The 61,500-nt window shown below is 42.7% G+C and overlaps 2 protein-coding genes across 2 annotated transcripts; both read left to right on the top strand.

The window, feature by feature from the left end:
* Window positions 1-22,933: 22,933 nt before the first annotated feature.
* Window positions 22,934-30,701, top strand: eef1e1 (eukaryotic translation elongation factor 1 epsilon 1). The gene is made up of 4 exons (XM_030398913.1): window positions 22,934-23,086; window positions 23,769-23,966; window positions 26,432-26,527; window positions 28,734-30,701. Exons 1-4 carry the CDS (start codon window positions 23,003-23,005, stop codon window positions 28,875-28,877), a joined length of 522 nt encoding a protein of 173 aa, XP_030254773.1. The 5' UTR covers window positions 22,934-23,002; the 3' UTR covers window positions 28,878-30,701.
* A 22,479-nt stretch (window positions 30,702-53,180) lies between these two features.
* Window positions 53,181-57,291, top strand: bloc1s5 (biogenesis of lysosomal organelles complex-1, subunit 5, muted). The gene is made up of 5 exons (XM_030398912.1): window positions 53,181-53,507; window positions 53,911-53,993; window positions 54,647-54,776; window positions 55,135-55,193; window positions 55,876-57,291. Exons 1-5 carry the CDS (start codon window positions 53,489-53,491, stop codon window positions 56,047-56,049), a joined length of 465 nt encoding a protein of 154 aa, XP_030254772.1. The 5' UTR covers window positions 53,181-53,488; the 3' UTR covers window positions 56,050-57,291.
* The last annotated feature ends 4,209 nt before the right edge of the window (window positions 57,292-61,500 follow it).

Here is a 61,500-nt window from a genome sequence, read left to right as displayed (position 1 = left end):
CAGGCCGCAGCACTTTGCCTACCTTTCCAAAGGCAAATCTGTGCATGTTTTCCCCCCTTATTTTGACAAAAGAGGTGCAGATTTGTATCCACTCCAGTCAGCCCCTTTCACATCATTTTTGTAAATAGGCTTCGACACAAATCCAACAGTATCATCATTAGCCTTCAACAGTGATACCTTGTTTAGACAAGACTTTGACAGGCCGTGTCAGCAGAGTTGATGGAAAATGATTACCGCAGTAAAGCTACGAGAATCAGGTTGCTGTATTCACAGTGGAAAGAGACATAAATTAATTCATAAAAGGCTCGACAGTACAACAAAGTCTTTTGATCTTTAGCACAAAATCCATTGAAAAACATGAAATGCACAGGAGACAACAATCAACCAATTCATTATATTTGATACAGTGCATGTGAAGATATAATATGTGTACAGCAAAATAAATGACACGTGAAAATACAAAACATGACATGTTTAAACACAGTGTATGTAGCATGGGAGCACGACTGTCGTGTTTCGCTATATATCTTTAAATGTTACAGCTGTGGCTGAAAATGGCAACACAAAAAGTCAAGCTTCACAACGGTATCTCCATGATGCAAACAAACAATGGCCATTTTTCAGTGTTACAGTGGATTCTGTGTTTACTGTAGCAGCAGGTGAAAGTACAGGTTTCTCTGGGTTTCGACAATGATGGTAATGTTCGAGATAAAGGAAGTAAGAGCGTTACTTTGTGTTGAAAAGTGGGGGAGAACATTTTTTCAAGGTTCCTCCACATATCAAAGTATCTTGGTAAAACATTTTTGTCCTAACATTGTACCAGAATCCGCAGCATACAGCTGCAGCTGCTGAAAATCTGCAAAGCATTCTCATTTGCTGGTTAACATTTATCAGTGAAAGCTATTTTTGAGGAAATTTTTATACCAATTTTGCTTCCAAAAGCCATTTCCCAATGGAAATACACAAGCTCACAAAATAAGGTCAGGTCATTCAACATTTTGATGTGGAATCTTTACATATTAAATACATTATGATGCCCGTTATCCACTTCTAAGTCATCCAGCTCTGTGTCGTGCCGCAGAAGCAGACCTGGTATCCTTAGGTGAGTTGATTAAGAGCATCTAAGTGGTGGTGGTGTGTGTTTGTCATGCACTTGAAGCCCTCTGAGACTCGACAGATCATCACACACACACACACTCAGGCAGGTAAACAGACTTCCTCCTTCGTCTCAGCCGGTCAGAACTGTGTTTGGCTTCCCTGTGACGGGGCCCAGGGTGAAATACAACACTCGCAAGGTAAATTAAAGAGATGAATGCGTGCGCTTTGGCTCACTCAGTGACACTCCCGTCTCGCCGCCACCATTCATGTGGCTCAAGGTGTGTTTGTTCATGCAACGAGGTCGTCCAATTAGCCCCCCACCCCCCTCCCCCCTCTATCTCTGTATCTGCTTCCATCTCTCTCCCACTTCCTTTCCCTCTCTCCTCCCGAGGCCCGTGGGCAGGTGATTATCAGAGACCAGCTCTTCCTCCAATTCCAGAGATTTGAAATGAAAGATGACTGTGGCAACGGAGCTATAAGTGATTCCTTCATCTCGGGAACAAGGGGTGGCTGTTTTGTAGGGGTCTTGTGACGGGATGAGGCTATCGGAGACGCTGTAGGGTGAAGGTGCCCGTTAGCCTTACCAGTAGAGTTTGTGTTTTTTAGCACAACACAATCGCAGTTAAATTGCGGTGTTGTTTTTTTGGCTGAGGCTTTGTTATTGTGTTGCCAAATCAGCACATGCATACACCTGCGCTCGGGGCACCTTTCCTAGACTTTACTCATCCTCAACACCCATCTTCTCTCAAATCTTTTCCTTTGCACTGTGTAAAAGTTTGGTTCTTCAGATGTTTAGAGATAAAAGAGTTGGCGATGGCGAGCTTTAAAGAGACTTGGTAGATTTTACCTGAGGAGCGAAAAGATTTCTCACACCTCAGCTTTGGAAGCTGCAGCTCGGAGAAGGACACGCGGGCACCACGCTGGCGAAGTGGGGATTGATTTGAAGGGAACATCTCCCTTTCAAGCTCCCCTCCGCAAACACGTGCAAAAACACACGCACGCACACTTGCAGTAATCATTCAGCAGAGACATGTGCAGGTGGCTCAGGAGAGGAGGCAGAGGAGAGAGTCAAAAGCCTGACTTAAATGAGAGAGAATGACCGCTGGCGCTGCTGTATGGTGTCGGGGTTTGACAGCAGCCTGAACAGAGGCCACTCTGACTAATTGGGCTAATTTGGCAGCAAGGGAAGAAAAGGAGTCTCGGAGGACCAAGTGGCTACTCTTTTCATCATCTCTCTCGCCTCATCTGAACCCACTCACCAACTCTCCTTCTTTTTTTCCCCCCCGCTCACTGGCTCGCACGCTCTCCGTTTCACTCTCCCTTTATCTCGCTTTAATAACCGCCCCTCATCCTCCAATCAAGGGATAGTGGAGCCATCTGAAGTTACCTGGCTGTCAAAGCTCTCCCTATCCATCTCGCAGATGTATATGGAAACACAACTCCCAGGCGCATTAGAGTGGGCCTGCAGTGAGGATCTGCTCCACGCAGTATAAACTTCTTGTCGCTTTCTGCTTATTTATCCTCCTCTGTTTTTTTTGTTTTTTTTTCCCCCAGAATAAAGCTGCCAGCATGCCCTGCAAGCTTGGTGTTGAGTGAAAGATTAGCATGGCCAAGCCATCTAGTGAAACATGATACAATACAAGAAAACACACACACACACACGGATAGACACACACACCCTCCTGGAAAGCAGCAGCAAGTCAGAGTACATGCCAAGGAAAAGATAATCTGCTTTGTGAAGGTTCCTCAAGGCAGCGCAAAGACTATTCTCCTCCAATATCAATAAAACATACAGGCAATACATTACAGCGCCGTGTTCAGTGGTGGTGGTGGTGGTGGTGCTCTGAATTTAATGCATTATGGCTTCTCTTCTGGGTTTTGATAGGGAGGATTCATATTATTTTGCTCTTCACTCTGGAGATGAATGATAGTCCATGTGACATGTTTCCAGAACACTCTCCTCTTCCTCCTGCCTTCCCTCTTCGTCCTCAGCCCTTGGCACTGGCAGACTCACTGGTCATCTGCACCAGTGGGATAAGGGGAAGAAGGGTGAGTCTGAGACACAACATATGTTATTCGCTTTTCCAATAGTGTGATGCCTCGCAGGGAAATTTGTGCTATCGCATTATGACACAGAAAATGAAAGAGGCTCCATTGTGCCCCAAGATGGAGTACGGACAGCCAGAAATAATATCTAGAATGTAGACATTGGGGGCTGGTGACAGCCGGACTGCATGGAGACATCACAAACAATATATCTGCCTTCAACTTCAAAAACAATCATAGCGAAGATAGAGAACGATAACGGAAACAAAAAACAACACTCGCAGAATGTATGTGTGCGTCTGTTTGGAGTCGAGGAGGGATGGAGAGGAAATTGAGTTCTTTTGTTCTTCTTTTGCTCTTCTTGCGTCTGTCGTTTTGAATTTGTACAGGGATAAAAGAAAAAAATTACATATCAATATGAGCGGGAGAATAATAGATGATGTAAGGTTTTGAGATAGGGCTGGAGAACGCCCCGGAGCGCAATATTCCCAGCCCCAGCCAGTCACAGTTTCTGGCAGATTGTCACTGTTTGCTATTCTTAGTGGTCGCTTCTCTAAAAGGCTGAGGAAGATTAGCCCACTTAACAAACAGACATGGATCTGCAGGAGAACAAATTACTGCATTTAAAGCATTAATTAAAAGCACAGTCCGTGTATCAAACAAGCGTACAAAAATAAATATGGTAGCGAAATGCATCAAGCCAATATTGTCAACGTGCTATTCTTTCCTCTTTCATGCCTCGGTCATGGAAACAAGGGAAAGTTCAGAGTTGAACGAAATGGCAGCGTGCCCGCACACTTTACATTGCAAAGGCCTACTACAGCGCACATGTAATCCTCGTATTTATGCACATATGTAATCACATAGATACGACATACGTGTGCTACACGCGGGGATTTTTGAGGATAATCACTTGTAATCACCCCCCATTTGTAAAACATGGGGTTGCGATATATATATAACCTGAAATTATGCATGCCGGTGCATCGGAAGAGCTCGACACCCGCATTGTGAATGGGCGCTCGTGGAGTGGAACTGTAACAGCCATGAATTTACAATCACTTAAGGCGCGCCACAGTGTGAGGATTGCACATTGAGTTGTTGTGCGATCGGTGCAGGAGCGTTCGCGGCATTAAAAAAGGGGGGAGGTCAGGACCATTGACACACACACACACAAACAGATAAGACACATGGATGCTATAAATGTACAGAAAACATACAACTGTATAAATGTCAAACAACTATGGAGCTTTTTTTTCTGGCACGGTTATTCAGATGCGCCCATATTTGAATACCACATACAGTGCCTACTTATAAACCGACATCTCCCATGTGAGATTAAACGCTCTGAAGAATCATTCGAGCCCTTTGTAGCCCACCTGTTATGTGCATATGTGGTAAAGGTTGCCCGTAATTTTGGCATAATTACAAATGCTGCTCTTGCTCGCTGCTGCAACTCAAACGCGACTAGGTATCCAGATGGATGTGAGAGGAATAAATAGCGAGAGAAGAGGAAACGGATGGACCTCAGAGACGCTTTCTAACCCAACACTGAAATAACATGTTTGTGCACTTGCAGCACTTGCAGCAGGGAAGGTCAGGCAGGACTGAGAGATATACACAGGCGGCAGCGGCGGCAACAACAACAACACAGGAGCGCACGCATAAATACACAAGCGCGAGAGGCTTCAGCAACAACGCGGGTCATCTGCAGCGATCTCGGAGCTGTGCGGCCAGGGTTCTCGCAGCAGGGGATCCGCGGGGCCAGTTAGTCCTCCATAACAGCGCTGCGCTGCCAAAAGCCTTCGTGTAGTGTCACAGCTCTGAATTTAGCAGAGTCAAATAGGCAGGAGAGGAGGGAAGGCGAGAACCAAAGAGAGAACAAACAGAGTGAGAGGAACGGATAGCAAGCAACGGATCGGTGAGATTATGGTAGGGAACCTGTCGTGATAACTCAGAAATTATCTTATGTGTGAATGATCGCTTGTAGCTGATTTATTTTTTGGAACATTTATTAAATTGAGTTCCATGACAGCAAGTCCCACACATCTTTGCTATGTCAATAATAATGAACAACTACAGTGTGTTCACTGCTACGTACAATATAACAGAAGATTTTCTTTCTAAATAATGTCTCTAAGTTATGTTTTCCATACAGTTCACGTCCTTAAAGGTCTTGGGGAGCACTACTGCATATGTGGAAAACAGTAGTATAAAGCCTTTTACCAGCTCCACAGGAAGCTGCATGTAAAAAAAATCAGTGTCTAAATAGCATTGTGGGTAATGTAGGTGCCAGGTTTTGCAAAGCCTGTATTACCCACAATGCAACTTAGTGACATCACTGGAGGTCATTTATAAGCGGCATGCAGCTTCCTCTGGAGCCAGAAAAAAGCCCTTTAGTAACTAGGAGTAGTACTCCCAAAGGCCTGTGAACACACTTTAATGTGTAAAATTAGTGGTGTTACCCTTTAAGTCTTTGGGTCCATTGAGGTGGGTGAAGTTGGAGCCAGTTTATTGTAATCGTTTTATGTTTGTCATTTCGACACAAGAGCTCCGAGCATTTGTAGTTTGTTTCTTCTTTTCTTCTATTTTCTTTTTTACATTCTCCCGAAAGATTTGTCATTTTGGACAATCCCCAAAAATTCGGGAAAAGTCTGCGATTAATCGAAACCACATCCAATCCAACAAATCATATTCATTGTCAGAGTCGGAAATTACTATGTTTTAAAGAGCCTCATTCTTAATTTTCATCCAAGTTATTTCCAAGTTGGGATACTTAAGCATTTATGCCAAGACATCCAAGACCTTCCCCACTCTTCCTCATCCCTTAAAATGATCATGTTGACTTCCAATTCCCATTAACCTTTTACATCTAATGCATCTTCTGTTGAGTCCATGTGAATTGTACTGTTTAAACACTTGCGTGATTTTAATGTGATTCAGTGTTCTTATCTTTCATGAGTCTTTGAACCATACAGTAACATCAGTTGGCCTGTTATCAATAATAAGTATTTTCTTTTAGTCATGTTATCAGATAAATATGTTAAGAGAAATATCAACATGAGAATAATTAGATACTGGCCAATACCAAACAGACTTTGTGTGTACTTTTTGAGGTGTGAGGTGAATGATTTGGCTGAAAGTGACCGTGCTGTGCTGAAAGGATTTCAAAAATCGGCAGATCGAGACACAAAATTTAGCTGCAGCTCCTGCAAAAGAGGCGAGAAAGGCAGGAGGGAGAATGTGGGGTGATGACACTGAGAGCAGAACAAGTGACAACAGAGGTAATTTGAGGAACAACACTGTAAAGACTTGCACACACACACACACACACACACACAGTGTATGCCAGAGTGTCTTAAATCAATTAGAATACTTGACTGTGGTCTTGTGGGAATACAGCCCAGCAGTGACCTCCACATGCACCGACATCATACGATAACACAAGTGCCGACGCACCTTGTCTCCACCCGGGCAGCCCAGACACCCACCCACCCAATCGTGGGCCGTCCAACAGCAACCACTCCCACCTCTGCGCCGTGAAATCATTAGCAGGAGATAATGACCTGGAGTGCGTCAAGGCACGGCGGGCCTAACAGCACTAGCAACACGCACTCTCGCTGCACTGAAGGCTGTAGTCAGTCCGACGCAGGCAGGTCTGGGTCACCCCCTCGCCTGTCTCTGCAGAGTCAGAGGGGACAGCTGCGACTGGCTGTGACAGATTCTTGACGAGTAATTGCTCTAATCACTCGACGGCTCACGACTGAACCCCCACCCCCACCCCCACCCAACCCAACCGCCTCCACTCTATCCTCGTCTTCCCCGGCGTATTAACAAACACCGGGGTGTAAGCGGGCCGAGCGGCTCGGGGAATGGCTCCTCTGAGTTGTCCTCCGATTATCGTGGCTTCGGCGTTGACACATATACTCGAACGTCTATACAGTAAGTGTGATCTCTCGGGGTTTGCTGCTGCTTCTCCCTCCGCCCTCCCCTGTCACTCCATTTCCTTCCCCGCCCGTCATGGCCTTCTTTGCTCGCTACATCTTTCCTCCTCTGTCAGTCTACATGTCAGGTTTCGCTTTTTTTTCTCTCTCTCTCTCTCTCTCTCTCTCTCTCTGGTGTTGTCTCTCGTTCTCCTTGGTCAGGAGAAGCCGCTCTGGGTTCCACCAACGCGTTACGCAACCACTAAGTTAGCCTCCTTCTAAGGCTCAATATTGAGATACAGCACACTTGCACTGCTGCTTCCACTGGAGCGGCAACATGAGGTCTCCGACTCTCTCCTCCAGCCCTCTAAGAGACAAGAATGGAGATAGAAACAGGAAGCGCGACTCTGTGGCAAGTGTGCCAGGCCGTGCAGAGAGGCAGGCAAGACATGCACCCACTGAGGGGGTGGGGGGGTGGGGTGATGGTCACGGGGAGGGGGGAGAAGGGGGACGTCTAGATTTCCAACCACCCCCCAATTGAAGTGTAGCCACCCCCACGCCTCCTCACGCCCACCCAGACCCACCCACCCCGGAATAAGAGACCACCAATTAGGGCCAGTGGGTCCACGACCGTCCCTCAGCCTCCCCACCGCTCCGCCGAGCTGCTGCTTAACCGGTGCAGAGGAGACGGAGGAGTAGAGGGAGGAGGAGAGGAGCTATAGGTAGGCCTCTCGCTGTCATCTCCACTCATAGGTAGCGCTGCATTCATGGCCCTTAATTATATGTGGGTTGTCAGCGCTGGTAGAAAACCCCGGCCAGTGAGTGAGCGAGCGAGACAGAGAGAGAGAGAGAGAGAGAGAGAGTCCAGGCCGTGGGAGAGTATAGTTAGTGAGATTGGCGAGCGTGGACGAGACAGAGATGACAGGCAGGCTACCCGTTCTGCAGCAGCAACGAGGGCTTTATTGTATCCCGGAAAACCCACCCAACCTCACCCACCCCCACCCCTCCACTCCGGTGCCATTGTCCCTGGTTTTACTGGGCCAGTCGACTGGGAAGGTGAGGTGGAGGCTCCCTGCTCCGTCTCGCTGGGTAATGATGAGGCTGTCCGTCTCGGTCAGTTACCGCTCCCCTTCAAAACAGAACAGCCCCCCAAAAAAGAAATTGATCTAATCCATCCCCATTTCATTTTTTTTTTTTTTTTTTCGTATCTCAGATGATTTGTGTGTGCTTAGTCACGGCCACTGCACACATAGTCTGGTTGTCTTCAGACAGGTCCCGTTGGGTAATATCTTGGATTTTTTTCAGGTCTGTTATTGCTTTATTGCTCCTTAAAACACATCGAGGATATCATTATTATTGTTTGCTACTGTCTGCCTCATTACAAATCCTGGGTTTATGCGATTCACTCAGTGCACACGTACAGCTGTCACTTCCAAATAAAGCATTGTTGACCTCACACTAACATGGTGGCCAGGCCAATGAAGAAGCGATAGCGGGGTAGTTTAGAAGAATATGATGGCTGTGATCATCTGAACAATAATCCTATCATCATCCATTCAGACGTCAAATGTTGTGTTCATCTTAAAGGTGCACTTTGTCTTTTTGGGGAAGAAACTTGAATCAGCTTCATTTTTTTATGCCTATAAAAACTAAATAAACAAACTCTCATTGTTTCCATTACTGAATAAACTAAATCAACAAACTGTCCTTAAAGGGCAATACAGTTTCATACTGTTTTACTTTGTTTATGTTTGGCAGACCCTGCCAACTTTCTAGCTTCAAACAATGTTCTGGAACCTTATTTTCCTCGAGAACAGCTTGTTTATTCACTTACGGAAAATAAATATCTCTGAGTTTGTGTTTTTACCTCATTAATATTGTAAATGTGAAAATTCTGAGTTTGAATTTCTTCTCCAAAACTACATAGTGCCCTTTTTTTTAAGTTATTTTTAGTTAGTTAGTTAGTTAGTTAGTTAGTTATTTTAACATAGCTAAAATGTTTTGGGTTTTATTGTTTATGCTGCACACTCAACCATTTCACCTTTAAAGAGTGAGGGTAATAACTAAGGGCTTGCACTGTGTTTGACATTCATTTGATGAGTGACAAGATTAACAAACAGGACATCCTGGTCAAAGTGTTTCCAGGAAGTGAATTTATATCTGGGGCGATATACATCTCAGCCACTCGCCTGTCTATAAGTGGATAATGCAGATAGGAAATTAACAGGGGCAGAAACCCTAAATGCATATGTGTTTGTGTTCTCAAGCTTTTCTGTCTGGGACCCTCAGGGCTCCACCAAAATACTTACAAAGCCCCCAAAAGCTAATGTTATTCAAAGTCAGTAGTGGACCATACTGTACACTCTCACACTCTCAATTGTCTGAGTTCAACTATGATTCAGAACACTTACTAGAAGTTGTTGCATTATTTCATATTGTTTCATACCAGGACAGGTTGAGAGTAAGACACAGAGAGAAAACAATTAGTATTTTTAGCAGCAATTTCCATTTTAACCTTTGTTTAAGTACAAAATAGCTATAAATACCAATTTATGATGTGCGAAAATATTATACATGATAAAGAAAAAATGGCTACAACTAGTACTAGCTAAGCTGTCTTAATGGTGCATTATTTAGGAATTCAAAAATAATGCTTAGGATAAATAAGGGCAGCATATCACCAGAGTACCCGCTAACTGCTTGCTAACTGTAGCTGTCCTTAGCTAGTTAGCTCAGTTAGCTGTGCAGCTAGTGGCTCATACTCGTAGCTCAGAGACCAGGGGAGTGTAAGTGTTCTGGGATCAGGACAGATACCTCTGCAACATATTACATAGACATTATAATGTCAAAGCGGCTGTTTATTCACATGATCATTATTTTAGTTGATTTTTGAATGTTTTAAACAATTTTTTTAATATATTTAAGATCAGTACCACTCATATTTGTTTATTAAATATGGGTAAGCGTAACTGTTAGCTTAGCATAAAAGCAGCAGCCCTGAAACTCATTACTTAACACATGATATCCTGTTTGTGTGTTTAACCAATACAAAAAAGTGTTAAAAACATAAATAGGGGGCTTTAGGGGTGCTGCTATAAGGATTTTGTTACGAGACAGGCCCACTGTTTCTCCCTGTTGTGCTGTCTTTATACTAAGCTAAGCTAGTATCCTCATATTTAGCAAACGTGTGAGTGGAATATCAATCTTCTTGTCTAACTCTCGCCAATATATCTGATAAGAATCTTTACAAAATATCAAACGATTGCGCTAAAAGCTTAGGCCCCAGTAGCACAAAAATAAGCTATCGTGCTTAACTATTGAATTACCTCAAGACGGACACTGTAGTCATCATGTAGGTGGTGACTTTGATGGGAGTTTTGACATGAGAAGCAAAACCAGCGTGCTCCAGAAGGCTAAATACTTCACTTTCTCTGCACAATAGCCAAGCGTGCAAAACTAAGTTCAGCTTCAGTCCCTCTCAAGAAAAAGTTAGAAAACCATGAACACACACAACATTAGTGTTTGGATCTGGTTCAGCAAACAGTTTGCCATAGTTGCCTCAGGTATGTTTGGTAAACACCACTAGATCCTATTCAGAGTGACGAGCGTAGTGATTCCACTTCAGAATAAATCTCAGTGCTCAGCCCCGGAGCCCAAACAACAGGCCCCCATCACAGCCTTCAGGGGCTTGGTCCCAAAACAAGGAGGAGAGCACCTGGGACCGCACTCTGTACCCTGACAGCTTGTAACATCTACACACACACAGTGCTAACCAGGGTCAACACTAACGCACATGCAGGGAGACTGTTTCCAGAGTAGGTCACTTTATTTGTCAAAGCGGTTGTTTATCATCATTTTATAACAAGTGAGGCCGGCTGGACTGCAGAGAGTAGCCACCAGAATGCATCCATCAGGGGCCAACACTTAAAGCCAGCAGTTGGACATGCTTTAAGATGTTGTTAGTCGAAAATCAACATTCAATAAAACTGTGTATCTGATAATGATCATATCCTTACTTTATATAAATCTGCTTCAGATGGGGAAGTTTCTTCTTCTTTTTTTTTTTTTGCGGAACTAGTTGAAAATGAATATGTAATGAGTTATGTAAATGGGTAAGCAAGTATAAAAACCTGCTTACAAAAAAATCCTAGTGCCAAAATCTCACTCTTTATTACTCGTGAAATTAAAAGTTCTGTTATTTGGCTTAAAATCAAATCGTCTTCCTGTTCAGCCTCTATTTACAATCTATTAATCATGGTGCACCTGCCTGTGTGTCCAGTCAGGGCCGATGGTAAAGAATGCGGGGGCTGACATTGACCCTGATAGAGTCAAATGAAAGATGTCAGTGCCGGGTCATTACACCGCTAAACTGGGGTGTCACACAGAGGGCTACTGGGGAGATGACATGGGTGGACGTCCCTCTTTCACCCTCACTGAACAGCCATATTCATTATCTATTATTATATATTATCTATCCATTATTCAATAACTGTGTCTGTCTGTCTGTTGGCAATTGGTGAATCAAAACCCACAATAAAGAGTCATAATTGATAGTGTTTGCTTTACAGACGTCCCTTTTATAACGGTGGTCTACAGGGCAAATACTCTGCAGGCAAAACGTTGAGCAGCCACTGGACAAAATGTGAAGCAGGGCTGAGTAGCACCATATTCACAGTATGGTGGATTATACCTAGCTAGCTTGCAAAAACACCTAGGTAAGCTAGATAATAATATAGCTAGCTACTTAGCAAAGTTGTTTTTGTTGTTTATTCCAATTGACTGGATTACCTGTTTTTTTCTGAATTTGTTGTCTGTTAATTAATAATAATAATAATAATCTGACAGGTAAATGTTCCATGTAAAAGACCTCAGTCGAGTCTGTTTATCTAGCATTAGCATTCTTTCAACTCTATTTTGTTCCATTTGAAAGCTGGACAAAATAATCTCCAAAGCCCCACTATCATATTATTTTAAGGGTTGGAACCTGGGACAACTGACCCCTGTTGGCAGCCCTTGACAAAACTGTCTCCTGTCAACAAAAGCGTATTTTCACTTAAATGTGTAGCCTACGTATGGAAATGTTCAAGCCAAAGAGGCCAGAAAATCGTTGTCTTACAGCCTGTCAAATGCCAGATCAAGAAGTCACACTAATGTCACCATATTGCGTAGTCAGTGACGTGTCACTCTTGGCAATTATATGACAAATAAGTCCCTCTCTGTGAGAAAGGCCTCGCTATGCAATCTTTTAAAAAACAATCCCTGCAAACAGAGCAGCAACTTTTTCTAAGATGAATAGATTCCCCTCATCCTGCTCTCCCTGTGTCTCTTCCTCTTTCAGGTCCCTTTATTGCTGTTGTTAGTCTCCTTAGTTTGGTAGCTGTCCCTGCAAAGCCCTCAGCATGTTGGCGCTTCAAAGGCATCCCAGAGTAAATCAAGACCGCTCAAGATTAACGGTGGCAAATTATTCATGAGCCCAAGATCTCCTGGCCGGGAATAGCACAGAGTGGCCTGGGCGACATGTCACAAAGCATCGGGGTTAAAGAAAATGCGCACACACACACACACACACACACACACATACAACACACACACACACACACAAACCTATCTCACTGATGCTACTGCTGCCACCGACACAGCTACTACTTAAATCAAGTGTTTTGGTTATTCAGTGTGTACACACATTCCTAACAGCCAGAGGGAAGGCAGAAGGAGTGAGTGACACCAGAGGTCAACAACACTGAATGCGGTTATACTCACATTTTTACAAGCATTACATCTGCTCACTGATAACCACGCTCTGTTTATGTAATCAATAAACCAACGCAATTTCGAATGGCGAGGGATTTCAGCAACACGATTACCGGCTGCCTGACTGGCTGACTGGAGCGGATGTGGGAACAGCAGCACCAATAATGCTGTCAGGCAGGGGGAGCTCGGAGGGAGTATCCGTTTAGCAGTGACCAGCTTCGGCCTGCGCTGATTCCCCCGTAATAGGCTTTGGGCCGGGCTCCCACCGGAGAGTTTGGTTGACAATCTGACAAAGTTATCTCAAGATAAATGGGTTACGGGTCGGAGGCGGCAGGAGGGGAGAGAGGGAGAGCGACTTGACTTCTCTGTCAGTGATGTTTTGATGGAGGATGTGTATAGCCGCAAGCGGCGGCGCTAGCAGGTCCCCCCAGGTAGATGGGAAGATTGTCTTTGGCTGTATCTGCAAACAGAGAACTGCTGTATGTGTGTGTGTGTGTGTGTGTGTGTCTGTGTGTGTGTCTGTGTGTGTCTGTGTGTGTGCTTGTGTGTGTTTCTCTGTCTATGGGGAAATCTGATAGCTTTATTAAGAGAAAGATTTGCAAAGGCAGAACACAGAGCATGTGAAGCGCCACCAGCAAGCCCAGAGAAACCCGAGGCAAAGGTCGCAAGTTCAACATTTTAGATAGGCAATTTTAAGATGGACAATGTTGATAAGCCTAAACAAGCGGACGCTCCGTATCAGCCTATATCATGAGCCATTTAAGTAATAACTGGGCCTGTCTCTCACTTACTATCACAAGAACACAGGAACACACAAACACACACGTGCACAAGCACAAAAGTTCTCTCTTCACTAGAACACACACACACACACACACACTGTACAGGAGAGCACCTATCACCAAGCCAGACCCCTTTTTACCCTTTAATTCCCCAGATAAAGAGACTTTTCTCTGATCCTGTCAGTCCGCGTTATCTGCAACGCTGGTCAGCCAGTCCGCAAACTGCGGAGCAAATTAGGCCCCTAAATGTCAAAATTGCTGCACTTTATTAAGTTAATTAGATGCTGAGTGTACACGGGACAAGAAGACAAACATAGACGGACAGAATGACAAACACAGAGGAGCGCTGACAGCCACTGCACAACAGGAGGCAAACACACAGAATTATATATGGACGTATACGGTACATGCATGCATTGACCTGTGCAGACAAACACTCACACATATGGATGTTCAGTACTGTATACATACTGTTTGTGCAATGAGACAAACGCTTACAGGCACTTACACACATAAAATGGAGTTGTGAAATATAGTTTATTATGCATTCCATTTAAATTAAATACCATAAGCCCGTGCACATGCATGTCTGCCGTTGCTTCAAACAGCAACACACAGAATGCCACATGGGCGTTTTGCAATATATCACCTATACATGCACAGTGTGTCACTCAATCAATACATCAATGTTGTTAGGATTAGAGGATTTAAAAGTTTTTAAAATTCAACAACAACAGCCTGAAATGTTCTTTTTTACTTCTCCTACTTTAGCCACAAAGTTGTGTTTCAATGGTTGTTTCAATTGGAAGGTCAAATGATTCAAAACATCAATTTCAAGATGAAAATCCATTACAGTCGTGTTTTGTCGATGTTAACTTTACTTCCTTGTTATTCGGGCCCCACAGACGTCACTACTGCTATGTATGAAAATAATAATGATTGCATTTTCGCCTCTATGTACAGAATATGAATCCCTATTTCTCCGACTTTATTGAGATACAGTATGTAGAAAATCGTTTGTAAGAAAGTAGATTTTTTTTAAGTCTCATTGCAAACTCGTCAAATACTGACAGTTTGGAATGTCAGCCGACCCGACCTACAATCCCGAAGCGTCAGTATGTGACGATTTGGGAATTGTTGGCCTTCAGGTTGTAACCGTTCCTTATGTTCCTGGACGGCACCCTTCATAAACAAAATGGAGAAATTACCATGAAGCATTCCCAATATGAAAATATTGCACATTATACAGGCTATGGATGAACAAATATACATACTTGTATTGTTTGCCAAAAAGTCATTTATAGTGTAAGAAATGTACGGTATGTTATTGTAATGACACTAGTGATGTTTGGGGTCAACTAGATGGCAGAGAGTTCTGACTGCCTGTTACACCTCAGTTACAAAACCTTAATGAAAGAAATTCCGACGATGCTAATTCAGGAATTCTGAGTTGTATTGCTGCTGTAAGCCTTTTAAGCTAACTTCCTCCCCCCCCTCTTCTCTCCGTCACCACATGAAGGCGGAGCGGTAATCGCTGGATTTATCAATGAGCTATTTAACGTTTATTCTATTAAAGAAAATATCACTTACAGCAGCTTTAAGTGTGTTTTTTTTATTAGAATGAATGTGAAATAGCTCGTTGATACATCCAGCGGTTACCGCTCCGCATTCATTGTTTGTTAAACGACATTAGAGTTAAAGGTAAAGGCAGAACTATGAAGGAGTGACATGTGCAATCCTTATCTTCCCTCTTCTCAAAATCATAAGGCTCAGTAACTCTCATTCTGCTGTCTGGTTCAACTTATTCAGAGCTGCAAAAGGATATTTTAGCCAGCCTCTTTCTAAACCTGTTCAGTGCCCTTAAATCTGTATTTTCTAAACCCCTCTGCCATACCGACACTTGAAAGCGAACCGCTGATCAATGCTTTGCAGACTGTACTAATCGATTAGGAGTGAACAGAGAGAGACGGGCCTAATGGCTGGTCCTGACTGAACAGGCCTTCTCATATGAGAGCAATTGTTCATTACAGGGCTATTTCATGGTGTTCGTCGCTTTGCAAGCTTCTGTCTTTCATTCAGCAAGCGCGTTGGATGGAGGAATGGCCCCGGGATATATTGTCTGCTCAGAGCTTGAATGTTGTCATGCTAGTTCCCAGTGATTTGCCTCGTGCGATTCAAGACTTTGAAAAATGGGAAATGTGTTTCGCAGACTTGGGAGAGGAGGGCTGAATGTGATATCAGCGTTACCCAGTGCAGGATGTGAAAGAAAAGTCTGTGGGAGAATGGAGTTATGTTTCAGTTCAGTCGGAATCTTAAAGTAATGTTTTAGTACTTATGGCGACTTTAATGTTTTATCACAATCAGCGTTACATCCGGGCTTTAGAATGCGTTTTAATGTTTCTCGGCGCTCACAGGCGGAACAATATTCCACTCATACAGCGCAGAGAGACACACGGCTCACGTGGTTCACATGCAGTGCAGTATGCGCTTCATATGCATGTTCAACAGTCGCGCTACTCTGAGGAAGCCAAAAGCAATAAGTCACGGACAGATTCTTGACTGTTGCTCTCAGTTGAATTATTTACCCTACATTCCGACAATATGTAAAGTTCCCAAACCATCTCAATCGAAATCTGCCTGCAACACAGCTCAGTGATTCTCTCCATGCTAAACGGAGACCTCTGGGCATGACAGCAGCCATACATTATTTCTGCCACACACACGCACACACACACACACACACCCGTGGCTCACACACCACACATAGCTCCACATATAACCTCTGATGCATTATTTCTCTAGCCTTCAGTGCGAGAGTCACAGGTGAGTCCTGGGCGCTTTCATCATAGTCTGGCTGTCCGGCTGGCTGGCTGCAGTCTCATCTGTCCCTGGGTTGAAATTGCCAATAAAGAGGGTCTCATATAGATCACCCCCGACGGGGGCTGGCGACCTGTCATGCAGACCATGATTCCTAGCTCTCAGAGAGGGGAAGAGGGACAAATAACCCTCAGAATTTCCCTATATCTATCTCTCCACAACCTCTCCCCCCCCCCCACCATACCGACTCTCCGTCTTCTTCCTCACTCGCACACACATACATGTCCCTTCCACCCCTCTTCGGCAGGCCATAAAGTGCCACGTGGAAGGGATATAGTGGACACAGTCATAGGAGAGACAAGTGGCGGCCTGAGCTTTCACTTTCCCGCTCCAGAGGTAGTGAATCAAACTAATGGGTTAAAGACATGAAGACGGATGAGCGGGAGGATTAGGACCCGGGCAGAGGTTTCCCAAATGTGTTCTCGTACGCCGGTGATTCTTAAACATTTCAAACTTCCATTTCCAAGTTCCATTTTAACCTCTTGAAAAGTGCCGGGGAAATAAAAAATCATTAATGTGCCCCCGAGTGAGGCACTTCAACAAAAGAGGCACCACGGCTGAACCTGTTGTGGGAGCTGATGTTACCGAACTGCTCCATTAGCCAGGATACCGGTTCATGTGCTCAACATTTTAATGCCAACACACAGATTTAGGGCTTAACAATAAAATAATAAGTCATTCTAGTGTGGAATTGTAATAAAATGCTCTTTAACGTTAGTAAAAGTGCTGCATTGTCTTCGTTTCATTATTTGTCTTCTATAAGTTCCACGTGATCCCATCTCTTTTTAACAGTCACCTTCTTATTTCACTTCTTTTTCATTTTTTTTTCTTTTTTAAGTTGATTTTTACAAGGCAGAGTCCTGCTTTAGATGCAACTGGACAGGAGAGGGGAGCTGGACTTTGTGATTTTTCAAAGAGCCACAGTGCTCCCTGCTGGCGAAGCGCAAAACAGCAACAGCACTCTGAGGCTGCACAACGCTGGGCCCCCAGCTCACAGCGGGCGCCCGACATGCAATGCATATGTGTCTGTGTGCACGCTTCGACCTCGCACCGGGTTTGCGTGAGTTCAAACCTCCAACAACGTGGGAGTCTCCCCCTCATCAGCCCTCCTGCCTACAGCGAGAGCCACGGCGTAACAGTTTCCTCCAAGATTTCTGTCTGAATCACGGACGAGGGACAACAAGGGAGAGTGAGACGGGGGGGGAGGGAGAGAGAGAGAGATGGAGAGAAACCTGCATGGCCAGTGGGCAACTTCAATAAAAGACAATCTGACTTTTCAGAAGCTATAATAATCAAGATCCTCCCACTGAGGTTGTTTGTCTGAGGGGGACACGGATGGCTACGGGTAAGGAGGAGGAAATTCAGAGCGGTAATTAATAGTCCTAAGTGACTGCTGCTGGATGGGAGGCAGGGACAGGGTTTGTTGTTACTGTGAGCTGGTACTGTGTCCCCCAGCATGTCCCACAGCCTTGTGGGTTGGCATGTAAGCAGAGGAGGAGGAAATGGAGAAAGTGCCTTTATTACTTGTTCGTTTGTCTGCGGGGCCTCTCCTGATCAGTCAGACTCTCCCTCCTTTCCGCACACACACGCGCACACACACACACACACACACACATATGAACGTGCCTTCCAATGCTAATCTCTTGTCACAAATGTTAAGGGAAAGACACGAAATGCCACAAAAATGTCATCACTCCACTCCTGTCACTGGGCTCATCCAACCCTTCAACCCCCCTCTCCCTTGTAAACATATTCGAAACATACACTCATTTGCATGTGTGTGTTTGTGTGTGATGGAGTGGGGGGGGGGACCAGCTTGTTGTTTTTAGCCTTTGGGTGCCTGTTCCTGCATGGAAGCAGCAGGGTGGTTCCTATAATCCCATCACTGTTGTCGTCATGAAGGCCCAAAGGTCCCGCCTGGAGGTGCGACATTTCTGGCATCCTCTGACTCTCCCTCCACTACAAGAGCCAGCAGCTCCAGAGCCAAAAAGACACACTGCGCGGACGAGTCGTGCGCTACACTGCCTGAGAGTGACTTACTGTATAGTGGGGTGTTGCCTTGAAATAAATGAGAGACGAGCGAGATTTAGATACGTTAAGGAACAGCAAAACAAGGGCAGAAACAGTTTACGGATTAGTTGATGGGAAGAGGGATATTTTTGGTAACTTTCATAATTTTCTACGGTGAAAATGTCAAATGATGTTCTGGTTCTAGCTCCTCTACTTTGAGCAAATGCTACTTTTTTCTGTGTCATGTGATAGTGAATTCATATCTGTGTCTTTTGGACTGTTCGTGGAGTAAAAAACAAGACGATTACAGATGTCACCAAGGGGTTTTTTTGGGAAGACCCTTTACAGACCAATGAATTCATTGATTCTGAAAATAAATGTTGAAAAATACTTGTGATGTGATGATAATGTGGTTAAGACAAGCGGTCTGTGGCAGTTTTCCCATGAAGAAGAACATCATATGTTGAAAACAGACCTCTTTTACAAAAAAGCAACCCAACCAAAAATGTCAATTAAAGGGGCGCTATGCAGTTTTGAAGAGGAAATTCAAACCCAATGAGGTAATATTACAAACTCAGAAATATTTCATATACATTTCTTGAATTATCTTTTCCATGACTGAATAAACCAAGCTGTTTTCAGAGGAAAATTGAAAATGAACCGAGATCTTTGTCTTCTGATTAAAATTTCTTTCCCCAGAACTACGTACTGCACCTTTAAACTCTTTCTTCCACAATCTATTTTCGTGTTAGTTTTCTTCAAAAACGGCCCCCCACCCTACCCCCTCTCTTCGGACAAGATAAAATCAAAAACAAAACCTGACAGGAGCGGAAGGTACAGGCAGCTCTCTGACCCCCATACATCTGTCTGTCTTCATCTCACAACTCGCAGCCTTCTCCCAGACTGTCACCCAGCCGCCTGGCGCCCGTCCCCGTGTTCACTCCGCGCTAGCGCCAATATGCAATTTCACCGATCCGTGCTGACAGCGTTCATGTCGACTACTCAAAACCGATCCCTCCCCTCTCCTTTCTGCGAGCATCTGTGTGGTTAAAATACAGTATTCAAGTCAGGGAGCTTTCACAGGTCATGAAAGGTAACAGAGGAGACAGGCGGGGCTGTGGCCCTGCAACCCCAGCCAGACAAATCAGTGTAACAGCATATTGTAAGCTACAGACTAAGCAGAGGGGGATATATCTACCAGGACTGAGGCTGTGTTTATGGCTATGCCTGCCTTGGGAAGCCCCACGGCACTATCGGTGACCCCCACTGTAGATTTCCTTCCTAATGTGACCCCAGATTATGTATCACAATCGGCATGAGAAAACTCCCACAGGCTACAGTTAGTCCTGGGCACTGGGGATCGTTGTCCTCAGCCCGCCTGAGTACAGACAGGATGTGGCAGCTTGGAGGCATTTAGTTAAAGGAGACGCATTTTAACGCTGCAGGCATGCATTTATGGGAGCCCTACTAGGGTAGAAGTGTATGACGTGCTGGATCCTATAAACAAACAGCAAAAAAAAATGGAAGGTTGGATGGGAAAAAAAAAAGGAAGAATTAGCCTTACCTTGTTCCATGGCCTCTAATCATTTGTGATAGTCTGCGTACTCATTCTTATAATTAATTTGCTTTCTCGGACAGCTTTTTCTCAACAAATTGGGTTTAAAAATATCATCTGTTCTCTTACATTAAGCACACGGTGACAGGGAGAGATGTGGATGTGTGGGTATGTGCGAGGGCAATAAACATCAGCGAAAGCAGATCACTTGAAGCACAACTGCTGCCTGTATGAGGATCAAGTCACACTCGATATTAAACTCCTCACAGTTATCTTGTTGTGTTGACAAAGTGAGCTGATATTTATAATCCAGATGTTATGTTTAAGTTGAAATTTAGTAAAACAGCATGGCAGGGCAGGAAATTCATCCTGTAATCTGGAATACCACATACCTTAAAGGCGCAGTATGTAAGAATTGGTCCCCTTGGATTCATGCTCCCAACAAATAGAGGTAGTATATCACCAGATTAACCACTAACTGCTGCTTACTGTATTATTTTTATACATCCATGACTGTAGCCACCGTTAGCATGTTTGCTCAGTTAGCCGGGCAGCTAACCCAGACTACCAGAGTGTTTGGAGAAGCTTGCTTTGGGCTGCCGGGAGAAGGAGGTTTTCATCAGTAGGTATCTGTTTATCATAAAACATTGACGCCTTTGAGTCAAATGCGTCAACATTTATTTAGTAATTTCTTCACATTGTGTTGATCATTTTAGCTGAGCTACAGTTCTTACATATTGCACCTTTTACTCAGCAAGAAGAATTACTCTCTTTGGAGAGTCAGGTGAAAGATAGAGTATATTTGTATTTTCTGCTGCCTGCTTGTTCAGCTGATGTGAATAAAGAACATCGCATTTGCCATTTCTTCGTTGTAGGGAAAAATATGACCCACAAAAGTGCGGATAAAAAGGGGCAAATATGGACATATGGAAAAACATCATGAATAAATCGATCATGCTGTTGTCCCTCAAAGGCCTTTTTTCTTTTCTTTGTTAAATTGAGGACACTTTGACCTGTCACAGTGAAGGAAAACCCCAGGTGTAAATAACGAAATGAAGGATGACTCACTGTCACATAAAACAGAACCCTTGCTAATGAAATGTTTATTTCTTGTGCTTTTCCCACTATGGCAAACCAGATCATCTGATATGGGAGGAGAGGCCTTTTGTGTTGTGCGGGATTGAAAATGATTTCCTCCAATTAAGCCGTTGGGTTCCCATGTGAATATTGTGTTCCCATGCACTAATACAGTGGTGGAAAGTAACTTTTAGAAAATTTGCTACAGAACTGAGCTGATGTACTTGAATGAGTGTTTCTACTTTACACCACTATATACTATACTTTTACAAGCATCACGTATAATAATCCAATATAGCAGCGACAATTATCCCTGCATAATGAGTACTTTCACTATACTTAAGTATGTATATTTAGTACTACTTGAGCAAAATTGGACTCTCAGTTGTAAAGCAGTGTTTTTAAATCGTGGTCTACCTAAATGTATTTAAAGATCTGAACTCTAGCATGTCATGAATCTGCCCAGTCACTGAAAGTAAATGTAGTCCTCATACACACTGCAGTACAAAGTAGTCACAGTGGGCTTCAGTTTGGACTCCCCAGCCTCTGTCTCCCTTACCCTCCCATCCCTTGTACATTTTATTGCAGTCTGAAAAAGGTCAATAAAAATCCAAAATATGACTTTGATTTGTATTTCTGCAGACATCACCTCGAGCCTTGTCATTCAGGTGAAACTGTTGCGAAGTGGGACCGCTGCCGATGGAGAGAAAGCTTGTAGTGCGACACCTCAGCCCGACTGTCACTCTCTATGGTGTCACAAATACACACACACTTGGACAGTATAGAGTTAATAAGCCCACATTTGACTGACAGGTGACATTTCATTACGGAGGAATCGCAGAGGCACAGTCCAAATCCAAACAGACACGACCCACACAATGTCACAGCCAGGACACACCGCAGAGACAGACAGGCAGACAGGACAGGGAAAATTTGCTGCAGGACTTCAGACTGAAACTCCAGACTTTCCACTGTCATTTTGATTCCATTTAAGCACAAATCCTCATGGGGAGGTTCTGAGAAAACAGACATGTTACTAGGAACTGGCAGGATTGCATAACGTTCGGTTTTGATCAGTTCATCCCATGCTGCTGGGGGGTTGGATTACAGAGTTGAGCCCACCTAAGGAATGCTGGGATATGCTCATATTCAATAACAGTACACTATTCTGACAGAGTGCAGAGTGTGTTTGTGTGTGCGTTTGGTGAAGTCAAATTAAATGAGTTTTATTTGTCTTAGGATGTGGTAAAACATACTCCCAAAGCACAGTCTAGCCAATCAAACCACTACAGCTATGTTTTGTTTGTTTTTACACTCATATATATCATTCATCATTTATCTGCCATCCATTACAGCCTTTTTCTATTACTTTAGCCGATGAGTGAGCATGATTGCCAGTGTGGCTTTAGGGTGGATGTGTTATTTGTTTGCAGTTTATTGTAGTTTTGCTTTAGATTAAACGTGAAGTCAACATTTTTAATTTCTGCTTTCTTCTGTATTCAAAATGTGCAGTAACACAAACACCCTGGTCCCCATTATTAACAACTCATATTGTATCAAAACATTTGTTAAATAAATAATTTTTAGTATAATTATTACTTATATATATATTTCTAAATGTTTGTTTCATTTATATAAGTTTCCGTTATGTGAATTTTACCCACTATTCATTTTTTTACATACCATGTTTCATTTTATTTTATTTTATTATATTTTATTTAACGGATCGACATCTCATTCACTGATGCAATGTGATGAAAGACTCGCTTGCTGTGCTCTTATTGGTTATCTCTATCGTCAGTCAAAACGTAGTGGGCGGGAGTTGACTCTTTCAGCCAATTGGGTCACACGCACGCTGCACTTCCCCTCCGACAGTCGGAAACATGGCGCTCCGGGAGCTATCATCGCTGGAGAAATTTTTAGGATTGAAAAAGCCGAACAAGTACAGCACACAGGGGGATAAAAAGGTGACATGGCCGGACGTGTTAGTGGCGTCCACTGGTGACTTTAAACCGCTGTTTTTAATGATATACGAAGCCTGTAAGCTATTGTAATTAGCACACAGTAGCTAGCTAGATGATGCTACCACGCTGGTCATGCGTGTTGACAATGTAACGTTAGGCTCTGCTCCATATCTACCTTGTGTTATCATTTGGTAGTCACGGATATTTTACATCAGGTAGGCTGATACTTAAAACGCATTCAGACAGGCACATTTGAGGCCAGCTGTCTGATATCCACAGCTCAGCACAATGGAAATAACTCCTTGCTTTGCGCATGCCCACATATGTAAAGTGAGAGGAGGAGTGAGCTGTCACTGTCCGCTGCAGAGTTGTAGTATTGTGACATGATTTACACCTGAAGTATTGACGACTGAAGGGGGGACGATAGAAAATAGCTTAGTCTTTAAGGAAAGGTTGATGTTAACCCACACATTCAGCCTCAGTTAATTAATCTGCCTTATCAAGTGGAATGTTGATATCACTGCATATAAGACACTCCCTCAGAGCCAACAACATATATCACAAATGTTTCCAGTCAGTCTTTAAGAGAGTGACAAGCATGCCTGAAATGAAATTCACATTTTCTTTACTTCTCTTTCTCCCTCTCCGTCTCACTGCGCTCTCCCTGCCTCGCCTCTGCATGCAGGTGCCTGTGCTACAGAGTAATAATGGTGCTCCACTGGTGGGGCTGGTGACCATCGCCTGTCACCTGGTCAAAGAGGCCAAGCGCCTGGAGCTGCTGGGTGACTCTGCAGAGAGCAGGGCTGTGGTGCAGCAGTGGCTGGAGCACAGAGTCACCAAGCTGGACGGCTGCACAAAGGAAGAGATGAAGACCATCCTGAAGGTAAAGATGCTGATGCTGATATTCAAGATTTCCAAATTGCTGTTGTGTCGTGTCTGTATACTGTAGATGAGTCTGTACCCACGTTTGCCCCAGATTTGAACGCAGTTGATTGTGCTAATTCATTTTCCTTTTTGCGTTTTTTTGTTTTCAATCTCTACCTTTGAGAGGCGCCACAGCATCTCAGTTTTTCTCACATTCCCCATCTCTGCCCACCAGCAAGGCCACTGTGCGCGTGTTTGTCTTGTTAAGGCGCAAGCGACAGGAATACAGACTGATGTATGGCCCTTCAGTGACATGGCCCCACATGACAGAGAAAAATGCTTTAATGTGCCTGACGCCAGTCAGCGTGAAATGGATCACCAGCCACTGGTCTTCTGGACGCTGGGCGCCTCTTGGCACTGTTGTGTCAGCGTGAAGTGTTTGTGTGTGTGTGTGTGTGTGTGCGCGCGCGCACTTTTCTCAGCGTGACACACTGTTGTGGCATGGCTGAGGAGTCATGCTGTGTGGCAGCATGCTATCTGGACAGGCCTCTTAAATATTTTAATGGTGCCACTTACAGAAGGAAGTCGCCCTGAGCAGCTCTGCTCTGGTCCCCGGTGGCCCCCTGTCCTGTCCTGCTGCTTTATCTCTGTCCTTAACACTCTTCTTTCAAGCACACCAGTCATCTCACATTAAATTGTCAAGAGACAAAAACTGTCATCTGCAGGAGTCCTTAAACTTTCTCACCCCAGGATGCAAATAAGAAATTCATAGTTTTTCAGGCTGAGACTTGTTTCTGAAGTGAACATCATGTCACTCATGTAATATGATGACAGAAAAGCAAGGCCAATTTGGCCCTGAACCCAGAGTTAGACATATGTGGACTATTTCATTGGTTGTGTGAAGCAAGTGCCAATTATATTATACATATACAGGGGTAAGTCATTACTTTTTCTTCTATCAACAGAGAGCACCAAAGTCCATGTGCTGCATTACAGGTTTAATGATTTCTTCCTTTCGGACGGCTGTTTGTTTTTGACAAAAATCTTTGCCCTGTAAATGTGACAGCTAGAAATTATTCATTCATTTGAGATGTCCTCAAGTGTTAACGGTATTCTAATATTACAGTATCATGAGTTCATCAACAGTTTGCTTAGGGCCAGCAGAAAAATGTTGTTGGTACATTACACTAGCTGTAACGTCAGAGTCAAATATGTGGAAAGGCACCAATAATAAATGGTCTCTTATAATAATAAGTACCTATACATAGAAAGAAATGGACACAAAGACATGCAATGAACTGCATGCATGCAATAATGATAGAATATTAAATACATCTTGTGAGGTATTCTTGCTTATTAGCCTTATTATTCCATTCCAATGTAAAAATGAACAGCTGCACTTTTCAAGCTCATACATGACCCACCCAAAGGGCATAAAAAACACAAATTCTCATTCACATTTTTTAATTTTTGAAAGTGTTTGCCCCCAACTCTGTTGTTACACAACCTTACTCTGTTAAAAATTCTGCTGCAAACTCTCCCAGCAATGTTTTATATGAATGTATTAATGATTGCGCACAGTTAAGGTGGGGGTAGGTAGAGAAGGACCCCGGTCTGGAGGTCCATGTGTTGGGTGGGGGTGGCAGGGGAGCTGCCTCTCCTCTGATGCTCGACTGGGCTTCAGCTCCATGGCTGTAGGCTAAGAAAAGCAAGGATCTGATTGTGGAAAGGGAGGAAGTCTGCAGTCTTCATGCCTTGTTTGGCATCACCCACTCTTGCCGCACAATAACTCCATTTGCCCCCAAGATGCTCTGTGTGCGTGGAGTGTTCCCTTCGCACAATGTACAAGTGCTAAAGATGGTCCTTTCCCCTGGGACCAGCACTTCCATGCACAACTTTGCACACACAGACATGGACTGAGGAATACGCATGACGGTGCCCAAGTTTAGGACAGCTTCATTAGATTTGCAGGCGAGGGCTGGAGTCATTTGGTTGCGGAGTAAACAAATAGTCTGTTTTGTACAGCATCTGTGCTAAGTCGCCAGTCATGGGGAGAGATGCTATACCCCCTCAGGTTACATATTATTCCTAGCCACATAGCACAGCACACACTCGCATGCAAGCTAGGATCCAGACTCATGCACCTCACGCACCCACAGATATATAGGTTAACGAACCTGCTGTCATGCCTCCATCAAGAGAGTAAAATCATGTTGTTGTTTTTTTTATTCTCATTTGTTTTAATTTGTTTTTCAACATCAGTATAAAAGAGTATTTACAATAAATCACAAAAACACCACCTCCTCTCCTCAAGGAGCCTTCATTAGTTATTCATATTAACATAATTTTCTTGCCTAATGTATAATGTATTCATCTGCCATGTGAAGACAAGTGTGTTTACATGGGAATACATTCCATAACGCATAAATTAACAGCCTCATTTGCATTGCAAAGCTTTTTATGTTGTGGAAATTATTCTTGCAGGACCTCAACCTCTACCTGCAAGACAAGGTCTACCTGGCTGGGAACCAGCTCACCATAGCAGATACTTTCATGTACTATGGAATCCATCCGCTCATAGTAAGTCACCTTTTCTCTCACTGCTGGTCCTTTAGGTGTCACCATTCAGACTTTTTTTGTGCTTAGAATCACTTAACTTGTGATGTGTGGCTGAAACATAAAGTAATTTTCAACATAGTGAAAGGAATTTGGGAAAATCCTTAATGGTTTGGATTAGAGCTGAAACTAACAGTTATTGTCGATTAGCGTGTCTATTTTTTTTCCATGATTAATCGATGAGTTGTTTCGTGTATACAATGTCAGCAAATAGTGAAAATCATCGTCAATCACGTCTTGTTTTCCTAAGCTCAAGATGTCCTAAAAATGTCTTGATCTGACCACAACTCAAAGATATTCAGTCACAGAGGTGTAAATATAAAGAAATATTGACATTTAAGAAGCTGCAATCAAATTATTTTTAACTTTTTTTTTAACTCAAACTGATTATTCTATTATCAAAACAGTTGACATTTAATTAGTTAGTAGTAGTAGTTTATAAATTATCGATAAACTGAGTAATTTTTAGTTTGGATTAATTTACCGTAGGTTTTGAGTTAAAAAACATTGAAAACCTTACATAATGTTAGGTTCAGGGTTGCCGTCTACTAATATGATGTTTAGAGTGTTCAGTTAAACTTGTACTCGTTTAAGTGAACTCCAAGGACACATTTAAAGATTTATGTAACTATGAATGAACTTTTGCTCAGCTTTTCAAAGACTGCATGTTCAGGGGTAAATGTGATTGATTTGCTTTGCCTTGTTCTCACCATGATTAACCAGAGACTCACTCATTCATCCATCCCTTCATCCCTTCATCCACCCTTTTCCCTCCCTATCAGTGCTCACTTCCGTCAAACCACAACTTTAATAAGAAATTTGTCACAGTGCATAACACACAATTAGACCAGTCATTTGGCCAAAGGGCATGAAGAACAAATTGGCAATAAACACACGGGTTATAAACACATTCTCACTTCTCTTCGCTGAAATAAAGTGATGTGGCACAAAGTGAAGTCTTTAGCCTCAGACCAGGACAAGTAAGTTTGTTGTGCCTTCAAGGATTCAAAAAAAGTGAGTTCAGAAATGGGAGAGACGGAATGAGATGGAGGGAGGGGGGGATCACATGTTGAGAGATGTCAGTGGTTGTGGCGGAGATGGAAGGTTGCCCCCCGCCACCAGGCAGAGGAGCGTCACTTTGGTTTGCAATCAGTGTGGTTTTTAACCTCGGGGACAAGGGGTCAGCCAGCCCAACCCTTAACCACAGCTGTCCCGATGTTCAATTCATAGAAAACAACATTACACAAACATTAAACCTGACTGTTGCTAGAATGGTTTTGGGCTGGACTGTTGTCTGTGTGGGGAATTTCCACATTCCGGTTGATTAGATGATGAAATATACACAGCTAATAAGATTTTTTTCCAAAGACGTCCTGATGCATTTCGGTATTATGCTTCGCCACCTGCATTGTGCAATAACAGGAAAAAATGTCTCTTTGAAACAAAGTTGTCAATCACAGGCAGATGCTAGAATATTGTACGGCATTTGTCGTACTGAGAGTCCGAGCAACTTCGGCAGAGCTCCACACCTCCGAACTGAGCAGTTGTTGTCATCACTTCAGAGGCCATGATTTGTTAATGTTTGTCACTGCCATCAGCACAGCCTGCACATCTTCAGTTCCTTACTTGGAAATTGAAGGGGAGTAAGCCTTCCAGTGAGCAAAGCTTCAACAATTCTCAATAAGAGGAATCATTTCTTCCTTCCAGATAATTTTCTTATCTCTGTTTTTGGTCACTTTTTTATATTTGATGAAAATCTGTCAGGGGTTTCAAGGCTTTTTGGCTTGTGATCATACAAAATTGTGACCCTATGAAAACTGTTAACTTGTGATCTATATGGCATCACAAGTTAACGGTTCTGATCAGTATGACTGGAGGGGAATTTATTTGTCTCGGTTTTTTATGTTCTGGGTAAAATAGAAAATCAATAAAAGTATCCAGTTTTTGACAGTCAGAACATAATAAGCGTAGTTGTGTCCAACACCAATACGAAAAAAAAATGTCCCATGATTAATCAGTTAATTGTTTAGTCTATAAAATGTTTTGATCAATTATTCACTTAATCAACATGTTGTCTAAGTACATGAAGTGTAACAGCAACGGCATGTAATAATATATACTTTATAAAACTGATACCAGTGTTGACCTCACCCTCTCCTCTCTCCGCCAGGTGGACTTGGCCATCCAGGAGAAGGAGCAGTATGTAAACGTGACACGGTGGTTCGACCACATTCAGCACTACCCCGGAATCCGACACCACCTCCCTCCCGTAGCCGTGCTCAGGAACAGAATTTACACCGGCAGACACCACTGAGACCTGATCCCACCCACCCACACAGCCTGACTCGTCACAATCTCATCCGTGTTATGGCGCAGACCTGGGCAAATGATTTGGTGAAATCTTCACCACCATCATCACAATTTAAGGATGTTTCCTCGTAGTCACTTCTACCCAAGATCTCTCCTTTTATTTCTGTTTTTCTGGATCATGATTCCTGCCTTTTATGTTAAGTCCTGGTCACATACCTGAACACTGTTTGTTTGCTCTTGTGGGAAAATCTGTAAAGAGCAGAAACACTAAAACCTAAGTATGAGTATGAGGTACTGAACCTCCATGAAGGGATTCCTCGCTAAAAAAAAATCATGCTCTTTAAAAAACAAAGTCTGTTTTTAATCATTATATTGTTCAGTACCATTGGCTCAAGTGTTGGGAGAGGAAGCATGAAATTCTGTTCATTCAACCCTGCTAACTTTATTTAAAAGAAGTCTGATGTCTTAACCCTTACTCTGTTACTAGGGAGCTCATTTGTGACAATTACGTCTGTCCTTTATGTTTTTTGGTTGTGTAGGACTTTCAGATGTTTGTAAGGTTGTTTTCAAAGGGAATGCTGTACGGGTTGCATTGAAGGGGAAGTGCTGCTAGCTTGTTGAAAAGGTGTTCTATTTATAAATGGTGGTTAAATGATGATTCTTTGTGTAATCTGAGCCTTGACTAAGCCAACGACAAGTATTACAGGTTCAAAGAAGACTTATTAAGATGTTATTTAACTGGCGGTACATTATGTCCTTAGGAAACGCAGCTTCCTTCATGCCATATCAATGCATTTTCAGCAGCAGTTTGTCAAAATAAATGTGGTCGCCTGTTTAAAATCCTAACCCCATAATGACCACAGTCAGTGGGGCCTCAGATCGGCCTCTCTCAGCTCACAGCCATATCAGGACCCTGGTGTTTATGTTTTTCACATGCAACTCTCAGCCATTTCACTGGACAGCTGAGTTCCTCTCTATGTGTGTGTGTGTTCCTGATTACATCCGCGCTCCCTGTCCCACTTCCTCACCACCAGTCGTGTGGGCAGCAGCGAGCAGTTGAGCGTCAGCCCCAGAGTCAGAGATCAGAGTGAGGCTCCAATCAGTCCCACTACCACCACTGTTGATGCTGCAGGCCACAGAGAGGGCAGCGGGCTCACCAGCTGCCACACAGATCCAGCCAGCCAAGGCCAGAACCCAGGCCCGTGGGCGACAGTCAGCCACTGTGTGTCATTTCAACCCTCACGCTCCCACGGGGGGCTACTGGAGAGAGGGACCATGGAGAGAGAGAAAAAGAGCACCCAGAGGCCGAGGGATCTTTTTGTGACATGTGAACAATGATCCGCGCGTCTGAAAGCCTTACTGCTGCTGGCTGGATGTTTGCTGTTAGCACTATTAACAGGTTTAGTCGTGGCGGTGGTGGCAGAACCTGTAGACTCACATTATGTTAAATGGTAATTATAAATAAAACAAAGAACAGTCTGAACATGTGGTGCGGTTAGAGAATTGTCTATTCAGTCAGCTCCTATTGATCAAATTCTAATTTTCAAGGCTTTTGCTGGTGTATAAATCAAAGAGTTACTTGTACACACTAAAGTCTTTGAGCACAATAACTGTCGACTCTACAAACACTCAGTTTTGTGTTTGCCCCAATGCTTCTCCTGTTCCTTATTGTCTTATTCTGTAAAAACGCTCCCATTTCAGCCTTATGTTTAATTTCCTCCACCCCTACAGGCTCTGCGTACCTTTTCCCGTCTGCTGCTTTATGTCATCTGATGTAACCATGCTGTTCACCCCGTGCCAATAAATCAAAGGCATTCGCAGCTCATGACCCCTGACCCTCTCTGCAGATCTTTTTTCACTGTGTTCCTGTCACATTCTCCAAGAATTCGTTTTGCGTAAACGAGCCAGAAGACAGAGCCGCCGTTCAGTGAGGCTGTGTAAAGAAAAGGCTCGCTGAGTGTTTGCGGCAAGCGCTGTGAAGAAGATGTGAAGGATAAAAACAGCTCGCAGTCATTTGAGCGAGCCTTGTGACTAGTCTGGGCAGTTTATGATGTGGTCTACCATTAAAGAAGGCCTTGTGCTCTCGGTTTTGTTAAAGTTGGGTTGGAATGCTGTCGCGAATGCGCAGCGTCAGACGTGACCCGAGTTGTGAGGTGTAAATAATGAAGCTTTGCCCGCATAAGTTGCAGCTGGACAGATTGTTCGGAATTCACATGTTTGTGATGATGCCGTTGTCACAGACCAAAAGCAAATATAAAACCTTTATTGTCATGGATGCCAGGGAGCAAACAACTTGACTGGAAAGGAATAATGCATCTCTTATTGTGCCCATGAAAAGATTCTGTTAAACAGGTATATGACAAACCATGGAGCACATTACACAGGATGTCACTGGTATAGGTTAAGATAAAATACAACCAATAAAAAATTCATTCTTTGGAAAAGCTGAAAGTAATTGTGTAAATAAATCTACTAAAGTATCACAAGCACAAGTGAATCATACCTAAATATACATGCATGTACATTCTGTATACTATGGGTCAGCCGATTGCTGATATTCAGCATTTTTTTGATTATCTTTTTTGTTTAGTTTTTTTATCTAATTGCAAATGAAATAAAGTAAACTAAAATTGAATCCGATGCAGCAAGAAATCTGAAAGGTTACTTAAGTTGTCAAATAAATGTAATGGAGTATAAAGTACAATATTTGCCTCCAAAATGCACTGGAGTGGAAGTATAAAGTAGTAGAAGTACCAGCCAAAATGGGCTTATTAGAAGACAGCAGCAGGTTTAAAAAAAAAAAAAAAAAAAAAATCTGCATTAAAAAAACTTAAAAGGTGGAAATTAAACTGATAAAAGTGACCTTTGCTCAAATTAACTGATAAAAACAGCAAACTTATTCAGTGGATGGATTCTTTTATTATTCATTTTTATTAGATGGTAAACTTTTTTGTCTATTTGATGTTGATTTATTTCAGTCATCCTCTGGTTCATCATTTGGTATTCTTCAAAGTGCTTGAGAATGATCATGGCGATAACACGTCATGATAAACATCAATAATAAATGGTAAACATATAGTAATGTAAACTTCAGTTTATAGTTATTTCACTGCTAACAAACAATGAAATGCTCTACAAACCATCTATTAAGAAATTGTTTATTGTAAAGTTGCAAGTTACAAATGCTTAGTAAATGTAATTGTTAACTGTGAAATAACTTTAATAGAGTTGAAATAAATACAGATTTAACATTTATTAACGATGGTTATTATAAAGGGTTGCCATTGCGACTGTAGCATACAAAACGATGATTAGCCAGTGATCCTGAAACTCCTCCGTCCTTATGTGGCTTAGTGCTGACTGTTGGCAGAATCTCAAAATGCTGGAGTGGTTGGGCCTCACAGTCAGCGTCCTCCCTGATCAAACCTGAGTGCAGTCAAAGCACAGGCGCAGCGATGAGGCCACAGCAGGTAACCGGGATAGAGGCGCCAATTAAAGACGACCTTCCCACCGACTTCTGAAGGCGACGGGAGCAGCACACTGCAGGGGTGGCCCTCAACCTGAACACTCAAGACCCACCCACTTTACCAGCTGTGCCCCAAGCCTGCGGCGGCCTTATTGACTGCTGACCTTTCTCGGCCGCCTGGTGAGGGAGAGGTCGAAGGTCTAATAAGGTAGGGTTATCATCAGATTTTACTGATGACTTCATCTCTCATCATGGAGCCGTGGCAGGGAGAGAAGCCTCTCTGTCTCTCTCCAGCAGCGAAAATGAGGGCAGAGGTGGAATACGCTGTGAAAAGTTATTTAATACGAATATTAAACTTAGTGGTTAAGGCAAGAGTACTTGAAGTTCTACAGAACTGAGAAAGATGATATTTCATGTGTCCTTACATTCCTTATTAATGACTCCAACAATACAGACATCAGAGAGACCTGCTACATCTGCAAAATCCAGAGGTATTGGTGCTGCCAGGGCCCATAAACACTGTGATTAAGGGCTGCCCAAAAGTAAGCCATCAAATATAGAAACAACCAAAATAAGATTACAGGAATCAGGAATGCGCATAGCACTCCTGATGAGTAAATAATAATACACATAAATAATTGGCATCATATTACATCGCTGCCAAAGAGGCCATGCACCTAGGTGGCCCCATTTCCTGGACGTCAGCAAGTCATGACGGAGTCAGAATTAGAAGAAATAAATAAAGATGTTTAAATGTCCTCGGTTTACATCACTAGAGGGGGAGGTGACAGTCGCGAAATGTAAGAGAAACATTAGAAATATTTACTGTTCCATTCAAAACAGAGGACATTCTCAACTTTTTTGCTGATTAGCAATTTAAAGACAGCCGATGTAAAGATTCTGACAGTGGCAAGCAGTCAAAATATGGCATCAAATGATGCAGAATACACTGAAAAACATGAAATGTGATTTCATACACTCTGACCCAGAGTGCGACCGAGACTTTAATGAACCAGTCAGGCACTGTATCATGCAGTTAGGAGAAGATCCTCGTTGTGGGTCATAACCGTCACCTACCACTGTCAATTTTTAAACAAAGGCTAAAAAAGTTCCTCAAACTAATGAAATATGTGACATTCTGTTAACGAAGTGGCTAGTAAAAACTCAAATTTTCAATTTCATGGTATAACAACAGCTGATAATTCTTAGACAACAGCTATCGTTAGCATTCAGCTACTGGTTAGCATCACTGTGATGGTTTTAAACAGTACGGTAGGAATAGTGTAAATCTATTATATATATCTTGGGCACATTTATTAAAGCCTGGAAGAATGTAATCCAATGCTGACGTTAGCTTGGGAGTGTCTGGATGCTAACGTTAGCTGATGGGTTATCAGATATGTAGTTTTAAATTGAAATATATAATCATTTTGTTGTTACTGATCAATTGAGAAGCTGTGAAAAAGTGACAAATCATCATTTTCTAATCATTTGAGTTTCCCACCCTGAGCATTACATCAAAGGAAAATGGCTTCCATGTGAATATGACCTATTAAACTATTAAATATTTACACAATAAATAGTTGCTTGCTGCTGTATTAATGGTCAAAACATATCTATCGTTTAAAGAGCTGGTGAGCTGACGATTTTAGCCTCTAGTAACACAATTACACAATGTAAAGTGTCCATGGAGAGCAGATTTTGTTGGCGAGACGGACTCAGTTTGAAGTTTCACCCAAAAATCAGCAGTCGCTGATCCGAAGTGAGCCGAAAGTTGCAGGAGCAGGAGTCACTGCTGTCTCTTCATGATGAGGGAAAAGAGTCAAACGTTCAGGCTTTACCCATGTCACCTCCTCATCCTCTCCCAACACCTTTGTCACCTTGTGTTAACTGAACATATTAGAAGGACAGTCGGCCCCTCGGCCCACGCAGCAACAAACGGCCGCGCAGCCGCCACCACCCTTCATTAATTCTTATTAACAACATCAGAGAGAGGGAAACGCATCGGCCGCGACATCTGCTAAGAGCAGGAGGACTCCCTCGTCTCTCGCTGACTGATTCAGTGGAACAATCAACACCGCGTGGTGGTGAGGGGAGCGTTAGCGTGTATTAAGCTCTTTTGACAGGACTTATCGACCGCGCTCCATCGTGCCCTTACACTTTGTGACAGTTGTACCATGCGCCCATAAAGATGGCATCTGATTGTCTGTTGCAATTACATGAGTGTATGAGCAAGGACGCAGCCATGACGGACGCAAGGAGGGGGGGGGGCATGTGTTGTTCACAACATGTTCCCGCTGTAAAGTTATTACTGTAGACATGAAGAAGAGATTTACTTTCTCCTCTTAACTTCTATAACTAAATCTTTATAAAGAAATGTAAATCCGTGAAGGTTTATCCTTTGTGCAAAGACACACTAGTTTTTGGTTACAATTAATCGTGTTGATGCTCAGAAAGAACCATATTAAAGGTACAGTGCAATTGGAATTTAATATTCATGGTAATTAGCGTTTTTGTTACCTGAGCCTCATATATTTACAGAAGGAGCGGACCGTCTTCTATGGAGTCCGTCATGTTTCACTGCCGTGTTTCTATAGTGGCCCAAAAAGGACATAGCAAACCGTGGCTCTCGAGAATGCCCCTTGTATGTTTTGCATTTTTTAACAGCAGTCACTGTAATGAGAAGGGGAGGCGAGGAGGATTCAGTTGGTTGGTCCTCTGGAGGTGTGTCAGACCACGTCTAAGAGATTAACTGTCATGATAAGGGATTATTTGACAGCCATGGTAAGGCAAATATTAAAGATTAATTCAGTTTGTTTTTTTTGTTTTCTGAGTTTTGGCCACTCTCCATATGGTAGTTGTCCATTGTACTCTACATGAGAGCTGCTAAAATGTGGAAATGTGCTGACACCGCTCAAAAGAAGTCTGGTTAGTTAAGCATATTTGTAAGAGACAACAAAGACTCGTCTGCCAGATGTTGTTACATTAGCTGTTTAGCCCCATTTATATGCGTTCAGGGGTCAGGCTGTACCTGCATGAATGGCAGCTACCGGCATAGTCTCTGGAGCTGCCTCAAAAACGTAACTAGATACCGTGGGGATACTGCGGGCACCCCAGCTCCAATAAGTCTGGATGCCATTCGTAATGTTGAGAGTGAAAATGACATGCAGCATGTTAATAAAACAAAAGAATCTCAGCTATTTTTCTCCTTTCAGTAACACACAGCTGGCAAAGCCATGTCCAAAGCACACCTTCTTCTCACCGAGGAAATGATTAACCCCCCTTTTGGTTCATCTTTTTTTTTTTTCTCTGTACACCGTTGTTACATTTATTCATTAGGCCGTGTCTATTTAAGCCTGTGTTTTTGTCGTTAAGGTATTTGTCCCCAGGATCTATCGTTTTCACGCGTCCAGCTCATTGTCCATGTAGAATGCAGTGCAATGCATTCTGCAAAAGGTGTTGCGTTGCCTGCTCCTCATGTGCCTAAAATTTAACTCTGGTTACTGTCAGTGGCATGAATTAAATTGATGATTCTGTCACATCTTCCTGCCTGCCTCAGCGCCTTGCCTTTGGATCTCTTTTTGGCCTAACCTTTACAATAACAACTATTTCACTGCAAAATAAAGTCTGGCCGAACTTTTGCATTGTTTACAACCTGTCTTATACTTATGCCTTGCCCTGTCTGACTTCTGTTAGTGTTCACAGCTCTCAACATTCAACTTGGTGCAATGACTGTTATCATAACCCATATAAATGATGGAGAGAATAAGACTCAAGTCGTAATAAAATAGAATTATACTTTAATGTTTCATTAGACAAATGCCTACCTTATGGATGTATGTATACTCTGATCTTGTCTTTCATCACCATCTGTGGAGTAGTACATCATTATTTAAAAAACTGAATCCGACATCTGTTAGATTGCTTACCTCAGACTATGGCTCAGAGGCTTTTCTGTCGCTTTTGTGAATCTGCAAATAGCACTTTACCATATGTATGCATTTATGCCAGCAGAACTTCTGAAGTTGTTTTTTTATTCTATCTCCTGCAAGACACAGCCTCACCTCGGATTGCATAAGGATCCCAGGTGTGCAGCGAGACCGGCGTTTTTACGAGATGCACCCACTCAGCTCATCAATCAGAGAGATGGGTGGCTGATTCGGCACGTTGGTGCTAAAGTACATATGTGTGACCCGGGGCAAGGAGATTGCACAAGATTGCACCTTACGTCTCTCCTTTCTCTTTCTCTCACACACACACACACACACACACACACACACAGATAACTGTTGTTGAATTAACCGCCTCGATTGCTCCTCACCCCTTCTGCTGATCTACCTCAGCTGCCACTTCTTCGCATTTTTCTGTCCGTGTGTGTGTGTGTGTGTGTGCATGTGTGTGTGGTCATGCACCCATTCATGGGGTTATGGTTTTGGGCCTGGGGGCAAAAGGTGAATTAAGGGTGAAGGACGCAACAAAAAAAAAAATAGCGAGGGAGAGGGTCGACCCACTAAGCTGAATGAGTTCAGAAAAACAGGCCTGTAGAGTAAAAAAAAATTTTAATATTCTTTGGAAACATTTTTAACGAAACGATAGCACACTTGGCCTCGGTTGAGTCAAGGACTTCTCATTTGCCATGCCGTCACATTGTGTGGCCCCCCTGTCACAATCCTCATCCTCTTATTCAAATGCTCCACAAATTAGCCATACATTTATCCCCCCCTCCTCCTGCTCCATCCACCCCACAGGTCATGCCACTTAACTTCAGCCTGCCCCCCTGCTGTAATAGGTTCTGATAGGAAGCCTCCAGGGAAGTTGACTTCTCACTGAGAAGTGATACTAAAAGTAATTGCAGCTGAAACCCTGTGACAGGGGGGTTTGCTTTGAAAAAAAAAAAAATAAATGGAGAGTGCAGCACAGGGAGGGTGGCATTTGAAGTAAGCATAGAGGATATTTGGAGGGGCAAGGGGTGAGGGGGGTGAGGAGCTAATAGACAGACTCCTGGGTGGGCAGAGAGCACTGCCCTCAGCCATTTACTGTAATTTGACCTCCATGGGAAAAAAAAACAGCAACAGTCTTCCAATTTGCATATTTCTCATCTGCATACGTCACCAGGATGGCGGATTTTTTTTTTTTTATGCCCTGTCTTTTCTTATTAGAAGAGTTTGCTTTTAATTTGAGATGACTAATTTATTTAAACCTGGAGTTAAATGCAGAGAACTCTCTCGTTGTGACGCATCTCATTTCCCTAATGATTAAAAGAAAAGAGAACGCGGGGCTGATGACAATGTAACAGAACATAAACAAGGTTTCATATCATTAACTTTGAATATGAGTTGTTAACTTAATGACCCCGCTCTCTTTGTTATTCCTGTGTGAAAACCGGCTAGTTATTTTTTAATGAGGACATGGATGTGGGTGCCTGGTGGTTACGCAGAGGAATGCTGCACGAAACGACCCAGCACAATGCTGTCACCGCAAAAAAACAAAAGGTTTTATTCAAAAGAGAGAGGAGAGTCCATCTGCAGACGATTTAAGACAAAAGAGCTTCAGTTCCACAACGTTCTGTGTAAACTTTCCCTCAAGTATCGGCGGTTTCCCCTGGTGCAGGGATTAATCCAACAACAGAGCGGAAAAATTGTTCCCTTAACTGTTGTGAGTCCCTCTGTTTGCCTCACCACATTTTGTCTGATTTCCCTCAGATTTTACTCTTACACATTTTCATTCCTATGATACAACATACTCACCCTGTATCTGCTGTGTTTCTTCTGAAGGAAACATGATTCACCCATTTTATTAAGTTATATTTCTGTGAAAAGATGAAGAAACTGAAAAATTTAAATCATATCTGCGACGAAGCCTGCGACTCCCCTCCAGTTAGTTAGAACTGAAGAAGCCTCTTGGACTGAAGGTGAGATGTCTTCAAGGAACTGAAACGTCCAGTTCTGTTCGATACATCACCTAGAACTACCACGACACATCTCCTACAGATCACATGCATATGCATGCATTTTGCATCAGCTGCCCTGATCAGATGTTTCTTCAGTACATCAGACAGCATGTCAAGCAAGTTTTTTTCTTATTTTCTTCAGTGTTGGGTCTCTTTTCATGTGTGTAAGAAGGCAAAAGTATCTATAACTTCCAGACAGCCACACTTAAAGTGCAGTGAAAAGCCCAACAGGTCCTCTTACCTTAATGACTGAATATATCAATTACTGGTGAGAGGCATCCAAATCTTTGCTGTAAAACTACTTGGTTATGTTAAGGAAAAACCTCATGGTTTGGGTTAAAATAGCTCACTTACATATCTCATCCCTGACTTTTGGTTTTACACTAGACACGAACAACGGTCTCCTGGCTGTACAGGGAATGTGTTACCAGTCCACCCAGTTTCCCTTGGGGACTTTTGATACCATTTCACCTGACGGCCTCCTTTGCTGTTGTAATAATGACTACATTCACCAGAGGTCACCGCTGAACAAAACTTTAATATTGGTTGTATAGAGCTGGATTCATAGTCCAACTATGTGGTTGTTTTTCTGAGAAGGATTTACTGTTACCTCCTCATTTCTGCACACCTGGTCACTTGCTGCATAAAGTGTGTGCGAATGCGGGATTTTGGTTTTGGAAAGTCAAACCCCCGCCCCCCCCGAAATCCATTGATCATTGTATGCCTTGTCTGTCGCTGTATCTGTTTCTGTGTCCTTGGTATAGATTGTAGCGTTTAAGGCAAATCGATGAGGGATACCGTTCATACATAGTTCACAGACACAGTAAGTGAGTCAAGAGTTGATATGAAGATCTAAATATCAGTGACTCCACACAGTATAGTGTGCTACATCATACAGTTTGAGTTGGAGTGAGTGACAGTGACAGGAAGGCCAGTCAACTGTACTTTAATTGATTAATCTTGAAAGGATGTGATTGTGAAGCAGAAACACACATTTTACTTTCGTGTGTGTGTGTGTGTGTGTGTGTGTGTGTGTGTGTGTGTGTGTGTGTCAGGAGGGTGGCTTCACTGCTGACTGGTTATCTACTGGACTGAGGGCATGAAGCTGCAATCTGGCACAGACAGTCCCCCACCAACACACACACACACACACACACACACACACATTCTGCTCAAATGGCTCTTTCTTACCCCCCCTCCCCACACACACACACCACACACACACACACACACACACACACACACACACAGTCTCACACACAGACAAACAGATAATACATAGCAACATACACATGACATCCCACAGACAAACAGGGCTGGATCGTTATGATCAGGGAGAGAAGGGGAGGGATGGGTGAGTCATTCAGGAGGAGGAGGATGAAGAACCGAATGATCCCTTGAACTCTCATAAACAAACTCATAGAACGAGTTCTTCGTTTGTATCTTATGACATAAAAAGTATTGATTCATTATAAATCAATACACAGTGAGATTAAATCGTTGTGATAAACAAAGATCCATACATGGTTACTTTTGTGTCATCATTTGAAATAAACACTGACTTTACACACATAAAATTGGTGGTTTTAATTTGTATTTATTGGTGAATTAAAGGTGTTGGTGGATCAAAGGTGTGTTAAATAGTTCCTGGATCATTCAGAATTGAGAGGTATAGAGCAGATATTGATGATTTACTAAAATAAACAGACCGGGAGATACTTGTACATTTGAATAAACTGTATTGTCAAGTGTGACCGACTAAATGAATCAAGCTGTTTTCCAGAAGAGAAATGTTTTCCTTCATATTTTGCTATATTTAGCTCTGAAAAACATGGGACATTTGTGTTGCTGTGATTCAAAGTGTAGTGATCCAAAATAAAATCAGTCAGAATGATGCGTTTACTGGAAAAAAAAAAAAAAGATTTCTTTTTTTTGTTTTTTTCCACAGGGATGCAAGTAACTCCTTGTCAGGATGAAGTGACTGTTACAAATAAGGGGGCAATTTTAAATGTTGAATGACTAAGATCTTATGAAACCAACCAGTTTTTAAATAAACCCATGACCAGATGTGTTGACTTTCAAAGGTTACATTTCCTGAACATCCTAAGAGTTACGCTCAGGTTACACTGAACACATATTTGGGTTGTGCGCTTTCAGTTTGTGGACCAAGCACAGATTTGTCTACCAATCAATAACCAAAAGTAGATGCCAGCTAGTGTAATTTCCTGTATTAAAATAGTTAAATTCAAGAAAATAATGACACAGTACGACACATTTCTTTATGAAAAGGTATACCAACTATTTTTTTTACCCTTGCAAGCAATCTGGCTGCTAGCTCACAGATGACAGAAGCCAGGGTTAGCTTGCTTGTTAATGCTAGCTAACATGGTTAAAACCAGTTGACATAATTATGATTAGTATGATTATTGTTATTAATATGATTATTGTTATTATCATTATCAATATTATTATTTCCACAATATAAAGGCTGGTGATGTTAGGCAGCTACCGTAACGGGTTTTCTTTTTAAACCAATGTGGCTACTTGTTAGCTAGTTTACTACCTATTAGACTTGTGAGGAACTAATGAGGAAGACTGGATTTTCACCCATGTTTAAGGTGTGGACTCAACTTTTTAAAGGCTGCACAAGGTCACGTTGCGGCGGCCGATCACATAAGCTGGCAATCAAGCTAGCTACGTGAATGACCAAAAGCACATCGGACTGTTATGTAATGGTTAAAATGCTTTTTTTTCATCTGTGGATGTGGGGCACGTGAACGGGTCGACAGCAGCAACACTGCGGACATTTCTTTGTGTAGCGTTATGTGTCACTTGTAATCACTCAATAGCTTCATATCTTGGTGATGTACTTATTAATCTGTCGACGTGCACCATCACTTGTCAGACCAACATGTCAATAGCAAAGCAGCACAGCAGCTTCACCTTTTAATGAACTGCTAGTGGGGGGTTAAAGTTCACAACATCAGGTCACACAAACAGGCCACAGAGTGAAGTTGTTACACCACTCAGCTCCTCAGCTGATCGCCTCCTCCATGTCTGGCAATTAATACTTCAGATATCAAATTTGCACATGGTGTGACCCTTCAAGGCCCCCTTCCCTTTCAGCCAATCAAATGCTAGCAGGCTATACCACACCTCAACTGGTCATCTCAGAGATGTAGCCTCTGGAAGGGCACATCGGAATTATGGCGCAGGCCAAGGCCCTCGTTATAAATCAATGAATATCTTCTGTTCTTTAAAAAAATCAGGTCAAATGTTTTACTGGAAGTCATAAACCTTCAGCTTAAGGTTGGACTGAGTGTTTTCTGCATGGAGGGATGTGTGTGTGTTTAACAGTGACAGGCATGGATAAGCAGAAGACAAACAGATCACTAAAAGGTTAAAGGCAAGCTAATTCTCCAATTTGCAGGGTGCCAACTGGTGAGGGCCGCTTTCATTTTCACTGTCCCATGAAATGGATTACAGCCTCTCCGCACAATACAATAGCCAGTGGGCCGTGTTGTCATCGTGAAGGGGCCAGGGGCTTCCATTCAAACCCTCAGCTTGCACCCAGAAGAGCCCGTTGCAGAAGAAGAGACATTCTGAGAAGAAGCCGGGCATGATACTTTGATAGAGAAATCTAACTGATTAAGTTTAATAGTAAGCCCTGAAAACAGTGAAGTTCCTGCCTAAGGTTAGTGACCCACAGGGACAGTGGATGATTTGCGTTGGTTCATGAGGAGCGTGTTTCAGAACAGAGTTTGTATCATTTGATCTTGAGGGACGAACAGAAAACACTTCTTGTCCAGGCTAAATTTAACAGCACATGACACACAGCTGATCATTGGCCTCTTTGAAAAGCAGCCGCAAAACGCGGGCGGTGTGAAATCGACATTTGGACAGGAAAACACAAAGTCATCTCTGTATCTCCTGATCCTCGAACGCTGTGCTGCAAACACACACATACACACACAGAAGTATCTATCTATCTCAAACATGCCTCAGCATTTCACAAACTCTGACCCATCTGAAACCACCAGTTTTTGAAGTGAACCCCGGAGGGTACGAACGCACGGTCACACACACTGCCTTCCCTCGGGGGTGAAGGTGGGAGGGAGAGGCGGCGATGAAAGATGCTGTTGATGCGGCGGGAGGGGGTAGAGGATGTGGGGCTCTAATAGAGTGCTGATAGGTTCCACAATAGACTCCAGTGTGTGGCGTTTAGCTTCAGGAGCAACCTCACATATGCATGCATACATTCAGTCTGTCTTTTTAAAAAAAAAAACAACAAAAACAAAACACACACACAATGTACACTAAGTGATATTGTGATACAGAGATATGTCCACTAACACACACAGACACACAGACAAACACATATACTCAGGTCATACCCAGAAGGGGGGAAACTTTGCCTCCTTTACGGTGCTGGCGGACTCCCCTTGTGACTTTCACAGCTGTCATGCTCCTCTTTACAGCTTTCATTCATCCTCTCACCTCAGGGGCAGCAGCATGTGATGATGCCTCACAAACACACACACACACACACACATACACATACACGCACACACATAGATAACGTACACAGATGCATAGATACGAGGAATAAGTTAAGACACTCGCCGACAGCTGACATGGTGTTAATGCAGTGTGTTATTTGTCATTTCACACTGCGTATTGCCATTGCAATGCTAATGATATGCATCATATCAAGTAGGTGCGTTGTGTTAGGGGTAATTATATCCTGCCTTTTATAATGTTGCTGTAATGAGAGCAGTGAGGCTATTTTGAAATTCGATTTTTTTTCATGAAATTTGATCAGAAATCATTTTGAACCTGTTACACTGTCAATAATTCAAATAAGATTTGTTTCTGATGCACTTTAATCTGAACAGAATCAATCATCTGTGACTGAATTTTTTCTGTCACTGCAAATAAAGGCACTGCATTCATCAGCCCAGAAGATTTTGTCAAATGAAATTACCCTAACATGCTTTCAAAACGAGTACATTCTTCATTATGGCACTAAAATAAAGATGTCAACTTCCGACAAGGCTTTCATGCTAAAAAGTCCCCTCCACAGCTGATGTGACACCGCAGTGTTCACTGCATCAGTGGTGAGTGTGACACAACAGGAAGACTAAAATGAAAATGTCCCCTCTCTCTGCGGCGTCTCTATAGAACAGTTGAGTAGCTTATGTGATTTCCTTCTTGGATCTCTGTAGCCAGGAGTGTTATGCACCCCGCCACTTGGCTTTTGTGCTTTTTATAGGTGACACAGTGTGATAGACCCTGCCCGCAAACCCTCCATTACAATCATATTGGTCTCCTCTCAACTGTGTTCCTATGGGGCACCGTCACTGCCAAGACTGGCTGAAGTTTAGTCAAAGACATTAAGAGAGCACCTCCAGGGACAAACATCAGCCGAGAGAAGAAGAGAAGAAGAAGAAGAAGAAGAAGAGGGAGAGGGAGAAGAGAAGAGCTGAATGATGAAGGTGCCTTAAAGCTGCAATCCGTAACTTTCAGCACGTTCAAAGATGACAGTGTGTATAGTGGCATTTATGAAGCTTTTCAACATGCTGTTGGTAATGGAAAACGCAACCAGGTTTTAAGAATGTGGACATTTTATTTGCTGAAATGATGAATTAATTTTACTGACACATGCAAGTTAGCTACCGCAACCGTTAGCAGAATTCTAACTCACATTTCCACAAGTGCTAGGCCAGCTCTGCTCGGCTTGACTGGCACATTAGACGAGCACAGCTGGGATTTACGTCTCCATCACAAGGCCACCTCCTTCAAGGTGTGACTGTAACTAGAGAGCACTTGTCTTGACAGGAAGACATTTCAAGACATTTTCACACCAGCGGGTTGGTCCATGGCTGTGACGACCGATCAGCGGAGCAGCTGTAAACACTCTTCCTCCCAGCTGTATTATCAAAGAATGTGTGCTAACAAGGGTACACTAAGTGGTCAAATGTACATTTAATTTCTTAGATTAAATTAATCCTTGTTGATGAAACCCCCCTTCAATGTGACCACCTCAGTGAACACTTAAGAAAACCCTACGTCAGATTCACCAATGCGTTCTTAAGCCTCAGAATTGTTCGCAGCTGTGTTCTTACATTGATGAAAGCCGCAGGAGCAATATATATGCCATTGTTCTGCGGGCCTTGGATGGAGAAATGCCACGTATAAATATGGTGGGGGGGTTACTAATTGATGGCATGTTTCCAATTTACTTGATTTATCTTAAATCATTGGCACATTTAATTTATTTTAGAATTTAAATTCTTTGTAAATTACCAAAAATATGAAATGAATAAATAAATGAATAAATATGACAGAATTATCACTGTAATATTGCATTTTATTGAACTACACAAGAGAAGAAAACACAACCATGCCAACATTTCGGCACTGAAATGTTCGTAAGAGAACTCCTGAGTGTTCGTAGGATTTGTTCTTGCCTAAGAAAAAATCCTAGATAAGAAAAATTTATGAATGCCACAATCTTCGTAAGTAGGACTCAAGAACAAATTTGTTCGTAAGAACGGTTCATGAATGAGGCCCATTGTGCTGTATTGCAGAACTCCTAAAACTAGGGATCGAGACCATAAACTCATTAGAAAACTGTTAACTTAAAGTAATAAATCAAGTGAGAAGTAGGGTCATTGTCTCATGATGTAATATTATTTTTGGAACCAGTGGGGTCGCCCCCAGCTGGCCACTAGAGAGAATGCAGGCTTCAGGAACTTCCACACTGGCTTCACTTTTTCAGACCCTGAACCTCCATCAATATTTTTTACAATTAGAGGTTTCCAATCTCAGTGGGACTGAATTTGGTGTATAAGGGTAAATCATTTTTTTTTTAAATGTTCTTTGATCCTACCTGAATTTCAGTCAGTGGATGGGCTTTCAAATGATCAGAAAGACATTTTGAGAATTTCTTTTTCACGACAAAAATTCTGAGATATGCTCTGTAAAAACATGTTCTTAACCTGAAGTGTGTCGTTTTCCAAGAAGCTCAGCCAGTAAAGAACAATCACACACCCACACTCAAACTTAGAAGAGTGACAGTATCTCCCTGAAGGAGGAGCGCTGCCATCTCTCGCCGTGGTGGTCATCAGCGCTAAACTCCTGTCAGGTTCCATCTTACACCCTAACGCACAAATACACACACACACAAACACACACACACACACTGGTCTGTCTCAGGACCGGACAGCCTCTCCAAAGGGGTCAACATGTTGTCACACACACCAGGGAGCAGTGTTGTTGTTGGCAGTCCTTACCTCCTCACTATTGTCCATGTCACCTCACACACAGGAGACCTGCTGCGGCTATTAGCGTGCCAGCATGGCAGGGACACTCTGGGCCCAGAAGGACTTCAGCCTGGTTCAAACTTGGCAGCCGTCTTTTATTTATTTATTTCTTACAAGAATAAGAGAGCAGTTTTTTTTTCTCCGGCTTAGGTTGCCGGCAGAGATCAAAAGAGACAACACAATCTCTTCTGTAAGAATTCTTTTTTGAGCTTGGCCCATAACAGGTCTGTAGTTGTGGAATGAGTCAGCATCTCAATTTTGTAATGAGATACAATGAAAACTGCCTATTGGCTATTCATTCTGGAGTAGTCTTGATAAAGCTTTACTTTCTTTATTCTCTGGGTCTGACTTTTTCTAGGAAATCACAATGTAATAAAAAGGGAGGGTTATGTTTTTTTGTTTGTTTGTTTTTTTTTTGCCAAAGAGAGGGTATCTTCAGTTTTTTAAGGCAGGGGAGGGTCTTTTACATTTTTCCTCACACCAGATTTATTTACTTTCATCTCCTTTGTGAGTTTTTTTGAAAAAATAATTAAAGGTGTGCGAGCACATGTAAGCATTTTGGTTGAAAACATTCAAAACTTACTTGCAACCATCAACAGAATGTAAAGGAGAAACAGTTTCTTAAATATGTAAGTATTGTGCTGCAGAGCATGTTGAGCATGCTAACTTTACTGCCAGCAGTGGAAAAAAAAATCCTCCCCCATCCCTGGTGCTCTAAGCTCCCAGTCCTGACTGCTAACTGCAGGGATAACTAAGCTAAGTAGCTAACAGTAGCTACAGTTGGACGCAGTTAGGGATCCATTTGTTTTAAGTAAGAATTCGACAAGTGGTCGATTCTTACACATCGCACCTTTAAAAAGTGACATGGAATGATTTATGTGACGATCAGGGGTCGCATTTTTGGCAGCCGGTGGATATGTCAAAGTTATGGTTCCTGTCTGCAGTTTTAGTTATCAGTAGTAAAAAATATGTGAATGATGGTGAGGGTGGTGCGTTTGTATTACAGGTTTTTGCTATTTTCCTCCTTTTTAAAATATAAAAAACGCATTTCACATATCTTAGTGATGACGCAACCACGGCAGCAACACATACTTTGAAAATTTGTTCTTGTGTCCTTTATGTATTTGAGTTGATTTAGGGCGTGATGTCTCCCTTCATGTTTCCACACTTTCAGTTTTTCACACTAACTACATGATTTAATTTTGACTAAATGGACAACTTTGTCCTCGGGGCCTTCCATCTTGAACCTTTTTTTTTTTGCTCATTCAACAGTTGTTTTAAATCTCACTTTTCAGACAGGCTTTCCTTGATCATTTCCTGTGATGTAAATGTTCAGCGAGGAAACATTTGATGTTTTGTTTAATGTCACTTCTTATCATGTGCCTGACATTCACAGCTGTCTCACAACTGGGACAAGAAGAGGTAAAAAAAAAAAAAAAAAAAGAAAAAAAAAACCTTGGTGGAAATGCCTTTCCACACAAACATGGTACATCTCTCCCAGGTGACTGCTTAGCACTGGCAGTAATTGAAAACTCGCCCCTGGCTGATTCCGTGTGTGTGTATGTGTGTGTGTGTGTGTGTGTGTGTGTGTGTGTGTGTGTGTGTGTGTGTGTGTGTGTGTGTGTGTGTGTGTGTGTGGTGCGTGAATGAGCACGTGGAGTGCATACATGTATGTGTGAAACAGTTTTTTTCTGTGTCTGAGCATGTGCATCTACTAGTATCAGCATGTATGTGCATGCGTGTGTGTGTTTGTTGGTGATGGAACAGTGTGTGTGTGTGTGTGTGTGTGTGTGTGTGTACATGTGTCCTTTGTGAGTCTTCATTACACACAGGTTGACACTAATAACTCCACCTTACTTGATTTTTATGTAGTTGGGAGTTTAACCATTTCTCCCAACAGGAGGATGAATTAATAACATTTTTTTAATACCACCCTCCCTTCAACCCCCCCACCCCCCCTCTTTTTTTGCTCTTCCACAACGAGGGGCCAAATCTCTTCAGCATTTCCAGCCCTGTGAGCTAATTTGACAGCTCACGGGGGTGACGCTGATTCCACTTCGCAGAGACAGGTACCCTAGGGCTAGCCAGCTGGATCGCAGCGGATGCTTACAGATTTGGCTTTAGCTTCATGCTGGGTGTCATCTGTCTCTTTGGTCTGGCGCGGGATAATTTTTGTGTATGCGTGCATGTGTGTGTGTGTGTGTGTGGGTCCGCCCTGACATCATGTGCCTGAGCAGTTTGTGCCTGGCAGGCCTTGTCTGTCCAGGTTGGCCATCAAACACAGCCAGCATGGCCCTAATCTGACGAGGCACTGCTCCAAACATGCCACAGCAGCCCGAAAAGTGTATGTGTGTGTGTGTGTGTGTGTATGTGTGAGTTTGTGTGCGTGACCCCAGGGCAGACCCCCTTTTTTCCTACTCCTTGCCTTTCTGCTCTGCTCTGTCCCATGTCGAATATCAGCGAACGCGCACACTCACACACACACACAAACTGAGGAAAAACTTCAAAAACCATCAAGTGGAGCTCAGCCGACGCTTCCCCTCCACCTCGCTGTCTCAGCTCCCCCTCCGCTCGAGTCGCAGTGTGTGTGCATACATGTGTATGTGTTATTTAAGTGCATACGTGTGTGTGTTTGAGATGCTGTAGCCAGGGGAAGCGATGATTTTGCCCGCCGCAAAACGCAGAGATATCCTCGTCCGGCGCTCCCTCCGCCCCAACATCTGTCACTTTGATTGCGGCCACTTTGCAGGACGCTCTGCCTCAACAGGTCTGGAGCCTTCCCCAGCCTGTTGCCCTCAGTCGACTTCGACGCTGCCTCTTGGAGAAGGAGGCGATCCCTCCCCGTGCTAGGAAGGAAGAGGACAGGGGGACAGCCCCCTATGGGAGAAATGACAGTGCAGTTCCCTTTAATCTCCAGGATGAGCCCCGAAATGGCGGCAGGGGCCCGCCGCGAACACTAATCGTGGCCGACACACTGGTCTCCCCCTTACGAGCACACACACTTCCAGTCCAGAGCTGATCTCATGCTCCAAGGAAAAAGGGGCAGTTCGCCGTCAACGCAAGACGAGCCTGACAAGGTTTCGTTCTGTTTTGCTGCGAAAGAGAAAAAAAATCTTTCCCTTCCCTGAAAAGCGCAGGATGATGAGTACATATGTTGATTTTCAGGCTGTGAGCCATGTACCGCCACTGTGTCTTCCCATCAGGCCTTGGGACAGAGTGACAGCGGGATGGTGTCACGCTACACAGTGACTTCTAAAGTGCCACCGCATAAGGGCCTTGAGTGTGTTTATTTGGGTTATAACCATCCTGTTGAACTCCATTCTTTTACCGTCTACCTTTTGATTCTATTTTCTGCTTCCCACCTCCTAGCTCACCCCCCCCCCCCCCCCCCCCAACCTCTCCTCCGTGGTGGACAGCTCTGAAGCATCTCGCCTCCAGCAGGCAGAGGGACAAGAAAGTGGTGGCGCCGGGACGAGCGACCTGCCTGCAGCCCAGGGACTGAAGGACAGAGAGAGAGAGACAGAAAATGAGATAAGAAGCTTGATATGGAGAGGGAGAGAAGGGCAGGAGCGGGTAGGTGGGTTGCTGGGCAGCAGGTCCTCTCCAACCACCCCTCCACCCCCCACCTCCCCTCCAGCCTAGAGGCCTTGGCATGCAGTGAGTAACACCCCCCTCCTTCCCCTTCCCCTTTCCCCCCCCCCCCTTCTTTCACATCACCACCCCCCACCTGTTTGGAGCCACGGTGCAGTGAGTGGCGTTCAGCGCGTTGTGAGCACAAAGCAGTGGCCCCGCGGCCCTGCGCCTGGACCTCGGTGTCAAGACCCAGCCAGGCTGAGAGAGAGAGAGGGAGAGAGGCAGGGAAAACATGAGAGAGGGAGAGAGAAGCAAAATGCAGAATAATTATACCCAGTGGGTAATGCGAGCACCGTCGTTACAGGGGCGGTGCGGTCGGGCCGGGGAGGAGAGAGACGCGGAGGTGAGAGCGTCACCGGGGCGAGCTCGCAAGGGCCAGTGGGCATGTTTGGTAAACCACACTCACAGACCTCCCACTGGACTGCTGAAGCACCGTTTGTGGAAGTGCTGCAGGAGATCATCTGGATGCTGGCGAGTGTGTGCGCACACTGGGGGTTGAACCGCTGCTGCTTTCGGTCCTGTGTGCAGATCATATGTGGAAGTCGAATAAAAGAGATAAGGGGAGAGATTGTATCTTATATGACAGGGAAAATAGATACGTGGTTAAGGTGTTAATTGCGTCCATACGCTCACGTCTAACTCCCGGTGAAAATGTAAGAATGATTCTACTGTGAGCTTTAAAGAGGGACTATGTAGTTTTTGGGGAAGAAATACAAACTCAGAATTATGTTGTTTTGTTTTATTACCGAATAAACAAACTGTCCTCAGAGGAAAATAAGGTCCCAAGAACACTGTTTGAAGCAGGAGAGGTGGCAGTTTATACAGTCATGAAAATGAAGAGTTTGTTAATTTTATAAAAATTTAAAAAAAACAGCCAATGAAGATTTTATTTCTTCTGATTAAACTGTCTTCCCCAGAACTACATTGTGTACCTTTAATGCAGACTTGCGCCTTGAGCTGATAGGTAATTCAAGAGGACTCTGTAACAGGGAATACATATTTTAATTAATTACGTGTTATTTGGTTCAAGAGGGAAAATGTGAGCAATATTTCAGCCTCATTTTCAACAATTAATTAGTTTTAATAATCTTACTTCAAAAAGGCACTTTTGTTATACAATAATACTTGACAATCAATCAGACAGAAATATTATAATGTAAATATTGTCAATACAGCTATTATGAAAGGCTGAACAGTATCAAAATGATCTTATCTAAAGCACAGCTACTGACAAAATGTATCAACTAATTAAGTCCTCTTTATCATGAACAAGTTTCATTCTTATGACTTTGAACAATGTCTTTCTCTTTATTCCGTGACAATTTTGGCAAGTGTCCCAGAAAGGATTTGTGCCCTGCGCAGGGGTGTCAAATGAAAAAGCAGAATTCACTTAATAGACCTGTGGGACAGAAGCATGGAGAAACACATGATCTGCTCTCATGCAACGAGCTCTCGCATGCAAACTGCAGCCGAACATCAGGACGCTCGCAGATGCTGATGCAGGGGGACAGATATTTCCTCGTTATGCTGATGTTGGCCTGGCCCTCCGAATTCTTTAGTGCTGTGGAAATCTAAACTTTGGATAAGTTTTTAGAGTAGCAGAGGTCTGAGCTTCCTCTTCTCTTTCTCCTTTTTGAACTTCATTCGAGTGTTTGTTAAATTTCAAAATAAGAGATGATTGGAGCTCACATTTTGTAGAGGTCAAGATAATATTCACGATTTTTCTTAAAAGACCCTGAACCCAAATCATTTATGATAATAATAATAATAATAATAATAATAATAATAATAATAATAATAATAATAATAATAATAATAATAATAACAATCCGTTTATTTATTAGAGAATTCTAATGAATTCCAATTTTTAATTGATAAAATTTTATATTATGATTTTTTTTGTAAACATGTCTCGTCTTTTATTTTTTTAGTATTCTGAACCACAAGTTAGATATTTATGTTTCTCTGCTGTGCTTTAAATATGGTAATGAATGCTGCATTTAACTAGCCCGGCTCCCATACTCAGAGTTGATCTTAATGTTTTTAATTTCACCCTGCAGAGTCATAAATAAACAAAACAACAGGATGCACATTCCTGTCACGGAGGCCTTTGCTCGATCTGACATGTTCTGTTGTCAGAGATCCTCTGGTGCGTCTGCAGCTGCAGCGACGGGCTTGTTTTTCCTCCCTCGGCTGTTGATCAATCACTTAATCTCTTTAATAGGCCCAAATCAAAACTAATGGTGCATGTAATAAGTCTTTAACTAAACAATGTGGACAGTGGGGGGACTTAAGTGGTGCCTTAATGATTTTCTCTTAACTGAGCATGACAGTCCTAATGAATTTAGGGCTCACAAACAAACTTTTGACAACTAATATGCAACATTTGCCCCGAACAATGCCCCTTCTCACTCTGACTTGAATATCTGCATGTACTTTGCTCTTGCCACAAGTGCCCTGTTTACTAATACATTTATGCCAATATATTTGCATTTCATGAAGTGTAATAAAAGCATTTACTAATCCAAGATAATTCGGTCACAGGGGGCTTTGCCAACCCTGGATTTAAAAAAAATAATGTGAGGGATTTGGTGCCATCTTGTGGTGACTGTGATGAAGACAATTCTTCAAACATATGTGCTATAAATGTTCTTTATCTAAACACCTTATTGTGGCTAATCTTATGATAATGGAATCTTTACAAATGCAAATGTTGTACATATAAGTATACTTAATATTAATTGAACTGTAGATACTGAGAGGTCAACAAAGCCTTCTAACCACCCATACAGACATTAAAGTGTGTTTGCTAGTTTATTTAGTGAGTTATTATCATACGTCTTGGTGTATTTATCTCCTGAGGCAAAACATCACACCATAATTCCTAACTGGTCTGACTGTAACCAAAATAATCCTTGGCAGAAGGACAAAATTCAAAACAAAGCTTATGAGCACCAAGACAAAGATTGTCCCTATGTGCGCTGAACATACAATAGGGACAATAACATTAAGACTGACTGATATTTGATCATTGTTGTAGGATTATAGCACACCTTTAAATAGAGACAAATTATTAATTTATAAGACATCAATAGCCACTTTTGAGTTGCCAGGTTGTGAAATATTCCTTCAGCTGGTGTGTTTTCCCTTTCGGTTAAGCAATAATGCAGTTGGAAGTGATGGTAATTCATTAATAAATAAGTGTTATTTTCACACTTTCTTCGTATTCATCAAATCTGGAATAATAAATGTTTTTACAAAAAAATGTTAAAATAATGTCATCTGGTTAAAATAATCTGCAGGTAAGAAGTTCTTGCGTCTTGCTGATGTAGAGTATACACCTACAGGAATGTTTCACAACCTGGCAACCCCCAAGTTATTCTTATAACACACTGATGTATAAAATCTTAAGTAAATGAGGTGTCAGCCTTGCATAACGCCAGTAGTTTTTACAGTCAGTGGTTAAAATGTATAAACCCTTTTTAAAAGTTACTGTTAATGATTTAAATGAACCAGTTGAGGGAAAGAGTGCAAAATATAGTACAGTATATTTTTAAAATATGACAATTAACATTCTTCCATCAAAGGTCAACTGAATGTATTTCAACACGGGTTGATGTGTGGAAATAAGTTTAAAAAGCAGGATTTTGATGTAACTTTGTTCCACCGCAGAGCAAGACTGACATCTGCTGTCCTCAGCACGCAAAGCCTCAGTCTACACCAACTTCCTTTAGTCTATTAAACTGCAGTCTGTAATCATATTTCTCTCAAATAATCTTGCAGACGTTAAAAGCTAAATCAAAAGTAATTACCTACCTCAAAGCGAGACTAAAGAACAGTATTTCACGTGGACTTGTAAAAAAAAAAAAAAAAAAAAAAAAACAAAGATGTGACACCCCTCTCTATCCGCCGCTTGGTTCAGTCCTCGCCCTCGTACCCGGAAGTAGTAGTCAATATTTACATCGCAGTCAGCTGAGTTCCCCTCACCTGACTGCAATTAGCATTAACCTTTTTTTCATTTTGTAGCTGACATGTATCACTATATCATTAAAGCATAGGCCACGTTAATGACTCATAGTTTATAGCAGCTCTTTCGCTTTCACAATAAGCACACAGTTAGCTTAGCATTTGGAACATTTAGCAAGTGATTAGCAGTTAGTAGCTTGTTGAGCTAGCTGCTTAATAGGAGACACAACTTTGGTTTAACTACTAAAACCAACGTGCCAACAGGGTTTCTAAAAATGGACAAAATTGCTCAAGGTGAGTGAAAACCAGCAGAAGGAAAAATCGTTGTCGTTGTCGTCACGTTTGCCTCGATGTTTGTCTTTTAATGCTCTGTTGTCAGACTGCAGCTGACCTAATGAGATACGGGTCAATGAGAGGCTGTTAGAAATATCATTTGATGTAATAATCATGAAGATTTGTTTGCTTTCTGGAAAATAAACGCTAAATCCATCATTCAAGACGCTGATATATATGTGTCGCCTCACATCCATGACAGGGTTAAAAGGTTTAGTGAAAACTTGGAATTATGTGGATAATAAGATTATACCTTTTTATAGAAACCAAGCTATCTAACACAACTTATCAGTCTAATGTAAACATGTTCTCTCCTGTGCGTTCTGCATGTTTGAATGTATTTTGAACTGTGTTGTCCCTGCAGATGTGGGCGATATCCAGTCCAGACTGTTGGACCACAGACCAGTCATCAATGCAGAGATCCGCTACTTTGTCAGAGAGTTTGAGGTAGTTGAAGTTATGATGTGACACCGTGGCCTACACACTGTGACGATGACCATGTTCCTATCACCAGCTACACACACACACGTTTAGTATGTTCACACACTGTGCTGTTGCTGATTCAAACGTCACACATAATTTCCAGGTCTTTCGTCATTTTTGTCATTATATTTACTTTGAAATGAGCATGATCAATATCTGTTATTTATAAGACTGCAGTCAACTTTAAAACCCAAGAATTACATACGGTTGTGACGATGATGTGACCCTATGACTTGGTGTTTTGACTTTGGGTTCAGTCAGGTAAATGCGAAACAATTTAAGTTCCGTGACGTTTCTGCAAGTATTAGAAAACAGTCAGCGAGGCACATTCAGTCATTTGAGTGCACAAATGTCCCCATCAGAATGCCTGCCACAGAGAAAAAAGTGTGTGGGTTAGCAGGGCACACGATAAAGGTGTGAACGCTGCTGTGCCACAATTGACTGATTCAGTGGTTTAAAGAGACAGTATTGTCTCTTATTGTTGAAAAGACAATGCCAGGAAATTATTTCAACTGAATGCGACGTGTTAAGACTCAGTGCTGGACGACACGGCAGTTAAGTTTTTGTTTTTTGTTTTTCCTTTGTTGTTTACTTTGCTTTCCTCTGCTGCTGTTTAGGAGAAACGTGGGCACAGGGAGAGCAGACTGCTGGAGAACCTCAATAAAATGGTGCTGGAAACAAACGAGCAAACACTGCCCACAAATTTAGAATCCATGAACCAGCTGCTGTCTGACGTCACTAAACGGTGTAAGTCTCCTTTCTCAGATTCACACCTGAGACTTTGTATTAAATCTAAAATCCCGCTTGACCTGACATCTAATCAAACTTTTGTATTTGTTGACATGTTAAATGCAGTATTGTATTTAGTACTGGCTGGTTTCCACATGTAATAATAAGAATGTTATAAAACAATGTGCTGATTGTCATGATAACAGCTTTGTATTTTGTGAATCTAGCTTCATATCTAAAAATGCAGAGGCATATTCAGTAAAATATACGTAAACTTACAGTTTAAGACATTCAACAGTACTCTATATGTTCTCTGAAGAGGTAAATTGCAATATAGAACATAAGAACATTTCTTTGCTTTTCTCCCGTTCTACAGTGGAGGCTGCAAATCACATGGCAGTGAGAGTCCAGCAGAGGGAGCTAGAGGCTCAGCAGGTAAAAACAACTCCAGGCTTAGGACTTTGACAAAACGTATGTCACAGCCTTGAAAATTAGATTGGATTGCAGATTCTGGATCAGAAATCCTTTAATGAGTCACATCATAGTTGTTCCCATTCGAGAATAGAAATATAGACTAAAAGCTTAGAGAACATTTTAAGGAAAGTAAGTATGTAAAATCATCTATAAATTTGTCAAAAATGCTAGAATAAAGTGGTTAAAAAGTCTAATGTGCGACAGTGGATACTTCTCTATCTTTTGCCAGATGGCAGCAGGGTGAACAGACTGTGGCTGGGATGGGTGTTGTCTTTTATTATCCTTTAGAATAAATAAATGAGTATAGATAAATAAGAAATAATAATTGTAGCTTATACATGCAGTATTGAAACCACAGTTTTGCATCGTTGAATTATTGCACAGCTACAGGCATTTATGATGTCGTGTCCACGCAACACAATAACTCCCCGCACACTGCCTTACATCATCAGCATCTTCAGAGCAGTGCACGAGTCCAAACAAACGTGAAAGCAGTCGCTTTTGTCGTTTCTTTGCTGTTACTGTCAACTAGAACCTCTGATCGAGCTGTGCTGTCTTTTCTACAAATCCAGATCGGTGTGGCGCTAAAACTTTTTGTCACCTTTTTGTTTGTCTGTGTTCTCGTCTTCCTGCGTTCTTCAAGAGCACCCAGCTGCAGGCCAACATGGAGCGGCTGAAAGATGAGTGGGCAGAGTTCCTGAAGGAGCAGCAGCGACTAAAGGAGGAGGTGGACGAGGAGCACGCCAAGGCCGTAGGACAAGTCAGCACTAAATACTGCGAAATGAAGAAGGACTTGTCTAAGTTTCAGCCCCTCTAATCAGCTGCTGTTTGTGAGGGTGCTGATGAGCCGACACGACATCTCTTATTACAAGAACACTGTGTTCATTACGGACAGGAACGTCTGCTCTGCACTTGCAGCTATGGGCTTTGGGCTGTTTTGACTTTTTGAGTGTGATTAACAACGTTACATTCTTTTACAACCTATCAAACTCACAAGTTTATGTCTTTAGCGCATGGGATTTTCGCAGCACCTAAAAATGCCTGGAACATTTTTTTTTTAAAACAAGCAATTATTTGATTGTTCCCTGGCCGTGAAGTTCTCAACATTTCAAGATTTTTAATGGATGCCTGCCTGAAGGGTGCCGATGATAAATCTGCCCCAGCCTCAGGTGTTTGGCACAGAGGCGAGATATTCTAAGCACTCAGAGCGGGATCATTGTATGTCAGAAAGGCCCTTCAGAGCAGGTGTGTTTAAAGCGCAGGTCAAGTGTTGTAGAAACGAGCTCAAACAGAACCGTCTCCGGATCAAGTCATCCCTCACCAGCTCTGCTGTGTTTGGAACATCTGACCTCTGACATTAATTTCAAGTAAACCAACTGTCTACGAAGTAACTTTTATTACAAAAGGCTGTTGCTGACACCATTTTGAATGATCAGCAGCAGCTGGTTTTTGTCAGCTTTTTGCCAGTTCAAATCTGATTTTAATGAGTCGCATATCCAATATTTTCATTGCTGTTTAAACAGAAGAAACGTACATCAGATTTTGGTCGTCTGGTTTGAATTTCCTTCTCAGTCCTGTTAGTTTTTAGTGCCTGTCATGCTGTTTAAAAGGAACACAGTGATAAGCAAACAATCCAAGTGTTCGTTTCTGTTTAGCCTTTTCTGTTTATTGGATTAATTGCGCACAGAGGCATGTGTCACAGTGAACACTGAATTCTTAAGCACAGTAATGTAAAAACAAAGTTGTCTCTGAAGTTGATTGTTAAACTCGCAGCACTTTAAATGCAGTGTTTTGTTTTTGCTCCACACAATGGTGTGTTGTCGGACAGGTTAATGGATTGGTGGGCACACAGGGCGCATTCCTGGCATGGCTAAGAACAGAGTTCATCTCAGAAAATGTAATAGAACAAATATTTAAAATCCCTACCACACACTGCTTTAAACTGCCCCACACCTCAACTGTCAGACATCCCACGTGAAGGAGCAAGTTGAGACTTCCCCTCATCCGAATAGAAAAAGAGTCTCTGCAGGAAAAATAGGAATAAATCTGTGACAACGCCGCCGAAGTGAACTGAGTTCTGTTTCCCCTTTTTCACAGAAGCGGCAGCTTTTTTCCGTCTGGCCCCTCTGCTCTCATGCACAGCTACTCTCTAGCTGCTCTGCCTGCGTCTGTGCATACTATACGAGTGTGTGTGTGTGTGTGAGAGACAGTCAGGGATGGCTGGCGTCAGAGCAGGACAGGGTGGTTGGCGTGTCATCAGAGATCAGAGAGGGCACGGTGTGCCAGCAGTTGCGTGTGTGTTTGTGTGTACACCACAGCTGTCCAATGTGGAGACGGCCCATCGTCGGCTAACGAGGAGCGACAATACGGAAACGTGGCCCACCTCTGCCAGCAAGGCACCTTTTCATCTGCCCCTGTTTATTTTTTGGGCTTTCGTTGGGAAGAAAGAAAAACAGCCCGAGTACACGAAAGGTCACCACTGAAACCATGTGAGCGTTAGCTATTCACGAGCACAGCCATAAGCTCACAGTTAATACTTGTTTGGACTGATAAGTACGGGATTTATAGCTGTTATAATTTAGTTTGACGTTGCCGTGTTATGTCAGAGTTCGAGAAAAATTCGAGGTCAGCTAAATTTTGGAGCATTTCGTGAACTGATTTGTAAGTCAGCTCAGGTTTGACAGTATGTATGAACTCCCACAGAGTAAAGGGAGCACATAAGGCCGGTTCTTCAAGGATTTACAGTACATCTACATGTAATGCAGATCTAGTTACATAACTCTGACATGTCTCTGGTTGCTGCCTGGCCTGCTCTTTGTTGGTTCAAATCCACAAAACCATAAAATACCTGCCTGATGACCGGGCTGAGGCAGTGTGGGAAAGCGCAAGACCGGCGCTGACGACAATCATGTGCTCTTCTCCAAGCTAAATTGACATTTCGCAGTCTGGGATTTAGATCAATGTCTGTTTGCAACCGAGGCAAAGCAACAACAACAGGTTTCGACATTCATGGGAATTTGGGTTTCGAGGCTGGAGCCAGAGTTCTCAGCATCTGGTCAAGCAATTTTTTGAGAGACTTGTATTGATCAACAACCTTGTTGGTCTCTCGTTTCGTGGTGCAAAACAGGCGAAGTCAAACGGGCAAAAGCGATCTTGCATTTAGTATCTGGTTTATCTGAGTAGATGGCCGTCCAACGTTAAGAGGAAACCGAGCATCCCGTGTGCCCCGACACCTGGCACAGAATCCCCCGCTCTAGAGGACTCCATGCGCAGAGAAAGGGGTTGGGCACCAGCTGAAATGTTATCATCCTCCTCAGCCTGCTGCCTCGTGCCCCTGGTGTGTGTTTTTGTCTCCAGTGTGCATCAGAGAGCAGTGTGTTCTTCCTGTTTTGAAGGGAGAGCAGCACTCTCGGGCCGTGGAGCTGCCGGTCCCCCGTGCCAACATAAATGGTGAAGGAAGCAGCAGCACCCCGCTGGAGGCCCATCGGGCCGAGCGACACAGATAAGGGGTGTGTTGGTGAATGCAATCTGATGCTCTGTCTGAAAAAGAGCTTTCCGCATCCACTGGAAAAGAATGGAATGTATGACAGGGATGAAACATGCAGATTACGTGAAGACGTTCACTTCAAAAACAGGATGTGATCTGAGTCATTCATTGAGAGGCTTTAGAAGTGCTGAAGCTTGAATGACAGCAAGTCTGACACGGGCCAACGTTCCCAGGTTTCTCAAGCCACCCTGTCCGGTGGCGGTTCAGTTCAAATCAATCAGTTTTATGAATGCACAACAATACTCAGCACTGTGTTCTGGCATGATACAACATCTGCTTGTAACATTGACAAATTCTCTGCCCGCCTCACATGTTGCTATCGCCGGCCAACATCTTAACCAGAGTTTTCCAACCACACCACCAGACCACACAACAATAGGCTGGCCTGGAGGAAGTCATTTGGTTTTCAGAGATTGGACTGTTCCAGCTGGCTAAACTGGCTAAAATATCATTCCAACGTGTGTGAGCTAATACAGGATTAGTTCTATCAGCTACCACCAGATTTGAAGCAAGTATGTAAAACAGTTGTTATGACCAACATCTATGAGAGCTGTGTGATTTATAAGGTAAAGAAAACCAAATTCAGTGTTACAGTAATCCGTGAGTACTTATTTCCACAGGGTCTACACTCAGACCTTACGTCATTTACTGCAACTACCATCCAAATCATACAATTTTAGATTTTAGGTTCAATTGCAGCAACTGCCAGCCATAATATTATAAGGATAGGCTGCTGCAGATGAACCTTTATCACAGGCCTATCCTACCCTCCTTCATTATTTAATGTACCAAAACATTGCAAGACTGGATATTGGAGCCCTGCAGTGTATTTTTGGTCCCTTTTTTCTTTGTAGTTGCATGTTTTGCTCGTTTTCAGCTGAGCATCTGCCCTTTTAGGTTTGGGTGTGCGTGTCCACTCCTATTTTTTTGCCAAGTTTTCCTATACAAGTGGAAACCAAAGCAGAGTGCACGACACATTTCTTGAAATGATTCTCCCATTTCCCAAAATTCAGCCACGAAACAAGACACAAATGCAAAAAAAACCGCACGCGCGTCTTCAAATTTCCATGTGAAAACCGCTCTCCACTCAGAACCATGTATTCTTACATCCGAACTAAACCTTGCCTCTGGGGCATCACACAAGAGTCATCAACTACACATACACAACAAAATAGCCATAACACACTGGTGAGACAATTCAAAACAACACTGTAAAAAAAACCTGGCGCTGTGATGAATGATGACGCTTGTGGATTTCCCCCAAAACTAAATGATGAACAGAGTATGAAGACAGCACATACGTATGCAGTTTTAAAACGTACTGAAAAAGAAATGCATACTGTAATGATGATGATCGTTTACGGATATAACCTTTGGGGAAAGCATCTGAGTCCTGACTGGTGAAGGGCTTTTTGGTGTGGATTCTGCATGGGTCTCATGTTTGTTAGGTTAATTCTCTGGTCAGTGCCCACAACTGGAGTTTGGGTTAGAATCCCCCGGCACTGTACCTCGCCGTCCGCGCTATATGCAGGGTTCGTACGGGTGCTTGAAATCCTTGAAAGTGCTTGAATTTCAATGTTGCATTTTTAAGGTCTGAAAAGTGCTTGGATTTTAAGTGCTTGAAAGTGCTTGACATCATAACTCTGTGTCTTGGCAAAATTGGGATCAGACTGGATAGTTTGCTTAGTACAAGGAGAAATAAAATCTGTGTGTGTGTGTGTGTATCGTCACACATGCAGCCTGGTAGCAATAGAGAAGGATGGCTGAGGAGAAGGTGAATTTGATGCAATTTGGACTGATGACATGTTCAGTATTAATAAACTTTGATGAATAAGTGAACAGATTGAAAAGTTCATGTCAAAAAAGAAAATTACAGGGTGATCTCAGGTCTCTCCTTGTCTCGGTGTGTGCCTGAAGAACGCCAGGTGGCTTCCCTTCTTTTGGATAAAACTTTGTGTTCTCCATTAATTTCTAAAGTTTTTGCTATTATAAAACATCATTTTAGATGTCTACAGCATAATACAATGTATATAATTGTGATAAAAAAAAATTTAAAAAAAAAATCATGAGTATATATATTCCTGTAGATATGTATTTTACCCCAGCAATAAGGTACTGGAAAAGTTTGAAAATGACCCTTAAAAGTGCTTGAATTTGACCTTGAAAAATGTGTGCGAACCCTGTATATGTTCTATCATTCTATGTACCAAACGAAGATTCTTGTTCTTCCTCGTCAGGGATCCCTCTGGGCTTAGCCGGGGAGACCCTGATTTAACCGAACTACATCAGCCTGTATGGTTACATTCACTCGTGAACATGTGGTGTGCAGATATCAATAAAATATTTGGCACTAGTTTGCATGCATAAGAACTGTGTGTTATTTGACTCATTTCTGGCTAAACACCAAAAATGGATAGATGTAGTTATTGGATTTGTAGATTACACCCATATGTATGTGTAATGCATGTACAGCGCATGATACAAATATCCCTGGGTTCGTTATCTATGTTCAGAGTCAGCGCTCTGCAAGGATCTTTATCAGGTAATTATCACTGCAGGATGCTGTGCTGGATTGCTTTAGCGTTATATGATAATGTTTCATGTATGCCATTCATGTTTCTCCCCACCTGAGTTTTGTCCATCAAGCACTTTTGTAGACAGCCTACCAAAGGTCATTTGGGTTTTTACTAACCCATGTGTGCATTCTTATCTTTGGCCGCT

The sequence above is a fragment of the Sparus aurata genome, chromosome 19, assembly GCF_900880675.1.
Source record: "Sparus aurata chromosome 19, fSpaAur1.1, whole genome shotgun sequence".
Classification (NCBI taxonomy): Eukaryota; Metazoa; Chordata; class Actinopteri; order Spariformes; family Sparidae; genus Sparus; species Sparus aurata.
This window is presented reverse-complemented; position numbering and strand designations above follow the sequence as displayed.

Bases quoted from the DNA above. Each gene is read 5' to 3' on its own strand.
- eef1e1 (XM_030398913.1), top strand. From the start codon at position 23,003: ATGGCGCTCCGGGAGCTATCATCGCTGGAGAAATTTTTAGGATTGAAA. The intron at 23,087-23,768 runs GTGACATGGCCG...CTCTGCATGCAG, and splicing joins GCACACAGGGGGATAAAAAG to GTGCCTGTGCTACAGAGTAA. The intron at 23,967-26,431 runs GTAAAGATGCTG...TTATTCTTGCAG, and splicing joins AGATGAAGACCATCCTGAAG to GACCTCAACCTCTACCTGCA.
- bloc1s5 (XM_030398912.1), top strand. The intron at 53,994-54,646 runs GTAGTTGAAGTT...GCTGCTGTTTAG, and splicing joins ACTTTGTCAGAGAGTTTGAG to GAGAAACGTGGGCACAGGGA. The intron at 55,194-55,875 runs GTAAAAACAACT...GCGTTCTTCAAG, and splicing joins GGGAGCTAGAGGCTCAGCAG to AGCACCCAGCTGCAGGCCAA.